The sequence below is a fragment of the Lycium barbarum genome, chromosome 11 (assembly GCF_019175385.1).
Source record: "Lycium barbarum isolate Lr01 chromosome 11, ASM1917538v2, whole genome shotgun sequence".
Classification (NCBI taxonomy): Eukaryota; Viridiplantae; Streptophyta; class Magnoliopsida; order Solanales; family Solanaceae; genus Lycium; species Lycium barbarum.
This window is the reverse complement of record NC_083347.1, coordinates 12,643,105-12,715,193: the sequence shown is the minus strand read 5'-3', so window position 1 is coordinate 12,715,193 and position 72,089 is coordinate 12,643,105. Positions and strand designations below refer to the sequence as shown.

Here is a 72,089-nt window from a genome sequence, read left to right as displayed (position 1 = left end):
GTTTTCAAACAACAACTTACTTCGAGCACTTTTCAACTATTAAAACGACGACTCGAAGTTTTGCGTATCCTTGATATATTGAGCTTGCATTATTAATCGCACAAAGAAAATCGGATTCTATATAAAATATTGAAGTTCCGGAGTCTCGTAGCAAATCATCTATGGCCAAAGTACGGAAAAAGTTTGAAAATTTAAAAGAAAGAGAGTAATTAACTAGGAAAAAAAACACAGAATAACGCAGTAATTTACTGTGTTATTGAACTTAACTGAACCTTTACAGTTAATTGCGTTAAGAGTACTTTGGTATCACTTTTTTTTTTTCTTTTTTTTCTTGAGGTATTTTGGTTCATTTCCAATTTTTTTGGGTCATTTGGGTTCCGGACTGTGGTCACATGCACACGTCTGCTGCACCTTCAAGACCACGAATTTTATTTTTCCGCACTTTCAGACATGTCCCATGTCATAATTCATGCGACTTTAAGTCACCCTTTGCTTCAATGTTCATACTCATATGAAGTTAATTTTCTGCTTTTCTAGGACTACAACGTTACTGTAGAGTTCTACTGGGACCCATTTCTTGTCCAGTTCGACTCGAATAATGCTGGTGCACCTAAAATTTTGAGACTGGAGACAATCGATTTATCGTCTAGGCGTTGGCAAGGAGCTGACATCATGGTGTTCAATACAGGCCATTGGTGGGGGCATCTTGGGAAGTTCAAGGCGTAAGTTCACTAATGACTTCTCTTGAAAGTTTATTAGTATAACACCTCTATGCTGAAAGAATACTCACGCTATCAAATAAATATAGACAACCGTCCGTAAAAAGTGGGTTTTCAGACAGGTTACCTGCTACAACATGTTAAAATAAATAAACTTTGCATGCAGGTGGGACTTATTCGAGTACAAGGGAAAATTAGTTGATGAGCTGAAGTTAGAATCAGCATTTGAGGTTGCAATGAGAACCTGGGCAAATTGGATAGATCAGAATGTTAACTTGACCAAAACAACAGTTTTCTTCAGAAGCAATTCCCCAGAACACAAAACTGAAAATGGATGTTACAATAAAACGCAACCGATCACAGATACATCACATGTATTACATTTTTCTGAGTCCCTGACAAAGATTGTTGATAAAACATTGTCAAAAATGAGAATCCCTGTAAGATACTTAGACATTACCAAGCTCTCAGAGCACCGTTTAGATGCACATCCATCAGTTTATAACAAAATGAAAGGACCAGAACTGATGAACAGAAAATTAAAGCCACCAGAGAGTTATGCTGATTGTAGCCATTGGTGCCTGCCTGGACTGCCTGATACATGGAATAGGCTACTATATGCATCCCTGGTTTTGGATCACCCCATTGATTCCCCGAGTCTCACACATTTGGTTTCTTGAAAATAAGAGATTTACCATCAGCAGGCTTAGGGATGTTCATTTGGCTTTACATTGTTCGATTTCAGTTTCTCGATTTTGTACAATACAATCTGAACCAAAATAAGTTTGGTTTGGTTTGGTTTTTCTCTTTCTGGTTCGGTTTTTTTCTATTTGGTTATTCGGCTGTGCCATATAAAATAATTAATATAACCGAATTGTTATATTTGAATGGTGGAAATGAACAGCTATTATAGAGAATGAGAAGTAATCAAGTCAAATCTCTTAGATATATTTTCTAATATAAGTTGCGGGTAAAACTTTATCACAATATTTTTTTATTTTTTTTTATGACAGCGGCTGCGGGTTCCCACGTCATCAAAAAAAAAAATTATCACAATATTTAGAAGTATATAAACACGTGTCCATACACTAAAGATTGGGAATGAGCCATTTTATACTCTAATACAAATAGGCCAGTAAGTAAGAAAGGTTGAAAATGGTAAAACACTGAAATTCAAACTTCCTTAAATGGTATAATGTTAAATAAAAATAATATATATACATAATATTAAATAATTCGGTTTTTATTTTTCTAAATCCAAATCCGAACCAAAAAAAAAAAAATGTAATTCCTCAATGCGAAACCAAACCAGAAAAGCAATCCAAATTAAAATTTGGTTTGGTTCGATTTGGTTTCTCGGTTTAATCCGAATAATGCACATCCCTAGCAGGCTATATTATTTGCTGTATTAATGTGGGGATACATATTAGCAAGTGCAACTATTCATGGTGAACTGCCCTGCAGAGAAAACATTACATGAAAGTGCACATTTACCTATTTCTAATAGGCCGAATCCGAGTGATTTCTGACAATGATTTCGCAATTAACCAGATTCATGGAACTCAAGTCTTGCAGCAACTACTTCAGCTAGATAACAGTCGGAATACTCAAGTGAAAACCACATGATCTATTGTAAAAGTTGCACTTTCAGGGCGTAACAATACCCTCCAGCAGTTAAGCAGTTATTACTACAGATATACACACATGAACACTAATTACAAAATGCAAAACAAATTGCGTCACATAGTAGATGAACCACAATACATGCATACCAACTAATGACGTATAATAAGTTAGACCAAGGACAGCTTTAACACTGTAAAAAGTTTTCATATATATATAATTCATGAAAATGCCAAGATTGGATACAAGATGGCCATACCTCATATAAGGATTGGTTCTTCAAGGTACCACTACGTATTATTTACTGGCTAGCACTACTAGAGGAACGGATGTTGATACTTTATGCAATTTTATAAAGCGGATAGCAGATAATAATATCAACAGTTGGTGAGTCATCTTTCAAGCTTCGTTTCTCTAGGACGCCATGGATTGATTGGAAAGTAACAATACTATCTACAGCATCATCAGAACTATAAAATCTCCCACTCAGATTCAGGATGATCATTAGCAGACAACATTTTTGTGTTTGAATTCATGGAAAGAGCAGGCATCACCTTGTCCTCAGCCTCTAGGTTGAACTGTTGATCTCCATATAGTGCTCCAAGTTGTTCATACTCTTTCCTTGTCAACCTCTTTTTCGTGGAGAAAGCTTCCCGAAGCTTCTTCTGAGAAAATATAACCGAAACAGTTAACAAAGATCTAAAAGATGCATTTAAGCAAGAAAATAAATACAAGAAAGAAATATATAAGAGAGAAAGACGGAGGACCTACCTTATAGGACTTCTGTTTGACTGGACCATGGGGAACATGTATCCTCTCCTCTTCAACCAGGACACATGTTTCCTCCAAGTGGGATTCGTCAAATTTCTCAACGATTTCCAATTCTGACTCAATGCTTTCATACATGGACATAGCAGAAGACAAATTATCTGATTTTTCTGTAAAAGAGCACAACGGTGTCATAGAGATAGAATTGAGAAAATGATAGCTGATTTAACTCCGGCAATTGTGCCAATTTAGTTCAATTAGACACTTCATCCAATTTAACACAACATAAGTTCTTTTTTTTTTTTTGAGTAAAAGGTAACTTTATATTCACACAAAAAACTCATCATAGGAGTGATGAGGTATAATCTTACATCCCTTGGTAGGCAGATACTACCCTAAAACAAGAAAAAACTAGACTTTACAGATGTCCTATGAAATCAACTAAAGATTCTGCTTCCCCCACCATATCCTGTTTACACCAAAAATAAAGTAAACTAAGGCACTTCATCTTGATCTTTTGTGTGCTGCTGCCATTATCATGAAAACATCTTGCAGTCCTTTCTTTCCATAATGTCCACCAAATGCATGCTGGTATGCTCTCCCACCAGTTCTCCTCAGATCTTCTTTTTCCAATTCCTTTCCAACTGTTCAAAAGTTCAAAAGTGGTCTTTGGCATGACCCAACTCACTCCAAGTAAACACAAGAACATGCTCCACAGATTTACAGCTGTTTTGCAATGTAGGAACAGGTGACCATTGATCTCTGTTTCTTGTCCACGCAAAACACCTTGAGCAAATCTGAGTACCTCTTCTTTGTAAAGCTTCATGAGTTAGGCATGCTCTTCTGATTACCAACCATGTAAAGCAGGCTACCTTATGAGGAACTTTGACCTTCCAAATTAGCTTCCAAGGCCAGTCTACTAGCATTAACTAATTGCTATTCATGCTCCAATAACAAGACTTTACTGTGAAATCCCCCTTATTATGCGGCTCCCAGACAGGTCTATTAAGGCCAATTGAGGTGCCCTGGAAGGTACCTAAAATCTGAAGCAAGTTTGTTACTCTGTCTATTTCCCAATAATTCAAGGCTCTTCTAAAAATCAAATTCCACCCTTGATTGCTCCACATTTGAAAGACAGTAGCATTCTTTTGAACACTTATGATGTATAAGTCTGGGAATAGCTCTTTTAGACTAGTATCTTCTATCCATTTTTCATTCCAAAAATCTGTTTTTAGTCCATTCCTCACCTTTATGTGCATATTACTATTGAGCAAGGGCTACAACCTTCTAATTGTCTTCCATACACTACACCCAAAGGTTCCATCAACTTCCAAAGTGGTCCACTGATTTAGGAGACCATATTTCTGTGCAATGAATCTTTTCCATAGGCCCTATCTTCAAAGCAGAATCTCCATAGCCACTTAAGTAGTAGACAGTTATTTTGTATACTTAAGTTCTTTATCCCTAAACCTCCTTGAGTTTTACTAAGTGTCACATCATCCCAATTCACCAATTCACCAGATTATGGCCTTTCTTTTCTTTGTTACCATGCCAGAGACACTCTACCCCCCAGAGATAAGTACTGGCTCTTCCATCTAGCCAGCTTCTTTTCACATTTCTCCAACACCTCACACCATATTTTCAATTCTTTGTTCTTAGCACCCAGGGGCATGCTCAGGTATTTTGTGGGCAGAGAACCCACTTGGCAGCCTAAGTTCTCAGCTATCTCTTGGAGATTACCAACTTGATTCACTGGAAAAAGATGGCTCTTGTGCCAGTTTACATGCAGCCCAGAAATACCTTCAAAAATAGTAAGAATAGCTCTTAGATGCCTGACTTGTAATACCTTGCTTCACAAAAGACCAGAGAATCATCTGCATACAGCAGATGAGTTACTTCCATGGCATGACCCCTATTTGTTAGAGCACTGAAACCCTTCATCCACCCATTTGCATTTGCTTTTTTGATCATGTGATTGAGCCCCTCCATGGCTAAAATGAAGAGGAAAGGGGAGAGAGGATCTCTCTGTCTCAATCCTCTTTGAGAATTAAAAAATCCTTCAGTATTTCCATTGATGATAAGTGAAAATTTGACATTGGATATGCAAAATTAATCCAATTCAACCACTTGTTGCCAAATCCCATATCCCTGAGAATCTTCAAGAGACATCTCCAGTTCACATGACCATAAGCCTTCTCTATATCCAGTTTACATAGAATTCCTGGGATATTCTGTCTCACCCTAGAGTCCATCAGCTCATTTGCTAGTAAAGCTGCATCCAAAATTTGTCTTCCTTTCAAGAAAGCCATTTGGTGGACATCCACCAATTTATCCATCACTGTCTTCAACCTCTCAGTAAGCAACTTAGAGATTATTTTGTGCACCCCCCCCCCCCCCCCCCAACAAATCAGACTTATAGGTCTAAAATCTTTTAGTTCTTCTGCTCCATATGTTTCTTGGGGATAAGAGCTATAAATGTAGCATTAAGGGAATTCTCAAAAAACTCATTTTGATGAAAGTTTTGAATCGTCAACATCAGTTCATCTTTTATTGTTGTCCAGCATGCTTTGAAGAAACTCACAGTGAAACCATCAGGCTCAGGTGCTTTGTCACCATCACAGTGATCTACAATGTGCAAAACTTCTGCTTCTGTAAATGGCCTTTGGAGTCAGTTTTTCTCTTCATGTGAAATTTTAGGACAGTCTGCAAATTCAAATGTTGGCTTCCATTCTTCAGTTTCTGATTAAAGTTTCTTGTAAAACTCTATCATTTCCATTTTAATTTCTGTTGGTTTTGTTATTTCCTCCCCCCTTACCACCAATCCGTCTATGTTATTATATCTCCTATGAGCAGTTGCCATCCTCTGAAAAAAATTTGTATTGTTATCACCCTGGTTTAGCCATTGTATTCTGGACTTTGCCTCCAACTGCTTTCCTCATTCTTAGCCAATTCTTCCAATTCAACAAGAACCGTTGCCCTTATCATCATCTCATCTTCAGACAACTCTCTTTGATCCTGAGCTAAGTCAATCTCAGCTAGTTCATTGAGAAGACTGTTCTTCCTATTTGTGAGTTCCCCAGAAGTTGTCTTGCTCCAGTCCTTGAGTTTCTATTTAAGCATCTTTAACTTTGTACAAAAAAATATAATCAGGGCAACCTTCTACCAGGAATTCATTCCACCAGTTTTGGATCAACTCATTAAATCCCTCCACCTTTAACCACCAGTTTTCAAACTTAAAGCTTGCTTTCTTCTGTTCCCAGTTGCCACATTCAAGTACAATGGGACTGTGATCAGATACTACTCTAGGCAGTATTCTCTGTCTGATGTTCTTGAAGCTTTCCTCTCATTCCATAAAGTATAGGAATCTGTCTATTTTGGCTGCACTATGGTGATTAATTCCCCTAAACCAAGTGAAGCTCCCACTATTCAAGTGGGGATCATGTAGTTCCAGGAAAAATCATTCATCACATTTGTGAACCTGCTACAGCCTCTTCTTTCCACCATGAATCTGACAGTGTTGAAGTCTCCACAGGTTACCCAAGGCCCTTCACAAAACTCTCTGACAGCTGCAATTTCTTCCCAGCATTCCAGCTTTTCAATTCTTGTATGTGGAGCATAAACCCCTGTTAGGTGCCAACTAAAGGGACTCTGGACTGATTCAAATTTATAGGAGATAGAATATTGACCTGATTCTATATAAGTTCTACTGTGACTCATTGTCGCAATCCACTGTATTTTCTGCTATAATAACATGACTTTGGGTAATTAATTATAACATCTGACGACTTACCACTTGAATCAGGGTTACACAGCAAAATGGGAACAGACAGATAGAGAGAGGGAGATCTTTCTTCGGTTTTAATTAATAGATTAACTAGAGTCTTTCAGTACCTTCATGGGACTCATTGATCTCCTCATTAGCTAATTCATTGTTCTGAACATTACTGCTAATTTCCGATCTTGTATTATAAGCCAACTCCTTTGTACATGTATCTGTTGCCAATACAGAACCTTCTTGCTTTTTCCCAACAGATTCAACTGACGTCATAACAGAAGCCGCAGAATTAATTGAAGTATCAGCTGCAGGCACATTAGTTTCTATAATGTGATTGCAAACTTTACTTGCTGCTTCACCAGAGTCAGAGTCAGATCCTTTACCTGAGGCCAGGTCTGAAGTCAGGGTCACATGATCCGCCGCCATTCCAAAACTACCCCTAACCTCAGCACTTGAAGATAATTTGATCACATCCCCTGCTGCGAGACAGATAGCATCAGACTTCTTAGCTGGATGGCTGTCTCTAACAATTTCTTTGATTCCGCCACTTTGACGTTTATAGACTCCTCGACTTTTGCTTTTCCCTGAGATTTTTAGGAAAAAATAATATTAGAAGATCTGTCTGACCAAAGAGATTGTTAGCCTGTTTGACCAAGCTTCTAAAATGAAAGTGTTTTTTCTTTTTTGGTGAGAAGCAATTTGTGTTTGCCGTTTTTAATTTGAGAAACACTTATGAGCAGCAATTACTATTTGGCCAAGCTTTTAAACAGTGCTTCTAAGTGTGTTTTCTTGCTTTTCAAAAAGTACTTCTGGGGAGAAGCTACTTTTTTCAGCTTCTGCTTCTACTCAAAAACACTTTTTCTTCTCCTAAGAGCTTGGCCAGACACCTCAACTTTGGAAAGAAAAAAAAAACACTTTTAGCCTTGAAGAAGCTTGGACAGACAGGCTATAGATAGTAGATGATGAATAATCAGCATATGTATTTTGTACCCTTGATTACTTGAGTGTCATCATTTAACTTGTTACTGAATCCTCTGGCGCTTCCTTTGAGGTTGGCTTTCAGTTTCTTGTCAATTTCATAGTGAGCATAAGGGTTCAGAGACAAGTCAGCAGCTGCGACTTTCACAGGATCAATATTATATTGAGGATGAACATCTTGCATCACTTCAGAACAGAATCTCTTGACATTTGTACCAACAGTGTTCACCTGATTCTCAACATATTTAACAGTGTCCTGTAAATTGTCACGGTCAAGTATGCTGATTATAACCCATTTGGTCAAAATTAGCAGAGTGAATAATAGGCAGTACAATCTCAGAACCTTTTAACATATCCAGAGACATTATTAACTCAACGAATTACCAGGAAACAAGTAATAAATATATGTAATATCTAAACAGTGAATAGAGAACTATATTTGAAAGAATGAATTTCACCTCATACATAGCCTCTTCCATCTCCAAACACATAGTTTCGAACTTTTGATATATGTTTCCCACCCATGATATAGCTTTCAAGTCCATCGTGGAATAGGTTGTCAACTTTACAGGTATTCTATCAAGTTAGTTCCACAAGATGTTATAGCTTCCCAACTGCAGAAATTTAGACAAGTCGTTGCACTATTACGATAGATTTTCTTGCGTTGCACAAAATTATAAAATTCTACTGAGCTAATTCAGCCACCAACTTCAATCTGTTTCAAAAACAATGAATTGGCTAATCATTCATGACTAATTTAAGCAAGAAGAATGGAGACTAAGCAAGCTTTTCAAAGTGGATATTCAACTGTTTTCCAAAACCTTGCTTGGGCTTCATGAATTTGTGTAATCAAAGCATTTGCAAACTTATGTTGGAATGTCCTCAAGACCCTCTAATCTTGCGCTTCTCACCTTAGCTCACAGATGCAAGACAGAGCAAAAAAATATTTAGAGGTCACGGTGCAATGTAGTACTCCTATTTAATATGCTAAGCCTCCTTGATATTAGGAGCAAACAAGATTTAAGACACACAAAAAAGCTTTTCAATAGAGATATATTCATTTTCATGTTAACCTTACTTGTTAATGACTTCACATTAAATGCATGACAAGGCCTACAATTTTTCACTTAAAGACACAGATCTCTATTAGCTCTTTCTTCCAAGGAAAATCACACCCTTTCTCTCCACTAATCTTTCTCACCATATTAAGTATGCAACATTAGAATTAGGTAAGAACACAAACAAAATCAGAAATTAACTCCCACAATTGACTATATCAATGAGCCACTACACCTAAATCACCAGGCAGAACAAAATCAAATTCCCAACTATAAACAAGAATACAACTGAATATCAGTCTCCACCGCAAAGTTTAAATTTTCCATGAACTCATAGGATCAACTTTTCACTATTAGCAAATTAACATACATCATGCATTTGAATCACCCGAAGTAGAAATTATTTTAATAAAAATTAACCTATATCATAAAATTTAAATAGCATTAGCCCCTTCATTCATTATATTCATTTTGTTCATCTAATAATAGGGACATGGTGAGACCATTATCTAGAGTAGGACGATCGATAAATTAACAGATGACTGACATTGAGACATCTAAAGTAGAACATATGCATAAAGGTCTGAATTGTCTGACCATCTAATATCCATTTGATAAGCTCACCTGTTAAGGATTCCCCACGTTCCAACATTCAAAAACTTATGTTCATTGTTTCACAAATCCAACAGCAAACCACACTCCTTAGAGAAAATACATAAGGCAATAGCAGGAAGTTTTTTATACAGTACAATGGTACAGCCAATTGCATACAAAGGGGCATTAATCGAGGTACGCGTAAACTGGTCCAGACACCACGGTTATTTAAAAAAAAAAAAAAGAATTGCACCCAAGTGATTCCTTATCAGAGTGTATTTTCAATGCCTTCAGCATATAAAACTCAAAACTGCTCTAAAAGACTAGTATAAGAAAAATCAACCGAATTTGTTTTTCATGTAATTAGGTGAACTTAATTGGCAATACAATATCTGCAGCTGTCTAGATTCTATAGCCATTTTGGTCATCCAAAGTCAAGAGGTTTTAAGAGTTTCCTTATTAGCTAAACTAGGCTCATACCAAGTTTCCAAGAAAAGCATTCGCAACCTAAGAAAAACAATCACACACAAAAGCAAAGAAAAGAAAGCAAGCTACTTTACCCAAACCCCACAATTTCACGTATACAAAACACCTTCATAAGCAAAAAATCTCAGCATACACAAAAAAAGAAAACTATTTCTTTCCCAGAATTTCTTCAGAGAAACACAAGAAAAAAACATTATCACCTTGATCAAGAAGAACAGCCCCACAAAGGAGAAAACTTTGCCATCTATACATATAGCTATATAAAGAAATAAAACTAGAAATAAAAAGTAAAGGCAAAAGTCCTATAAAGACAAAAAGGGGTTGTGTTAAACAAAGAAAAATGATTAATAGAGTTGAAGTAGAGGAACTTACTTATAGTAGCAAGAAGTAGAAAGAGAGTGATCTTAAGCAAAATACAAAAGAATCAAAGCTTGGAATCAAAGCTTTATAAAGTAAAATGGGGCAGAGAGAAATGGAATGGAGTGGGTAAAGATAGTTTTCTTGAATAGGAAAATACTGAAACGTATAGAAGAGTAGAGACAGAGTTCACCTAGTTTTCTGCTACATGGGTTCTTGCCACGTGTGCAAGAAAAGAAGAGTAGAAAAGCAAAATTATATTGCTCCATATATATGATGTTTTAGTTAAAGAAAAGATTAAAGTTAATTTGACAGAATTATCACATCATAATCAAAGTTCAAGTAGTTTAAAAGTTGAAAAGATTGCATAGAATTATTAATTCTGTCAAACATTTTGAAGAACTATAAAATAAAAATAGTGGAAGGAGAATTTTATTCTGTTTTTAATTAAGTTAATGAAAAACAAGAAAGGAAAAAAGAACTTAAATAGCCGCTTACTCAATTGCTTAAATTTAAAATAGTAGGCGGATGTATAGTATATGTATAATTTATATATAACATGTGTATAATAGGTATATAATTTATGTATATCGATTAGGAAAAGTAATCAGTGACTTTGACATGCTATTTGTGGAGAGATCCCTAAACTTTCACTTAATCCAATTAAATTTCTGCTATTTCTTTCACTCTGCAAAGTCAATTTGAAGCATTTCTTTCAAAATTGAAAATTTATTAACATAAAAATAACAAAGCTTATTTATATTTGTGCCTTTTTTATGGCCATCAACATCAACTCTGAAGGGTGATCACTATTGTAAGGATAAGAATACAAGCAGTCGAATAACTTTGAAATTGAGAGGAAAATAATTTTCTTTTCCTTGAAAATGATATCAAACATATTGTCTTCCTAAATTTATTATTCTCCAAAAGTAATTATTCCTTCCTCTGAAAAAATAAGCATTTGAAATTGGTGAGCAAGAATGCGTCCTAAAAGCGCACTTGCTGATCAACTAATTTAAAAGATCCACTTGCTCAAAAGTCAACTGGAGCCCACAAGGAAATATTTTTGTACTGTTCTTTTTAACATTTAATAGAGAAAAGAATGTCTTGATACGATGAATTTAGATAATTAGGAGTAGTAGTTAGTAGATAATTCCAAATTTCCAATAAAACAATGTTGAGTCTTTTTTTTTTTGATTTTTTTTTTAAAGGAAATAGTGAAAATCTCACGTGGTTAATTGTCTCTCGATGGTTCTCTCTCTCTCGGCGCATGTTTGCTAATCTGCGCCCACCATGGGGAAGAGGGTTCGAGTTCCAACGGAGAAAGCTCTAATGGCTCAAGCGAACACAGCGAAGATGAATACACAAAGAGGACAGAAGGCAAACTTGAAATCGAAGGCGACAATAGAGGAGGAAACGCAATGTGGATCTGAAACCAATAGTACTGTAAAATTGAGAACAACACCAGTTGAAATTGACGAAGAGACATCGGCGGCAAGTCCAAACCCTAAATCTGTAGAGGTGAGGGAAATTCAAAGTCCGATTGAACTAAACTCCGATCAACAAGTACCTAACAAGGTGATTCCGAGGCAATTACCTACTCGAAGTCCTATTAAGCAGACACAAAAGCAAATTACACCAATAAAGGAACGAGTTGCGGAGTGGGTTGAAGCTACTCAGAACCGTGTAAGTGGGTCTAAACAATCGTGGGTTGATGAAGTTGAACAGAAGGGGAAAGTCACTGGTAAGAAATCTGAGATTACTCAAACTATTTGGGACAACTTTGACATATCGAAAATCTCAAATGCTGGATTTAAATTAGAATTTGTAGATCCTGAATATATTGGAGATCAACTAATTGGGGAAATCGAAGTTGATGACATTAGCTCGGAGATAGAGTATTGGTAGAATGCTGTGGTGGGAGCACACCCACCTTTTGCTGTTCTAAATGGGTATATTGAGAGAATTTGGGGGAAGAATGGCATAAACAAAATAGTTATGATGAAGAACGGTATAGTAATGGTGAGATTTGATAGTGAAGTAGGGAAAAATGATGCAATACTATGGGGGATATATCATTTTGACAATAAACCACTGATTGTTAAAGCTTGGACCCCGGACATGGAGTTCTCAAGAGAGGAATTGCAAACTGTACCTATTTGGATCAAACTCCCTGGACTAGACTTCAAGTACTGAAGTGCTAGAGGCTTAAGCAAGATAGGATGTTTGGTGGGAAAGCCTCTGATGGTTGACAAACATACAGAGAGGAAAATGGGATTAAACTTTGCTAGATTACTAGTGGAAGTGAAGGTTGGTGCTGAATTACCGGATGAAATACTATTTAGAAATGAAAAAAAGAATGTGATTACTCAAAAAGTCACATATGATTGGAGGCCTTCACTATGTGGGCACTGTAACAAGTATGGGCATGTGAGTGATAATTGCAGAAAGAATAAAGTGAATAAGAAGGTGGTTAATCCACATGTACCAACTACACAGCTTGAGCCTAGTGCTGCAGAGACTAGTAGCTCAAGCACACCTCAACATAGCAGAGTACAAGAAGCAACAATGCAACAAGAGAAAGCAAATAACACAACCAGAAATATACCGGGCAAATCAAATGTAGGGAACACGACGCAAAGTGGTCCAGCTTGGGTTCAACCTCAGAAACTAGTTAGGCCAGCTACTACATCCAGAACTGGTGTGAATGTGGTAATACTTTTAATCCTTTATATCAAGAGAAGACAGGTCAAAGCAGGCAAGTGAATGATGCCATGAAGGGGGAAGGTACTGGTACTGTCCTTATAGGGGATGGTTAAAATACTTTGTTGGAATGTGAGAGGTCTTAATGGCCTCTCGAAATAAAAGGAGGTAAAACTCCTTTGCAATGAGCTGGAAGTGGTGGTCTTCTAGAGACTAAAATTAAAAGTAATAGAATAAATATGATAGTTGAAAAGATGTTTGGGGGATGGAAGTACTATACAAATCATCTAGCCCATTATAATGGAAGGATTTGGGTGGTATGGAGAGAGGATACATACACTGTTAATAAATATAGTGAAAATTCTCAAGCTGTGACTTGCCAAGTTACTCATATTTCTCTGCAACTACACTTCTTGATTACATTTGTGTATGCACACAATGGCAAAGAAGAAAGGAAGGAGTTATGGGACTATTTGAACCAAGTACACAAGGGTAATTTTTTACCTTGGTTGGTGTTGGGTGACTTTAACTCAATCTTGCATATGGAGGATAGAATTGGAGGAAATGCAATTACGTTGGCTGAAGTTCAAGATTTTCAGACTTGCATAGATCTTTGTGGTCTAGCTGAGTTACCTAGGACTGGCAGCAAATATACATGGAATGATAACCATGATGGAAATAGGATTTTTTCAAAAATTGACTGGGCATTTGCAAATGGTGAATGGCTGGACACTGCCCCTACTTGTAAAGTTCACTATTTGCCTGAAGGCGTAAGTGACCACAGTCCAGCTCATGTAACACTGGTGAATTCAAAACCAAAACAAAGAAGGGCCTTCAAATACTATAATGCATGGAGCACACATCCTTATTTTTTGGGAGTTGTGCAAGAGGAATGGCAAGCACATATAGAGGGATGTAAAATGTATCAGGTGATAAGTAAATTAAAGCTATTGAAACATAAGCTGAGGAGACTGCACTCAAACCACTTCAGTAACCTGTTGAATGAAGTGGATGAAGACAGGGCACATCTAAAGGAAGCACAGGAGAAGCTGCAACTAGACCCTTTGAATGATCATCTGCAGCAGGAAGAAAGAGAACTAAGCAGAAAATTTAAAAGGTCCAGCTACTTAGCTGAAATGATGCTTATGCAACGAAGTAACGCCACATGGTTGAAGCTTGGGGATGATAACACTAAATATTTTCATTCTGTGATTAAACAAAGGAGATTGGGGCAGGCTATCTTCCAGCTGAAAGACGAGAATCAGCGAATACAACATGATCCAGAGGAAATAGCTGGGATTTTTGTGAGATTCTACAAGCATAAGCTAGGTGAAACTGGTGGCTATAGGCATAAAACTGTACCAGGATTTCTTGCCAATGGTCACACCTTGACTGTAGAACAACAAGTGACTTTTTTGAGGACATATTCAAGGAAGGATGTGAAAGAAGCCATGTTCAGTATTAATCCAAACAAAAGCCCAGGTCCAAATGGTTGTGGAAGTGGTTTCTTTAGAGAAACATGGTCAATTATAGGGGATGACATCACGGATGCAGTGCTAGAGGTGATAGATAGTGGCAGCATGCTGAAACAACTGAATGCAACAGCTATAACCTTAATACCTAAAATAAATTCTCTTGAAAATGCAGGAAAGTTCAGACCCATTGCATGTTGCAATGTAGTATATAAATGTGTATCCAAAGTGATCTGCTAGAGACTAAAACATATACTGCCTTTCTTAGTGAATGAAACACAAGCAGCTTTTGTGAGTGGCAGGTCATTGGTCCACAATGTACTCATATGCCATGACCTCATGAGACATTACAATAGGAAGACATCTGCAAGGTGTTTAATGAAAATAGACTTAAGAAAGGCATATGATATTGTGAGGTGGGATTTTCTTAAGGAAATGCTTATTGGTTTTGGCTTTCCAGAGAAATTCAGAAGGTTGATTATGATGTGTGTGACTACAACAAATTTCTCCATCAAAGTTAATGGGGGGAAGTTATGGATACTTTGAAGGAAGGAGAGGCCTACGATAAGGGAATCCCATTTCGCCTTTGCTTTTTGTCCTAGTTATGGAATACCTATCTAGAGTTCTGGACAAGATGAGCAAATTTCCAGACTTCCGATTCCATCCAATGTGTAAAATGATGAAACTGACACATCTCACCTTTGTAGATGATCTAATGATCTTTTGCAAAGGAAATGAAGCCTCAGTGCGGAGGGTTATGCAAGCTTTGCATCACTTTTCAACAACTACATGACTGATGGCAAATACTGAGAAGTCCAACATTTTCATAGCAGGTGTGAAGGATGAAGAAAAGGAAAGGTTGCTAGCTATTACTGGCTTTGCGGTAGGAACATTTCCAATTAGATACTTGGGACTTCCACTCTCTCCAAAAAAGTGGAACAGATTTGAATGTCACCAGCTTTGTCTCAAGGTTACTGAAAGAATCAGAGCAACATCCACAAGGCATCTCTCGTATGCTGGAAGGTTACAGATAATACAATCAGTGTTATTCTCCTTGCATAATTTCTGGGGCTCAGTTTTTATACTGCCCCAGAGTGTGCTTAAGGAGGTGGACAAACATTGCAGGGAGTTTCTTTGGGGGAGCACAATTGAGAAGAATAAAGTATCCGTAGTGGCATGGGACAAAATATGTAGACCTAAGAAGCAAGGGGGGGTTAAATATTAAAGGGTGCAAACTTTGGAACATGACTTCTGTGGGCAAATTGATATGGTGGATAATGGAGAAGAAGGATCTGCTATGGGTGAAATGGATTAATGGTCTCTATATGAACAATGAAGATGATTTTTGGACATATATACCACCAACAGACTGCAGTTGGTATTGGAAGAAACTTAACAAGATCAAGCATAGGATGCAGACATGGTATAATAACGGGCACTACTGTTTGACAGCAAACAGGGAATTTTCGGTTTCAGCTAGCTACATGGATTTATTGGGTAATGCACCAAAGCTAGCTACTGCTGAGTTGATATGGACAAGGATTGCACTTCCAAAGCATAGATTCATATTATGGTTGGCTGCTCAGGAGAGATTATTGACTAAAGACAGAATGGCGGGAATGGGATTACACTGTGATGCCACTGACTGTGTTTTGTGTGAAGATGGTTGTATGAAAGATGCAGAACACTTATTCTATGGGTGTGCTTGGGCTGCTGATGTATGGAGGAATATACAAGTATGGTTAGGAATCAAGCTACAACAGCATAGAGTGCAAGAAGATCTGCTCAAGATAAGTAAGAAACACTGGAGCAAATTCAAAAAGCAAATAATGGTTGCTGTCTACGGAGCCACTATATATCCGATTTGGGAAGCAAGGAACCATACAATATTCAGAGGGCTGGTTGTAAATACTAGTTACATAACACAGCAGATACAAAGTGTAGTGAGAGCAAGATTAGACATGTATAGGAATAGCAAGAGTGGTAGGAAGAATGTTTCTTTCATAGATTCAGTTGTACTTAGTTCTCCAGAGGCTCACTAGTTCTTAGCACCCTTCCTAGAAGGTGGGCTAGACTTTGAGTGCTCTCTTAGGTGTATTGATCCTTTAGTTGGTATGGTAATATTTCATAGTTTATTGCCAAAAAAATGTTGAGTCTTTTTACAAGATAAAAAATGATTTGATACCATCAAAGAGAGGCGGAATGATTGGGGATTCTTTTACTATTGACCAAAAGTTTTTGGTTTGTACCTCAAAAAATGAAATCCTCTTGACGGTAGATAATCAAACACGGGATATTTCCAAATTTTCCTATATAACAATGTCAAGTCTTTTCACAAAATAAAAAATGAGTTGAGACCATCAAAGAGTGTGGTGGAATGATTGGGAATTTATTTACTTTTAATCAAAAGTTTTTGGTTCGAACTGGAAAAAAAAAAATGAAATCCCCTTTGATAGAGAATATTAAAATATCGCATGATTGGCCTTTTACTTGGCGTATTCTAATTAGTTGGGCCAGTGAGCTCCGAAACGGAAGGGTTAAAATAGCAAATGAGTTACATAGAGTGTGGATCACTTGATTTTGGCAGAGAACTTAATACTACCCCCCCCCCCCCCCCCCCAAAACCAGATAAAAATTGCTTTAAAGAAAATGAAAGGCTCTTTAGGCAAGAAGGTGTTTAAGTAAGGCAATAAAGATATGGAGTGAAAACTATAATACACATCATATGTACCAAGACATTCAACAACAGTATCTAGTATGAACTTTGAACTTCAGTTTTCCAATTTTACTGTTTTTCCAACAAAACATTCACCCAGCTGCTTGAAAATCACCAAAGTCATCATCTTCAACATCTTGTGGACCTTGATCTTTAACTGATTCTGATTTATTTGGCTGCTCTTTCACTGTCGCTGAGTCCTTTGTTTCAGCAGATTGCTCGAGACTTAATTTAGATGGTGATACTGGGGGAGACCTTGCAGCATTACCAACAGGTGAAAGTGGTGCTGGAGGAGGTGGTGGCGGCTTGATTAATATTGTTGAATCCTTACGGTTTGCCTTTTCCTCCAATGATAGATTATTTAGACCCTGCTCGAAGAACTTGGACCTTATAGTGCCACCAGTTTTCTGTTGCAAAAAACGGACGAGGTTACTGGATGACAGAGTAACATAATTATAGGTCAATATATTAAGAGAGGATTTATGGAGACTAACATTCTTTATCTGAAGTTTCAGGGTTTCCCCCTCTTTTAAACTGTAGTCAACTGATGAGGTATTCTGGTATTGTTGCTCCATCTCTTCTGCAGTTTTCTTCTTATTCAGGTATCTGTTTTAGCATATTTTGAATCAGATCAATAAAGACAAACAATTGTAACATAAAACATAAAGGAGCATCTCAAATGATCTAACCCGTACCTACCAATCCTAACATTTCGGTATACGAGAGACCAAAATTGGCCCCCCACACTCTGGCGCATTCAATTGACACCCCTTCGTTGGAAAATTACAGTGTGTAGATACACAAAAAGATATTTCTTATGTATATATACGATATGTTGAATCCCCTTGGCTTCTTCGTGCGTTTTACTTTTTTATATTTCGACAACTGCCCGGCCCAAAAAGAAAAGACAAGCATACAGGCTACAGCTATAGAAGAAAAAAACTGAGAGAAAGGCAAAATTAGACATGTCTAGTGAGGCAAAAAGCAAGATACTTCTGATGGTCGTGAAGAGCAGCTTGGAAGTCATAGGCTTCAGGTCTTTCTCGAAATCCAATGCCAATAAAAGCATGTCTCAGGCGTCCACCTGTACAAGTTACACATATGAAGTACATGGTTAGAATCTAAGAGTTTAAGAAATGTTTATTTTTCAGTTAGCTGGTCACAAGGAACGCATATAGTAGAGTTGCAAGCATCATGGCTAACGGTTTGACAGCATGGTTGAAAACCCAGGGATGCAATTCCAAATAGCACTATACATAAACATATCCTAACATGTAAAGTTTAGCGATGGACTTAATAGTGTTACTGAGAAATGAAGTGAACATTGAAGAAGTTCCAAGTTTAGATAGGATAGAATCTTAGTACATTAGAAGGTCCAACAGCAGAGGAAGAGGTAAAATTCCAGCCAAAACTACATGAAGCCTAGCAAAGAGAAACCATAACAAATTTGAGGTTCTATAATGCCTATGGAGCAGGTTATATAGTACGTAAACAGATGCTATGGTTGGAAACCCAGAACAAGAAACCTCTACCTGTTAACCTCAACTGCTCCTAGTTTACACTTGAGACGTGTCTTAACCTTGAGGGAAACTGGTATAACCTGATACGCATATCTAAGGTGACACTAAACTGATATAAGATGACACAAAAAATACAATTGGGGACTCATAAAGATCTTATATCTGTAGTCTGTTAAGCTAATAATGGATACCACCTAGACACCAACGCTAAAACCTGATCTGGAACTATGTTAGATCTTTACAACCCCACTCCCCACCCCCAATGCCCCAGGGGGCTAAAATTTGGGCTTATTCAACCTCTAATGTAGTGCAGCATCAGCAAATCTGTTTCATATGCATGTGTGTTTGCATGCATTATTTCTATATCAACCAAAGGTAGAATGATATAATGGATTTCCTGTTCTACTAGCACAAATTAGGTTTCAAACTAAACATAAAACTGAAGAAAATGGTGGCATAGTAGATACCAATATTCTCTTCAATCCGAAGAACAAAGTATCTGCAAGAGAATAATATAAGCAGTTAGTATTAGAGCAGCTACTACTAATTTGAATTTTTAAATCAACAAACAGTTACAAACTGCTAAAATCTGGTAGAGAAGTCTACGGTGCGTTTAGAGTATTTATAAAGCAGAAAAACAGCGTCAAAAGGAGGTGAGTCATCTGGATTACAAACTATAAGTACCTGCTACTATCAATTACAGGCTCCACTGGATGTGGTTCCCCATCTCTGAGAAATGCCCGAGCATACAATTCACCTGCATTGAATGAACAAGAAAGGAGATCACAGATAAACATATGAAAATCTTAATTATCGCAAATTCAACAATAGCAAATAGTAGGAGAATAAACTGAAACATTATGGGGCTGTTATAGCCATTTCTTACATTCAATGTACTCTGCATGATAGAGGAATTCATAGCATTGAACATAAAATAATAAGGGAATGAAAATTTTCATCGATTGTTCATTTGGAAAATTACCTAAAAGCTAATACTCGAGTTAACTAACCTGTTTCCTTGTCTTCCAGTTTGATGATGCACTCTTCACCCTTGCTTATAATCTTTAATGTACCCTCCCATGCCCATTTATTAACATTCCATTCATCAGCTCTACAAAGAACTAAAAGTTAACGAATTGGCCTCAAATATCGAATAGCTATAAAGAAGGTTGGCATCAAGATCTATATGTGACGCACATGCAGCTAAACATAAAGAAGGAGCAAATCACTATTGTGCCAAATCGAAGTAGGAATCTGATCAGGAGCTCTTGAAGAATGTTACAACATTAGACTCGGAGTATATAGCTCTTTTTCAGGTTTTTTTTTTTTTTTTCAGATCAATAAAATCATAATCCTACCAAGACCAAGAAATTTTGCAGGACACTACCAAAGATTAACAAACAAAAAATATCATAACCTCCTTAAAAGTTTTATTGTTGACAATATGAAGTATGTAACTATCTAATGGGTATCATATCTTGTGCCTGGAAGACTTTAAAACAACAGGGCAAACATCGCTCACACGGGTTAACCCTGTCAAATGTCTGTTTCCATTTGTTTAACCACCAGACAAGCAAGTTTCACATGTATTTTGACAATCTTTTCTTCAATCAAATATAGGTTGAATATTCAAGGTGCCATGCAAACTTGAATGTAAAAAAGAAACAAGAAAGAGCTGCATCAAAAGTTACTACATAGATCTTTGAAAAGCTACACCACAATTTAACATATGACATTTCTCCTGATGTAACTGACATCCTTATATAGTAAATATTGATTTTGCTTCTCCTAGTCTCATTGACTTCTCATTCTATTATTCAGTTAATTTATCTATTTTTTTGAAAGTTCAATTCCTACACCTTTTATTTGTCTTCGGATGGCTTTTGCCTAAATTATTCACAATGATCTCCTAAATTTTAGAGGAACAAATCACAGAAAACATGTAAAATCAAATAATTAGATAGAAGTATCTTAAAATGGGACCAATATTAAAAGATATTGAAATAACAAAGTTTTCTCATTGATGAATGAAAAGTTAAGTGCAATGAAACAAATTTTTTTGATGAAATGTATTGGTTGAACCTGTATGAAGCTGCACTTTTCCTTGGAGGGATCTGCATATCGGCAAACATACAAATGTTAGATACAGGCACACAGCAAGCTCAATATTTGGCACAAAATGTGATAGGTCGAAAAGGACGAAAATGCATAGACTCCATTCTTATAGTTACAATGAAAACTATAAAAGTCAATAGAAAAGGATAACATGATAGATGAGTTTATCAGACAGATCAAGGGAAAATCGTACAATGCAAATACAAAACTTCAGTTATTAGGTGCAAATTTTGAGACTCAGCTCCTCCAACTCCAACATTAAGACCCACTTTAAAGTTTAAAAGACAGTAACCATAAAAAATGTTAGACACACAGTGACCTAAGGTAAAAGTCGTATAAAGTATAATTCCAGAGAAAGATCAAAGCCTTCGGGCTTCACTGGTTATAATGTAACACAGTCCAAACTGAAGTTAGATGTTCTTTTAGGAACCACTTAAAAGAATTTTCTGTTTAGTCAATCCAAGTGATGAACAAGGCTCACTAACTTGTCACTGTTCTCAAGCTTCCTTTCTCCAATTTTTGAAATTAAACCAAACATATAATCAAAACTCACTTAAGCACAATTATGCTACTTATGGATATGGCATATGGGCTCATAGGTTGGAATGAGAAGACGATATTTTCCAGGGCAAGGAAATCAATCTAATCATTTACTGCTTGGAGGTTTGCTACAAGCAAAAGACCTATATTACATTTTCTTTTTTATCTTCAAAGTGTTCAAACCATATGATTCGGACACAAGAAAAGGTATGAAATCAATTGCTGAAGATAAATGAGACAGGATGAAAAGGACACTAAGGCACAAGCAACGCCAACAACAAGCGTGTGGTAAGCATCAACATCACCCAAAGGTCACGGGCCAATATTTGGCTTCCAAAATAACAGCCTAAATAGGAACTGCCAACCCTTACTCAAACCAGCCCCCATCAGGTTTCTAACAAATTAACCATCATTCAGAAAAGTTTATCCCTTTTTCACTAATCCAACACACAAACTAGTTCTCTCAAAACATCATCTATACCAATGGTGAATAAAACAGTAATCACAACTCTTCAACCAAAACAGAAGTCACACTACAAAGAACGAGTGGATGGATTAAGCCATTGATCATATCATAGGTCAAGGACGGAACCAAGAACCAACATTTTATACCTCCAGTACGTGATTGAGCCCGGCCTACGGACCCCTCTTGTTCAATGGGGGAGGGGTCATACCTTCCCCGCCTGCTTAGTTTCATAAGTCTAAACGGTTTGGGGCACAGAATCTGCTGTTACCACAGGGCTAGAAAGTACAAAAATAACGGCTTGATGGTGTTGCAAAAGCTATTAGTACCACAAGAAACTATTTATTGCCACACAAGAAGAAGGCATGATGTAAATATTGAAGATAAACAAGAGGGATGAAAACGCCACTAAGCCACAAGCAATGCCACCACTACAAGTCCAGTGTGGTAGGCATCAATGTCACCTTTGTTCCACAAAATTCATTCTTCTTTCAGTAATCTAATAATCAAATAAGCTATCCAATATATCATACATCCAATGGTGAATAAAAAATCACAACTTTTCAATCAAAATAAAAACTACATTACAACCCCACAGCAGTATGCATTTTATCCTAATCCAAATATCACCCTACCACTGAGCCAGAAGTAATAAAAATTGCATCTTGAAAGCTATAAAAATTCCAAAATCCAATATATTTCACAAGAACTATCTAAAAGATCATAGCTTTCTCATATAAACTAATTAAAGACTCATTCAATCAATCAATTAAGCCTCAGAACTCAAATGGTTATCACTAAACTTGAATCAAAACAAAACAAGAAGCTAAATTTCCAAAACCCCACAATAACATTTGCAAGAAACAGTAAAAAAAAAAAAAAAAAAAGAGGAGATAGAAATTACCAAGTAAACATAACATTCAGGGACTTGAAAAAGAGGAACTTCAATGGGTTCTTCAATTTCTGGAATCGGTTCTTTTAATTTCTTTTCTTTCTCCATTGATCTAATCTGTTATACAGTTGATGCACAAAAGCTTAATTCCAAATTGTTTTCAATTGAAATTGCAAGATCAGAGTAAACGAGGAAACTTACCAGTATGTCAAAGTTCTGATGAAACTTAAGGGCCTGTTTGGTATTTTTTTATTAAATAACGCATTCCTTTCCTGATGAAAATAGAGTACTTAGAGCCTTTTTGGATGGGTTTATGCCTATAAGTTGTTTGCAGTTTATAAGCTAAAAAAAATAAGTTAGGCTAGTTTAACTTATTTTTTTGGTTTACAAGTTGTTTTCAGCTTATAAGCTGTTTTAGATAAGCTAAGTCAAATGGACTCAATTATTTTTTTAAAACTTATTTTAAGCACAAAATGACTTTAAGCTGGCCAGCCAAACACTTAAAAAAACTGAAAACAGCTTATAAGCAACTTATAAGTCATTCCAAACGGGCTCTTATTCTCTTTGTTAAGTACTACTACTGGGAGTCCTATTTACTTATGTGCCAAAAAAAATAGCGTCAAATTATATTAATTTTTAAAAGAAAATTTAAAGTTGTTGGTAATGTGATAAGGTGGGTAGAGTAGTTTTTCCTCTATAATTAAAAAGATCTACGATTTTATTTAATTCTAATCATTTTTACATTAAAAGTATCCATAAATAATTATTATTTACTGATTAATAATAGTATTACTTTAACTAATTGGAGAAAAAGAGTGTTTCTTTTTTCACATGATTACCAAAATGTACCAAAAAACAATCAATAAAAACTTCTCTCCAAAACGACTTAACTAATATATAAAATGATAGTGAATATACATTTTATACGATTAATATAATTTAACATGTTACCATATGTCATATTTGTTTTTAAAATAACTAATTTCACAATTTCGTTAAAAAAAAAAAAAGGTTAATTGCTTCTTGTTGTAAAAGAACTCTGTGGTCTTAATACTAGGATGTGGTTTTACCTTTATTCCTTCGTTTCTCATTTTCAAATACAGATGGCTAACTCTATTCGTTTTTGTTTGCTGTAGGGACAAAGAAATGGGAAGTAGGAATAGTATACGATATCCAGAAAGAGAATATTTTTTCACCAACTAAGCCAGTAGTTGTATCTTCCTCATGGACTTGGTCAAGTTAGATAAAAACACAGGTTATAGGATTACTCGATATAGTTTAACAAAGAAGAGACTTAATTACTATATAAAGTATAGATAAACTGGGACGATCGGGGCCAATGGGAGGAAAAAAGACATATAAATATAATTAAGTGATCAATTAGAATTAAAAATCAGATAATATAATTAAGTGAAAAGGTCCAAAAGTATCCTTATATTATTTAATTTGTCTTAAAAATATTTTCCATTGACCTATTGTGGCTCATAAAAGCCGTCATCGTTATTTTTCATCCTACATTTGCCGCTGCCTCTTACGGTTTTTTACATTAGCTTGTTGAGGCTTTCTATTTAAAGAGAAAATGTTCAAGTTTACTCCTGAACTATGCAAAATAGTCAAACTCTATCATTGTTAAAAATAAAAAATAAAAAAAAGACAGCATAGCATTCTGTGTTAACAAAATTCAGGGAAGGACCGCAACCTAAATTGGAATTAAATGAGCTCCTACCCTAAATAAAAAGCTCAAATACGTTCTTATTTGCTAAAGGTCGAAGCTTTGAGACTAATCAATCTATAGTCCTAGAAGACATGACTTCTTATCTTTCAGCCTGATTGCCTTAATTAACTGGCCCATTTGAACGCCTATATATAATAACCGGAATTAACTGGGACAATTAGAACATTTTTTGTAATACATTAAGAAATTTCATCAAAGGTATATATTTGCCCAATGAACGGACTACAACCCAACTAAACAGTTCATACCTTACAAAACCAAAAATTATTTATATTTGGACTAGCCAACATATTGTATAGGGCAAAATCCGTCGACACCAAGTAGAAGTATCAAAAGATGACACGTAGTGATAGTGATCGGCTAGATTCGAGTCAGCAAGTGGGGGGCTCCGGGAAAACATAAGATGTTCCTGAAGAGTAATTTGGTAATCGCTACCGGAGGCAGAAACTATAAAAGGCCCGGATAAGCATGCCAACTCTCCGGTCAAACGTTATTCAATGCATAGGCGTTACCAGAAATTCCAAGTCTTCCTCCAATCTTAAATGTGCATTAATACCCTTTATTTCCATTCATTGTCATAACATTAATATTGGTAGTAAAGAGGGCACGATTCATGAAACTTGTACCCCATAGCTCAAGTATAAATAGAGCTTCTCATTTCATTGTAAGGGGCATCTGAAAATATATACCAGAAATATTTTGCTCTTATATTTCTCTTAGTTCCTAATTGCTCTTGTCAATTAAGCAAAGTTCTGATTGTTCGTTTACCCGGAGACTCTAGCTCAAAGGCTACTCCAAGGCCCAGGCTATTCTAACTCCTTATTTTCAATTACATTTCGTTCATATTAAGCTCTATTGCTATTTATCTCGTTATTTCGGTTATATTGATCCACGTGTCCTTGACCACGTATACAAATTCAACTGCACCGATTTTACGGGTAAACACACATACTTACACAAAACTTAGGAAACCAAATTTCTTTCAGTGTTTTTTATAGTATCTTTTTTTCCCCGAGCCACTGTAGAATACTTTTCATTATCCATTTTTAAATCTATATAACATGATGTATAGTAGTGTATGTACACTTTAATACATTATTATACAATACATATGCATTCTTATACACTATAATGAATTATATATACTATACTATGTATAAATGACATATAGGTTCTGTATAACCAAGTATACATAATGTATTACTATGTATATATAATGTATCCACAATTTTATACATAAAATTAAAGGTGAACCGAATTGTCGTCTTTATCAATTTTTCAGTTGCTCGAATCGGTTCGAACCAATTCCAATCGCCAGCAATCTCCTTTCCAAAGTAGATTTTCAGATCTACAATAATCGGCCAGTGATAACGTGAAATTGACCTGGTTTCCCGTTATACAATGTTGACATTTAGTGGAAAGTTGATGATCAATCAAGCACTTATATATATATTTATATCTTTTTAACATCTGATGTATGTGCCTTTACATGCAAGGAACATACTACTAGCAAAGATTTCTGTGCATTGAAGGTTGTTTGAAACTTGATGTCCTAGATGTCTCTTTTTCGATGACGATGTCCTCTTACGTGTAATGGGGCTAGAGGAATCATCCCTGAAATAAAGAAGAAAACACCAAGTGGAAACACATGGATACTTGGTGCAAAGGACTAAATAGTACTCTCAAGAGTCAAGATGTAAACCTTAAATTGATGTGTTGACGTCTACAAGTGAATTATATTAAAATCGGGCTGAAGATAATAGGTGATACGGATAATAACTAGTAAGGAATTGAGTCAAATTTCATAAATTAGATCACCGAAAAGTATTGAGCATTTATAAATATACACACACATACATACATACTTTATCCTAATTTAAGTGTTTTAGTTTGTAGTTTGACAGGGCACGAAGTTTAAGGAATAAAAAGAGATTTTTAAATTTTATGGTCCTAGATGTGTGTAATGTACTAAAATAGTAAAATGTACTCTGAATCTAGTGATTTTAAACTTGTCATGCAGAATACTTGAATTATCAACTTACTGAATATAGAAAGAGGTACTCTTTTCGGGGTAGACCAAAAAAGAAAGTAAGACTCTTAAATTGTGATGAAGGGAATATCTAAGAACAACTACTTCTGCTTTGATTACACTTTTTCTGAGCCGAGAATTTACCGCAAACAACCTCTCTACCACAAAGCTACTCCACTTTAATTATATTGGGTATGCTGTTGTATATAAGAACAGCTACTCCCAAAACTCAGCTATGAATAGACAGTTGTGTGTTGAATCATCATAGGAGTATAAGAGTAATTATTAATGTAGAAGCCAATAAAATAGTTTTATTCTTATCTAGTACTTATTTCAACCAGTGTGCAAACGGTCAACTACTCAACTTAATGTGATGCCTATCACTTTCTAAAGGTTGAAAGAAATATCTGCTTTAATTTATTTTGGTGCTCTTTCTTTTTTTTTTCTTTTTCTTTTTGACGGGCGGTGAGGAGAGGATTGATCGTTAAGTTGTAACATCCTAATGTCAAAGGAGTTTGAAAGTGCTAATTTTATGTAGTGATCGTGTGAGTAAACTAGTAGTTAAAAAGTTAAACAGTCAAATACTGACCAAACCAGCAGCATAATTTGAATCATATATACTTTATATATGCTAAAGCAGTCATTGGCATGCAAGTTGAAATCATATATAATGATGTAATTGGGGCAAAAAAGAAGACGAGGGGGGGAGGGGGGGGGGGTGGATGGGATTTATTACACTATAGCATGGTTAAAGAAAAACGAGAGCGGACCATGCATGTAATGTTAGGTTTTTGAGTTTTCCCTTCCTATGTGGAATTGGATTAATAAAACTCAATCCAATTTGGACCAGGCCAATTTTGCCAAAAATTTTCTCTATATATAGGATCAATTTAGGTCTTATTTTCATAACACAATAGTGAATTCATAGCAGCCATATAGAGAGAAAAACATGAGAGAGAAAGCAGATTTTCGTCCAAAAATTTTCTGCTACAGCAGTCCGCTTTAAATTGCGTTTCCCGATTCGTTAACCGTTGGATCATGCTGAAATTTGAACTGAGGATTCTCAACATCTGGTTATTAGATTTCAACGGTGAAGATCGAATTTTGTGGTCTGCAGCTCCAGTTTTCGAGTACGAACAGTAGCTCGTTTTTTGGGGTGATTTCTCTCCTTTCTTCACTAGTTTTGGTGCTATCTTTTATGTACTGTTGCTCCGTGCTTGGTGTAAGAGAATGTTTTCCTTGAATATTCTGTTCCCTTGAATGGGTTGATATACATGATTTACAACATAATTGTAGGCTACAAATTAGGAACTAATTTGACTAAATAATTCTAACATATGCTATCCTAAAATAGAAGATTACAAAATATATTATACTAAATAATTACATAATCTAACACACCCCCACAGTCGAAGCGGGAGGTTCACGAACGGTTAGACTGTCCCGAAAATCATCAAATAATACGCGCGGAAGACCTTTGGTGAAGATGTCAGCAATCTGATAACGGGACGGAACATGTAGGACACGAACTTCGCCACGTCTAACCTTTTCACGAACAAAGTGAATGTCCATTTCAATATGCTTGGTACGTTGATGTTGTACCGGATTTCCGGACAAGTAAATGGCACTCACATTATCACAATAGACCAAAGTTGCTTTACGAATAGGACAATTGAGTTCAAGCAACAGATTACGAATCCAACAAGACTCAGAGACAACATTAGCAACCCCTCTGTATTCTGCTTCAGCACTTGACTTAGATAGAGTAGGTTGGCGCTTGGAAGACCAAGAAATCAAGTTATCCCCAAGATAGACACAATAACCCGATGTGGAGCGTTGAGTGTCTGGACATCCTCGCCAATCAGCATCTGTATATGATAGTAGTGACTATAGAGAGGATTTGTATAAATGTGTGCCAAAGTCAATCGTACCTCGAATGTAACGCAAAATGCGTTTTAATGCTTCCATATTCTGGACTTTGGGGTCATGCATAAACAAGCAAACCTGTTAGACGGCATATGATATATCAGGCCGAGTGAATGTCAAGTATTGCAAAGCACCTGCCAGACGACGATACTTCGTAGGATCCTCACACGGGGCGTTTGAAGAAGCGCTGAGTTTGCCTTTTGTGTCAACTGGAGTGGGGCAAGGCTTACACTGTGACATATCTACCCTGTCAAGAATATCCTCTGCATAAGAACTCTGAGACATAAAGAGACTATTGTTGTCCCGGGAGACAGCAATGCCCAAAAAATAGCTCAACGGACCCAAGTCTTTCATTGCAAATTCCGTAGCTAACTTGGACATAATACCAAGTCTGAGAGAGTCTGAAGATGCAGTTAGAATAATATCATCCACATATAACAAAATGTAAGCAATATCTTTTCCACGAGAATGAAGAGAGAGTTGCCAGATGTACTATGCGAGAAACCAATGGTCACCACATATTCAGCAAAACGCTGATACCAAGCCCGTGGTTCCTGCTTCAAACCATAAAGAGACTTACGCAAGAGGCAGACATGATCAGGACGAGCTGGATTCGGGAATCCCAGAGGCTGATACATATAGATGGTCTCATTCAAGTTGCCATGTAAGAAAGCATTCTTTACATCAAGCTGGTGAATGGGCCAAGAGCGAGATAAAGCAATAGTAAGAACCATACGGATAGTTGTCGGCTTGACCACCGGACTGAACGTCTCGTCACAATCAACGCCTTCTCATTGAGACCTTCCATCACCTACAAGACGGGCTTTATGCCTCTCAAAAGAACCATCAGATTTCTTTTTATGCCGAAAAATCCATAAAGACCGAATGATATTAGCATTTGGAGGACGAGGGACCAACTCCCAAGTCTTACTATCAATAAGAGCATTATATTCATCTTGCATAGCATTTTTCCAATTCGGGTCATTAAGGGCAGCAACGAGATTCCGAGGAATGAGTGAGATGGAATTGTTGGTGACACTTAAGGCTTGATTATGGTATTTCAAGTTCGGCTTAAAAATCCCATGTTGACTACGTGTAGTCATGTGATGGACGGGTGAAGGGCTGGCAGCGTGGGTGCTGCTGTCGTGGTGGGGCAGCGTGGGAAAGGGAGGGGCTGGCAGTAGGGGGACTGCCGTGGGGGCCGTGGCAGTGTGCTGAAGGGGCTGGCGGGCAGCTGGGGCCGAGGAGGTGGACTGCTGGGCAGTAGATAATGATGGAGAGGAGGTGAGGGGGCGGGGAGGGCGGGAGGGTGGTGAGTTGCACGAGAGGGAGGGGGTTGCATTGGCGGAGCAGTAGCCTGGTCATGCAACAATTGAATTCTCAATGGGGAATTATCATCATCCAAAAATTCATATGAGGTAGGAGATGGAGTATTTATTTGTGAAAATGGAAAGGAATTTTCATCAAACCACACATGCCGGGCTATGATTATTTTTCGGCTTGCTAAATCATAGCATTTGTACCCCCGATGATTGGAAGGATATCCTAGGAAGACACACGGAGTGGACCTAGACTGCAACTTATGAATTTGTGTGGAGGGAAAGAGAGGAAAGCATAGACAACCAAAGACTCGGAGATGAGAATAGGATGGATTCTTTTGATAAAGAATATGGGTGGGTGTCTTATATGCTAAAAGTTTAGAAGGGAGAATATTGTGGAGGTACGTTGCCATGGCCAAGGCGTGATGCCAATAGGAGGGGGGCATAGAGGCATGGGCAAGGAGTGTACGAACAATATTATTGATGGATTTAATTTTCCGTTCCGCCTTTCCATTTTGGGGGGAAGTGTGGGGACAAGAAAAGCGAAAAAGCATCCCGTTTTGTTCACAAAACTTATGGAAAGGACCATTGTCAAATTCACCCCCGTTGTCACATTGAAAGGTTTTGATTTCTTTTTCAAACTGAGTGCGAATGAAAGTCCGGAAAGACAAGAAGCAATTATAAACTTGGGACTTTGTTTTGATGGGAAAAGTCCAAAGAAAATTAGTGTAATTGTCAAGATATAAAACATAATATCTGTGACATGAAGAGCTAAGAACAGGTGAAGTCCATAAATCACTGTGAACAATGTCAAAGGGCATAGTAGTAGTTGAAAGAGAGTCATAAAAAGGCAATTTAATTAATTTCCCCAGAGGGCAAGAATGACAAACATTGTTTCGAGCCTTATTACATTCAATCAAATTACTACTACGTAAAGAACTAAGAATGACATCCCCTGGATGACCTAAACGGGAGTGCCATATATGAAGAGAGATGACACTAAAAGCAGATGGTGCGGAAGGCGAGATGGCTCGAAAATTTTGGAAGAATGGATAAAGATCACCCGAACTCTCACATCTCATGAGTTTGCTCCCTGTCCGTAAATCCTTCACATAAAAACCAAAAGGATCAAATTCAACAGAAACCATATTATCGATAGTAAATTTACGAACGGAAATAAGGTTTTTGATGAGTTTAGGTGCATGTAAGACATTTTCCAGTTTAAAGAGGGGTTTTCTTGAAGGGATGTATGACCATAACCACGAATTGGAATCATGTTACCATTACCAACAACAATGCCATTATTTTTGCACAATTGATAATAAGACGAGAGAGTACCTTGGGAGTTGGTTATATGAGATGTGGCTCCGGTGTCCATGCACCAATTCTTGTCATCGGGCGGATTCAACGACATTGTGTGCATAGCTTGATCAATATCTGTGGGCACATACCTACCATGTGATGACGAGGCTGACGAGTAGAACGACTGTGGAGGACGAGGACCAAGAACTCCCTGCTGCGAAGAAGCTGGACGCGACTGCTGCCAGCCGCGGGGCTGCTGCCACCCAGCCGTGGGGTACGGGCACGGTGGAGTGGCCCACGGTTGTTGCCCCCAAGCTGCCCACGGTGGAAAATACCACGACGGGGCAGCGGGTCCCTGTTGTTGTGTCGCGGTGGGCTGGTTTGCCTGTGCATTGGTGCGGCTGCCCCCGCCGCTGCTTTGTCCATTGTCGCTGCCACCGCGGTTGTTGCGGTTGCCACCGTTGCGACCGCGGTTATTTTTCTTTCCACGATTCTGCGAATTCCCACGATTGTTGAAGTTATTTGCAGAGTTATTGGGCTGTCCATTTCCTGAGAAATTCTGAGGAGTAACATTGTGGGAAACAAGAGCAGCATTCGAGTCGGAGTCGTGAATAGCGTCCTCGACATGGCTATCCTCCTCAAGCTCAAGCATTGACCGGACAACGTCAAAAGATGGGAGAGGAGTACGGTGCTGCACCGTCGTGCGAAAAGTTTTATATTCCTCCGACAACCCTCGCAGAAGACGAAGCACAAGTCGTTCGTCGGAAACTTTGTGACCGACGTTGGCGAGATTGTCTGCAAGAACTTTTAGCCTGGTGCAGTATGCTTTCACATTCGGAAAATCCACCAATTTTGTGTTGGTGAATTTTGCATCAAGAGCAAGAGCCCTAGCCGATTTGTTGTCCTGAAAAAGATGAACAAGTCGGTTCCATGCTTCGGCTGCGGTGTCCTCTTGATAAATGATCGTGTTGAGAAGATCATTCGATATCGTACCATATATCCATTGCCGAACAATGTCATCCAGTTGTTCCCATAGGGCCTTGGCAACAAGTTTTTCGGCTGCAATTGCCGGTGGTAGCACGGTGGGGGAGGCAGGAGGTAGGATGTGGTCAATGACCAAGTTTGCACGATAATGGAGCTTGAAGAGGGTAGCCCAGTTATTGTATTGGCTTCCTTCGTAGTCAAGCACAATAGGAATGCATGATTTGATATTGGTGACGGTAGTCGCAGGATGCAACTTGGAGGTGTCAGCCATGGAGAAGAGGAGGGGAGATAGCCGAAGAATAGGAAAACGAAAAGAGAGGGGGAGGGTCGGCCGCCAAGGGGAGGTCGGCGGCCAAGGGCTAGGGTTTTAGGATGCTAGGGTTTTTAGGAGAACCTAGTCTGATACCATGTAAGAGAATGTTTTCCTTGAATATTCTGTTCCCTTGAATGGGTTGATATACATGATTTACAACATAATTGTAGGCTACAAATTAGGAACTAATTTGACTAAATAATTCTAACATATGCTATCCTAAAATAGAAGATTACAAAATATATTATACTAAATAATTACATAATCTAACACTTGGGTTTGTTGTTGTAGCCATTTGGAGAACATTGTTGTAACTCTTGTTGATTATAGTGGAGCTTTTGTGGGCCGGAGGTCCTGTGGATGCTTCCTCTTCACCTTGAAAGTGTTTTACCACGTAAATTTGGTGTCTCTTCCATTCGATTTATTTTTGCTTGCTTTGCTATTTTATTGTTGGTATAGCTGCTGCCCGGATTTCCATTTGTGCTATTTTATATTGTCTTCTCTTGGTTCAAATAGTTTGGGAAGTTTTGACTTGGGTATTTCTTCCGCTGTTACCTCGTCGTGCAATTTGGTTATTGCTTGTTTCTTCCCTAACATGTAAACCATATAGTTGTAATGTACTATCCTTAATTTAACATCTTCAAGTTCATGTACTCACATTTTAACTGGAAATAACACTGAGTTTGGAAGACTAAATTAATCCGTTCAAGATGACAAGATAAAAAAGTCTTTTTTACATTCTTAAATTTTGTATTGAACAAATTAAGACATATATTGATATATACAATGAAACAAAAAGAGTAACTATACATCTGATCATAAAATAAATGAGAATAAAATTGCATCACATGAATACCCTTCTATTAACGATTCAGAATCACATGCTAGGTGCATCACAACACAACTCACCCAACAGTTACAATGTAGTAACAATAAAACCCAAATCTAAAAGAGAACAAGTCACACTATATGTGTAGATATTGCTACATGATACATGTTTGCTCAGTAAAATATTATGTACTGTATCTACATGATACATGTTTGCTCAGTTAAATATTATGTAACCGCAAGTAGAAATTTTCTCGGTGCTGACTTTAGTAATCTAAATGGTCCCATACAAAATAAATGAGGATTTTGATGGTATTCTGACCTTATCCTGTGTCATTGGTAACACCAACTCCTCTATTCTAAGGACTATTCATTTAAGCAACACTATTCATTTTGACAGTCCTGAAATTGCCAAGTAATAGTAGTGAACCAGACAAAATTACCAAACTCCATTTGATCAGTTGCAAATATTTTTCCAAAGAGTTTAAAATTATATTACACAGTCATTGTAAAGAATTTTTACACTCTAAGGTAACTTTTATCTATTATATTAGGTAACCTGTCTTATTTTTCAAGATTACAAATCTTACATTTACCTGTATTTGAAACTGTCAAATGAACCTACTCAGCGGACTTCATGACTTGCATTTCCATGCCCAACACAACTCATGTGTCCTCTTGTGTTACAAAAGACAAATAAAAGTGTATATAATGATTATATAATGATTAATAGTAGCCAGTTTATATTGTAGTACTAATCTCATGACCCAAGAATAGGTCCTAAGATTAAGACTCATACTTAGTACATGCATGCAAATAGTATAAAAAGGAGACCATTTTGTTGAGTTAGCTCATCTACCATCTTCACTTTCAACTTTCTAGGCTATTTTTCTATCTTTTTTCCAATGGAAATTTTACCTGTGAAGGCTCTAAATTCTGATAGATACAAAATAGAAGCCAAAAATCTTTCCTACAAATTACCTCTAAAATATAATGAGTTTAAATGGGTAGGCAAAAAGTTGGCTACCAACAACAAGACTAGTGCTACTACTTACCTTCTAAGGAATGTGAATTGTGAAGCCAAACCAGGGGAAATTACTGCAGTTGCTGGTCCAAGTGGAGCAGGCAAAACGACGTTGTTAGACATTCTAGCAGGGAATGTCAGTCCATCAAGAGTTTCCGGCCATGTTCTTGTCAATGACATGCCTATGAAGCCTGCAAATTTCAGAAGAATATCTGGCTATGTCACACAAGATGAGGCTCTTTTCCCTCTTCTCACTGTTGAAGAAACTTTGATGTATAGTGCAAGATTCAGACTCCATGAAGGTGACAATAAGGCCAAAGATAGAGTATCAAAGCTATTGAATGAGCTTGGATTGGACCATGTTGGTAGTATGAAAGTTGGTAGTGAATCAAGCAGGACTATTTCGGGTGGTGAAAAGCGTAGAGTGGCGATTGGGGTTGAATTAGTCCATGATCCAGCTGTCGTTCTGCTCGACGAACCAACTTCAGGTCTTGATTCTGCTTCAGCTTTCCATTTAATGCATCTGTTAAAATCAATGGCTAAGAATCAAGGCAAGACAATCATACTAACCATCCATCAACCTGGTTTTCGAATTCTTGAACTGTTTGATAAAGCTGTTTTGCTGTCAAATGGATTTGTCCTTCACAGTGGATCTTTACATCTTCTTGAAGAGAAGCTTAAGTCCACTGGGCATTTCATTCCTCATCATGTCAATGTTCTTGAATTTGCTATTGATATAACAGAAAGCCTTGCAGAAAGCCTGAATTCTCCTGGAGAAAGTGACATTGAAAAATGTGAAACAGAACAAGAAAGTGATAATTATGTGCTTATCAAAAACACCAATAAGGAAGTTCTATATTCCAATTCTCCATTGAAAGAGGTAGTAATTCTGAGCCAGAGATTTATCAGCAACATTTTCAGGACTAAACAACTTTTCTTGGCTAAGGTAATCCAAGCATTACTTGTGGGACTTATTTTGGGATCAATTTTCTTCAATGCTTATAACAACACAAAGAATTTGGAGCTGCAATCTCAAGTTGGATTTTTCGCTTTTAGTCTCACATTCTTGCTGTCATCCAACACGGAAGCTCTACCGATTTTCTTAGAAGAGAGGAGAATTCTAATGAGGGAAACATCTAGAGGAGCCTACAGAATTTACACTTACAATATAGCAAACACTGTAGTGTTTCTTCCTTTCCTTCTGATTATAGCTCTTCTCTATGCTATACCGGTTTATTGGCTAGTCGGATTGAAATGCGAATTCAGTGCATTCGCGTACTATACTCTAGTCTCATGGATGATTTTCGCGATGGGGAATTCGTTCGTGGCAGCCTGTTCTGCACTAGTGCCAAATTTCCTTCTAGGGATGTCATTTATCGGTTGCCTAATAGGTGCATTTTTCCTGTTTTCGGGGTACTTTATATCGAAGGAATTGATCCCCGCGTTCTGGTTATTTGTGCACTATCTGAGTCTGTTTAAGTATCCGTTCGAGTGTTTCTTGATTAATGAGTATGGAGGAGACACTGGGAAAACGAAGTGCATACAGAAAGTTGATGGAATGTGCTTAATGTATGGTGAACAGTTGTTAGCGCGATATGGTTTGGAGGAGTCACAGAAGTGGTTTAACATAGCTATTATGTTAAGTTTCATCTTTGGTTATAGGTTTTTGTGTTTTCTGATTCTCTGGTATAGATCTAGCAGAAACAAATGTTGAAAAGAATGACTAACAAAATTTCTTTCATCTATGAAAATCTAAGTACATTAATTTGTTTTCTTTAGAGTTCTCCATATTGTTGTAACATTTTCAGATACTTTTCCCATGCAAAACTGTCCAAATGAAACCTTCTGTATCCCTTTCCTTTTTCAAATTCAAGAAGAGTTGTTTTCAACTGCAACTTGCTTTTCAGCCGCAAAAAAGAGAGCACAGAAATCATCATTTGAGTTAGAATAATGGAAAAATGAAGTCATATATACAGCAGTTACAAGGAAAAGGTACAGTAGATGACTCAACTTGTCTAGTAGCAGTAGTAGCAAAGGGAACATTTAAGCATAACCATTGCAGCATTTACTACTTTATATTGTTTTACAGAGAAGATTAACATTATTTTATATGTTGTGGGAGAGACAGTACTTCAATTTTTGGTAGGAAGAGGTAAAAAAAATATAAAATAAATGCAATTTTACTGGTAGGAAGAGGTAAAAAAAAAGCAATTTTACTAAACTATAGCCTCGCTTGGCCCACAGAGGATGATTATGTCATACTTGGGAGAATTTTTATACCCAACTAGTTATACTTGTCAACCCTCAACCTTAATTTGAAACTGAAAAAAAGTAAAGGCAACACTGAGACAATCTGCTTAACTTGGTTGTCTAACAAACCAGTGATGTTTGGTATCTGGCCATTAAAAATTAAAACAACGCAAATCGTACAGAACCTCTTCAATTGAGACTGTTAGATTATTTACTTTGTTGGTCTTTGTTCAGCATTGTTCTTCTCAGCATTTTCACTTGACAAGTTTCCACAGAAAATTTAGCGCAGAACACAGCCTCTACTTCAAAACCAATCGTGAAATTAAAAAAGGAAATGATCTAACAATTTGTAACTTGGAAGTGGTTAAACTCCAAATCCGCACGACTTTCTCAAAAGATCTCACATAATTAAGAGTATCTTTCCACCTTAAATGTAGTTTTTCCTTTTCTTTTCAGCTACTAATATGGACTTTGTTCGCTTACCTACAGTTGATCCATCTAGCTTTAAGTTCAGAAAAAACAAATTATGATTTTGGCACTTAAGTTATAGGCCCTAAGCACATAATAATCTAATTATAGTGTCGTGGTACGAAACTAGATACTACTCTAAATTTCATCTTGGATGCAAAAACATCACATACAACTTGGCCATACTCAACCCTTTTAGGCCTCAAATTTCAACAACAATAACATAACCAGTGTAGTCCTACAAGTGGGCCTGGGAAGAGTAGTATGTACGTAGATCTTACCCCTACGTTTGTGGAGTAGAGACGGCAGAGGCGGAGCCAAGATTCGAAGCTTGTGGGTTTGCGGTTCTAATTCTTTAAAATTATTGGTTCTTGATTAATAACTTGCACATATTTGACAAAAAATTTAATACAAATATATGGTTCGGACAAAAATTACTAGGTTCGGCCGAATTCACGCCCAAAGGGCTAGCTTCTCCCCTGAGAGATGGAAAGGTTATTTCTGATAGACCATTGGCTCAAAATTAGGTCTTAAAGTTCGTTTCTGCTATTTCACAATTTATTGGATGGAACAAGCTAGTCCTTTGGGACCAAAATATGCTAAGTCTTCTTGATATAGTAAAGAAAGTCGATTGTTCTCGCATTTCTATAATGTGTAAAACAAAATCCAAGTTTTAGCAGTATTTGCAATACACAACGAAAATACAGTTGCACTTTACTGGAAAAAAATGAAAAATAGGGTAACTTACACAAATACTAGTAAATAAGTATTAAATTATAAAATGTACAACTATTTTTTTATTTTCAGAATCCACAACATATACCTTATAAATTAGTAAAGAAAAAATATTTAGATGGTAAATTTAGTATAAATAAGGTAACTGAATGAGTAAAGGAGAAAAATCTATAAATATGGTCAATTTCGTTCTAATATGGTGAATAACTTCGCGTCTAGGTAAAGTTATGATCACGTAAAGTCAAGTGAGTCATGTAGCAAATAATTCATCTAATAAAGTCAAACAAGTTGTCAAATAAATGTAAACGATTATATCAAGCAATAATAATGCGTCCTAAGATGTATGTGACCTCTTTGTGCCAGAGGTAGGCCTATCGTTTGTTTGAAGGATAAAGTGTGTCATAATACGTCATCCCGTTGCTTTGATTAATTAAACAAATTCTATTTCCCCAAAATAAAGTACAAAAGTTGTGTAATATTTATTACATGTCAAATGAATACAACATGGAGTGTTTCTTACGTCTAAGTAAAGTAAATACAATTTTCTATGTCTAACTCCTAGCTCCATTTGTGATGTCCTTAATCTTCGTCGTTTGTTGTACTTCCAATGCAAATCCATACCTGTCATAGAAACGTTAGTCATTCCCTCCTTCCTAAAGTTTAATTAATTAGAGCAAATGGTCAATATTTAGGCACAGTTATCCTTCAAACATGCATATAAAGTATGATTATTGTCACTTGGGGTCGTGAACCCGCTTGGAAGTTTGGGTAAAGTCATCTAATGGATTTAATACACCAAGGGTATTAAACCTCCTAGGTCATGAAATGTATGCTCTTAATAAAGGGTGTTGATTTAGCTCTATCTTAGGCTGACTAAGAGTTGGCTTCGTATGACACAAGGCTCCCCCAAGCGGACAACTTGGGAGTGGAAAGTCCGTGGCCGTCGACTGCACCGCCGATCGACTAAATCCACAAGATCGATCCAACTAATGGGTGATTTAGTAGTGCACGGCCGCGAACCGCGAAACCGCTTTAAGTGTGTGAATTGTGTGAATTTTCCAGGAGTGGAGGAAGTATGAACGGAATGGCAGTTTATCAAAGCAGTAACATTTAAACAGTTTATATCAAACAAACAATTAATAGCATGTAAGCAGTTTATAGCATGAGAAAATAGTTTAAGCAGATAAAGTAACTAAGTTAGCACACAAAGTTTAATTAAATCTAAGTCCGTTATGGTTAGAACCTAGGTAAAGTCCCCAGCAGAGTCGCCAAGCTGTCATACCCCATTTTAACCGGGATTGAAGTAAAAGTACGACATATTGGAGATTCCTATTTTTTTGTTGTTTTTAAGGAGTCGCCACCTAATTATTTATGGTGAATTAAAACACCTAAAGTTTATTAAAGTGATGTTTAAAGTTAACTCTGTTTAAGATCTGCGAAACTTAAGATTCTAGGTAAGGGTTCAATTAGTCTAAAGGGAAGGTATTAGGCACCCTTTAAGACCCATTAACAATGGTTAACCGACCGGACTTAAAATTAATTAGGCTAAATGTAAATATAGTATTATAGAAAAAGGAAAGTAATTTTGTAAGCATGACTAAAGTTATAGATAAATATGTAAGAATGCTATTTAAAATAGAACTTGTAAAATAATAATAATTTGTATAAAAAAGTACTTTTAATGCTATTTTGAAATACGACTTATAAATGTTGTTAAAATTTTTAAACGAAAGTATAATACTTGTGGAAAGGTAATAGTTGCATAAAAGAGTTTTAGTCAAAAATAAACTAAAAGAAAGTGAAACATGTAATGTTTATATGTGGAGGAAATGACTAAAATTTAAAAAGAGTTATTTAATAAATTTTTAAAGGTTATCTTAGCCAAATATGTATTTCAAGTGTTGGAAGGAATTAAAGTGAAAAGTTATCCGTTGAAACTAATTTGCCTTTTTATTTCTTAGAATAAGCTAAGTTAGTGTAAAACTTCTAAAATAGTAAGTATAATTTGGTTTCCTTAGTCAAAAAAATATAGTCATGATACTTTGAAAATCAATTATTCTAAAAGATAAATATTATGGATAATAAATAATTTCGACATAAACTAATAAAGCTAATTGTTAGTTTTCTCTTTGAATTAACTACCCATTATTAAACTAAACTTCACTAATTTGCTAAAGTTCATCTAAATTAACAAACAAAATGCTAGTCATACAACACAAATTAAATACACAAAAAATAAAAATAGAAGAGAAAAGAAATTAAATGGGCTCAGTATATTTTAGGATTGCCGCGACTAAGCTACTGTTTGGCCCAATCCTTTTGGACTGCTGCTATTCGCTGCCAATGTGATGGGCTTTGGCCCAGAATTCTTTTTTTTTTTTAGAGTGGGTTGACTCGAGAGGAGGTAACATAATTGTTTGATCTTGCAGCCAAGTTGAGTCTCATTCGAGACTCCTCGCAATCCCCGATGTCATGCAAAAGAAAGGAGAAGAAATTAGTGCGATGGTATAATTCTTATAATGTACAAAATCATCATATATGGGAAACTTAAGAGATGATTAACATGTGCCAAGACATATTCAGCTTAAATATAAGAACCTGCAACCGGAACTAAATGACATATGAAGAAATGGGCAGATAAGCAATACACAACGACCACTAGCGTAATTCCAAACGTAGCAATTAGCACAGCTATAAGTAGCAGCACAAGGTAATAGTAGACGGAACGGCAACCACCAAACATCAATCTTTCCTCAAAAAAAAAAAAACAAAGAGTCGGTTCAACCAAGTATAGCAAACATCTGCTGCAGCTTTGCAGCAGCCAAATTAATTTAAGATTAGTATTTCAACCGATGATACAATAACGCAGCTCAGAATGAGAACTGAAGTTTAACTCAAGTTGTGATAGGAACTCAGTCCAAAATGGGCAGTATCTCACGACTCAAAGGTACAAAACAGAATGGCCGGAATCACCATAACTCATGATTGCAATTAAAGCGAAAATGGCTAAAGTGTGATACTTCACAGATTACAAAAAAAAATCAGCTATTAAACAAAGCCACGACTTCATAATTCTTTAAACTATGCATACTAAGCAGGTACTGTAAGTTGATCTCTAGCAGATTATCATACGCACGTTCTTCAATCGGCTTACCAATTCCAACTATGGCGTAATAAACACAGTAAGCTATTAAACGAATATAAATGCCAACCTAGATTTAAGCCTTTGTGGTGTGGTAAACTAAGTAAACAACTAGGGCGTGAACTTTGATAGGCTTCTAAATGTAACAAAACTTACCAACCTTCATCGCAGTTACACAGAGATGAACACATTTGTTTGATAACAACCACATCATTTATGCTACAGTTAATTCAAAGTATTAAATCGCAATACTGTTCTGAATTCTTCTGATCGAGATAGACTCAACATATGCATATTCTCATCTCAATCATCTAAACATATACATAAATAAGACCTTATCTTAAGTAATCTGCAAACAGGCACTAGACTAGTAATTTTATAACTGTAGCTCCAGAGGAAAACATCCCTTAGTTTTAAAATGGCAAACCATCGTTAAAAGAAAAATGAAGACCAAGCTGAAACCTAAATCATGGTTCCTGTTATACATTTATACTCAAGATAGCTTCAACAGATTATTAACAATCCCAGCAGACACGTTAACTATTTTATCATCAACTCTATTCTCTTATTGTACTCAAATAGAACCAAACACCATAATCTGATAAACTGTTGCTCAGTAAGGATGAGGGGAAAGAGAAAAACTCTGCAGTCTCATTTCGGATTAGACAAGTACTAGAACCAGTGCATTATATGCATGTGACAGCCACTCATAAAAGTCCAGCATACACTCAACTCAACAATATTCAGGAGAGCATTCTTCAGGTTAGCAACAAAAATAAAGGTGAGATGAACGTATATCTAACTAATAGGCAGACTTAAACACTACCAATTAACACAACTACTAAATCCTGTAGATCATTCATCAAACATAAATCAAATGAATTGTCATGTAATAGTCTTTAGAGTGTCAACTAAAGTATGGAAATCCACATCCAAGCTAATCTGTATTTGGGAGAAAAAGGGATTCTGAAACTTGACATGTTCTAAACATTTTAGGAAAAACAGAACAGATCTCTTATAGGCCTTAATCTCAGGCGGTTCTGACATCGCGTAATCACTAAGCTTATATGAGATATTTACAATAACGTGACAATGTTGCGCATCCAACGTAAACATGAACAAACAAAGATCAGACATAGATCCCTAATAATCCTATTTGGCTTGAACAAATAGTAACCGAACCAAACATTTTCATTTGACCAACATGTCATGTAAACTAGCATTTTACCTCATATTTATCTCACCGATTGATACATCACAAACAGACATACCAATCTACTGATAATAACGACAGGAAAGCATCCTACAACTATAAACTTAGCTAAATGTAAACAAAACAGCAACGTAGTCAAACAGAAAATCAAATAAAATAACTAAAGGAGGGAAAGTTACCTTTGTTGGGTACAGTGAACGGGGCATCGAGGCCTCGAATCTACTCTCGTATCGACAGATTCGAAACTTGAATCAAAACTAAAATACCTTTGTCGTAATTAAAGTCCTTTTGCCGAACAGCGACGAAAGTTGGTCGAATTGTGAAAACTTAATTTTTCAACACAAATCTCATAACAAAAAATATTTTTGATTTGAAAAAAGTTCAAAACCAGAAGAGGAGCTCAAGACTGTTATGAGAGAAAATCTTCCTCCCCTATGGGATTTTCGTCTGTTTTTGATATGTTTTTGTTAGGTTTTACTCCTAAAATCCCCTCGTTCTAAAACGATCTTTAATCCCCTAAACACTAAAAATAACCCCTCCAAACCTTGAATCCCTTTTTTTTTTCAAAAATTTGAAAATCCCTCAAAATACTCCCAATCCCCGCTTTCTCCAAACAATCCCCTCTTTCTCTAAAACGACGCTCAGTCCCTTCCCCAAACTCCAAAATCCCCCCCCCTATAGTGATCCCATTCGCCTTGTATATATAGGTTTCATCTGTATTGAAGAAAAAGAGGAGCGTATGAGAGAAGACGAAGGCGTGGGGGACAGGTGCGTGTGGAGGCGGCAGAGAACGTGGGGAACAGGGGAGTGTGGAGGTGCAGAGATAGGTGTGGTGGAGAGGAACGTGAGGGAGACAGGGGAGAGTGGGAGCAGACAAGTAGGAGCGTGGGAGGTGGAGGAGAGAGGAAGGAGAAGAGAAAAGGTGGGGGAGGCGGAAAGAGGAGAGGAGAAAGAGAATGAGGTTAGGGATTTAGGGTAAAAGAATAAGATTGGGCCAGACTGGGTCGGGTTAATGACGGGTATGGGCTGGTCCATTAGGGTAAAAAAAAATGGGCTAATAATTCGGGGTGGGTGTTAAAATATGGGTTGTTTATTTGGATAGGAAAATAATATTGTATTTGTATTTCGGGTCATTAATTTGGCTGAAAATTATTGGTCTTTCCTCCGCTATTTTAATTATTTTTGGCTTCTAATTTAATAACTGGTATAATATATATTATGTAAAGATAATAAATAATTAATATGTAGAAAAAATAAATACTTTGCAAAGTGCTGTCTTGTAATTAATTTAACGATCCGAACCCGAAACGAAACGATGACTAACTGTTTAAAATTTATGATAAAGTAATGCTCATAATGTTGAAAATAAACGTAGCGAAAATAATAGTAGTGACATAACAATAAAGTATTTAGCTTGTCAATAAATTTAAAAGCCCGAGTAAATTAAATAAAAGAGGGACAAAATTGGGTGTCAACAATATGTTTAAGTTATATGTATACTATATACACATATAAGTTATATATATATATATATATATATATATATAACAAGAAGGAGTTGGATCCACATTTTGCTGCATCAAATAAAGGTGATATTCATCAAAGTTTGCATTACAAGAAGGAGTTGGATTTGAATGTAAAACTTTTAAATGTGACAAACCCGACAAGCCCTTTTTGCTACTTTGAGAAGTAGTAGGGCATGGAGCAACGGTGTAGCATTTTCTTCCAAATTAGAATAATGATTAAAAAAATTTCTAAACTTGGCATCAATAGTGAGCTCGGCTTCAGTTAAAGATGGTTCAACTTCCCCTTCAACTTCTAAAAAGGTATAAATTTGATTAATCAATGCTCTAGTATAAGACATTTTTAAACAAGGATTTAAAAGAGAACCCAATATAAATAAAGTTGGGATGGGAAAAAATTATTTCTTAAATCTTGTTGTCATATTAAAAATAGCCGCTTGATAACCGGATTTATTTTTATACTCTTGTAAAACTCTAGTTATTTTCGCTAAGTAAACTAAAATTCCAGTTACCATGGGATAGAATTGTCTAGAAAAAACAAGAGTTGCATTATAAAATTTTTGTAAGAGTTCAACACATTCCTTAACATCTTCTCAATTGGTAATATTTAACCAATCATCAATATTTGTATTAAAATGGTTGTGAACTTGTTATATGGAAATCCTATACTCATTTGCTTGTTGTAACATAATGTAAGTGTAGTTCCACCTAGTCTCAACTTCTACTTGAATTTTCCTAGGTCTAAGGCTATTTTCCACACAAGAATTCTTAAAATCTCTCAGTTTTGCCCTATTAGCATTACAAAAAAGAAACACAGCCGTATTTCTAACCTTTTTAATAGAATCTTCAAAACACTCAAGACAATCTTTAACAATCAAGTTTAAAATGTGACAACTACATCTCACATGAAAAATATTTTTTATCGGAGAGTTTAATTCCCTTTTTAAAAAACCAATCGTCTTTGTATTATTAGAAGCATTATCTAAAGCAATACAAAGTGTTTTTCTATAAATGTTAAAAATCTCATAATAGTAGACATTGAATCCGCTAAAAATTTTCCATCGTGACGACCTTTCTCTTCATCATATAAAAAAGCTATAATTCTTTTTTGCATCACCCAATTATCATCAACCCAATGACATGTAATAGCAAAAAAATCTAAATTTTTAAGACTAAGATCCAAATCGGCTGTAAGAGAAACATTACAATTTAAAGAATTAAATACATGGCGCAAATAAAATCTATATTTTTTATACAAATCTATAACATCTGCTCTACAAGTACTTTTAGGAATACCCTCAAATAACGGATTATAACAATGTTGAATATAAGTAATGTCATACCCCTTTTTAACCTCAGGGGTTAAATTAGAAGTATGACGTATTGGAGATTCCTGTTTTGTTTATTTATAAGGAGTCGCCACCTAATTATTTATGGTGAATTAGGACACCTAAAGTTTATTAAAGTTATGTTTAAAGTTAACTCTGTTTAAGGTCTGCGAAACTCAAGATTCTAGGTAAGGGTTCAATTAGTCTAAAGGGAAGGTATTAGGCATCCTTTAAGACCCATTAACAATGGTTAACCGACCGGACTTAAAATTAATTAGGCTAAATGTAAATATAGTATTATAAATGTTTGGAAAATAACTTATAAATATAGCTTAAGTTTTTAAAGTAAAAGGTAATAACATTATTAGAAATAAGACATGTAAAAATAATAAGTTGTTATAAAAGTGAAGTTTAGTTTAAACTAAAAGAAATAGGACATGTGATGTTTATGTGTATTTGAAGGAAAAGCGGGTTATGCCGACTCACAAATTAAAAGAGTTATTGTAAGATTAACGTTAAATAAATTTTAAAGGTTTCGTATAAAGACTAATAGTTTAATGTATATATTGCGCTAAGGTTGTTTCAAACAAATGTATATTTCAAGTGTTGGAAAGGAATTAAAGTGAAGAAAAAAGCTATCCGTTAACACTAATTGGCTTTTATTTCTTAGAATAAATTAACGTTAGTGTAAGATTTGTTACGTTTTAAATTTCTAAAATAGTAAGCATAAGTTATTATTCCCTTATCCAAATATGTAGTCATGCTATTTTGAAAATCAATTCTTCTAAAAAAATATATATATTATAGATACTATAAATAATTTTAAAATAGAAGTGAATGTGATTTGTGGAATTGACTACCCATTACTAAACTAAAACCCTTAATGTTACTAAAGTTTATCTTAATTAACAAGCACAAGTGTTAGTTATACAAAGCAAATAAAATACACAACAATAAGAATAGGGAGAGAGGAAAAGGTTAAATGGATCCGGCCCATTTAGTAAGGTCCAAGTGCTGCGAACTGTTCATGTTATTGGGCTTCGGCCCAATAAATTTCTTTATACGGTGCTACGGACTATTCTTGTCTATTGGGCTTTGGCTCGACATCGAATGCGGGAATGACGAGTCCGAGGGATTCGTATGCGAGAGTCCTGTTCGTGGTACAGTGAAGTGGGACGTCAAAGCCTTGAATCTACTCTCGTACTGACAGATTCGATATTCAAGTCAAAATTAAAGTACTTCTATCGTAATTGAAATGCTTTTGCCGAATAACGATGAAAGTTGATGAATCGTCAAGAATTTAATCTTTCGTCATAACTCTCGTATCTCAACCAAAAACTGTTTTTTCTTCTAAAGTTCAAAACCAGATTAACAAGAAAGAAAACTCAAGACTGTTTTTTTTTTCTTCAGAAAATTCTCCTTGCTCCAACAAAAAAACCCCCTTTATCAGACCTAGTTCTATTTTGTAAGCCACTCGACATATCAAAGGTATACCCGAGACATAGTGATAAAAAAAAAAGACTTCAAGGCGTCTAAAAACAAAATCTTATTTGAAGGCAAATTTCGGCTATGCTGAACTCTTCATTTAAAGTTGTAATCGAAAGATCCCCCCCCCCCCCCCCCCCCTTTTATGAACTCCGAATACTCATATATATAGGACTAAGAGTAGGGTTTTGATTCTCGTTTTAGAAAGGAGAGAGCGGAGCGTATGAGACAAGGATGAGTGGGTGACAGAGGCGCGGAGATGAGGGGACAAGGGAGTGTGGATGTGCAGAGGAGTGGGGGGAACGTGGGGCGTGCGGGTGAGAGATAGAGAAGATGACAAAGAAGAGGGAAAAGAAAGAGAAAGAGGAGGGAGATGGAAGGGGGCGGCTGAAGATGGGAAAAAGAAAAGGAGAGCGAGATTAGGGTAAAAGAAAGGGGGAAGGGTTGGACCGGGTCGGGTCAGCCGAATTTTGTTGGGCTGGATCGATTTGTTGTTTGGGCTGGTGAGTCAAAAATATGGACTGGTAATGGGAAAATATGGGTTGGTCACGTTTGGCATTTAGTTGGGTTGAAAATGTGGGTTGGGTATTAAAATGTGGGTTATTTATTTGGGTAGGGAAAGAATATTGGTATTTTGGGCCATAAAATTGGCTGAAAATTGTTGATCCTTCCTCCGCTATTATTTTGGGATTCTAATTTAATAACTGGTATATAATATATATTATGTAAAGACAATAAATAATTAATTTGTAAAAATAAATATTTTGCAAAGTGTTGTCTTGTAATTAATTTAACGAGTCCAAACCCGAAAAAATGAAATGATGACGAATCATCTAAAATTTGTAGTAAAGTAATACTTGTAATGTTAAAAATAAAAGTAGCGATATTGATAGTAGTGGCAATAAAATATTGTAAAAAAAAATAAAGTATTTAGCTCGTCAGTAAATTTAGAAACCCGAGCAAATTAAATAAAGGAGGGACAAAATTGGGTGTCAACAAGTAACAAACCCCAACCCCGAAGGAAAGGAAAATGGTAGAGCATCAAAAGCAACCATTTTAGCTATTTCTACACGCTCTTTTTTCTTGTCATACTTAAAAATTTTACCGGTTCGTGGGTCTATCGTCATTTGAATACCCCCCACATTTGAATCCGGTTGCTCTCCCTAAACATCCATATGTTTAACTCTCATATGATTATTTAGTGTACCCGTTCCACCATCTTTATTAGTTTGTTGCCTAAAAGCAAATACTTGTCCACATATGGTACATTTAGCTGTTTGGCTTTCCTTATTCTTAGTTATAAATTTTTAAATTTTAGCAGTTGGCTTACGAGTTCTTGGCGGTTTGTCTTGTGTATGTGATTGTGCAAGACCTGTATCTCCTATGAGATTTCGGGGGCTTGTGTTTCTTCATCATCAATTTCATTAAAAGTGTCGGTATAATGTTATTGCATTGCCTCATGATCTAAAAGTGGATTATTTCCACCAACATCAATACCTAAATTAGGTGTTTCGTTCACAAATGTTTCCTCATTAAACCCACCCCTAACAATACCACTACTACCGGCACTACGTCTAAATCTTTTCGCCATTATTAAATAGAATTAATTTAAATCACAAGAAAATATATTGCAACAAATTAAATTACGTAAATTAAATAGCAAAAAATAAAGATAGAGTTGGAACGAAGGTACCAAATTGCCGGACTAATTCCCAACAAAGTGAAGGCGGCTAGAATTGCAAATCCACCAAAGCTACTTCGGATTGTTGCAAAATCACCAACTCCACCAACAATATTATAATTGCAAAATTAATAATTGAAACTAGAATAAAACTTTGTAATATTTAATTGAGAGAAATTTAAAGTGGCTAATTGTTACAAAGTAACTATAATTGAGAGAAATTGAGAGAAAGAGAAGAGTGAATTGGTGTGTATTAAAATGGAAATGGAGAGGGATTTATATAGGGGTGGGGATGGGTTAAAGTGTTAAAAAAAAGTTGGGGGGAAGGAGGGGGGGGGGGGGGGGGGCAAAAGGGGAGTTTGGAACCGTTTGCCAACAACCATTTTTGCAAATGGACCGTTGGCCAACGGTCCAACCCATATACCCAACGGCTACATTTAAAAAAAAAAAAAAATTTGACCGGTTTAACCAATCCGGTTCCGGTCTCAAAAAATCGAAACCGGACCGGTATGTTTTAAACAGTTAACCGAAACCGGTAAACCGGCTCCGCCGGTTCCGGTTTTACCGGTCCGGTTACCGGTTTGAACCGGTTAAACCAAACCGGTTGGCAGGCTTACCTTGGCCCCGATATATTTCAATCTAAAATCTAAAAAGCTGATGCTTTGTAAGTTGGGGTGTGATATGTGCAATTCGAGAAAACAGAGGATAGGACATTCACAACCTTTACAGACTAGGTTTCACAAACGCTTTTAATTAAATGCTTCTCAAAGAAATCCTCAATGAATATTTTTTGCGAGCCTTTACCTTAAATAACATATATTCAGAATTGGAAGTTCTATGCCCTGACGTAACAATTTTTTTTGCATCATTAGATTACAGGTTATTGCAGGTAAATCAAATAAGTAGCAGTGAGTAGTAACCAATAACAAATGGCAGTAACTAGTAGCCCAGATTGTTAACGGCAAATTATTTTGTATCTTGATATTTTGCTGTCTTATTTTCCTTGCAATCCTGCATCGACTACTTTTCTTTTGAGCCGAGAGTCTATTAGAAACAAACTCTCTACCCCACAAAGGTAGAGGTAAGGTCTATACATCTTACTCTCTCCAAACTCCACTTGTGGGGTTACACTGGATATGTTGTCGTCATTTTATTGTTAACGGCAGGGGGTTCATTTGACCCCAATGTTAAACTGAAGGTAAAAGTAGACCATTTCGGAAAACACAGGGCAAATTTCAACCTTTTCCCATATTATTCAGTAATTAATTTTAGCACCAGACTGTGTCATAGGACTGGCACCAGATGGAAAGAGAAGCAATAGAGTTATTAACCAGACGCCAATACTTCAATAACCCATCTTCGGACCTCTGTGGACTAACATTAATATGTTTCTTTTAGCAAAGGAACTTTCTTGTCATTTAACCCCCTAAAATTTCTGAGCCAGGTAGCTGCTATTGTTTTAGAAAAAAAGCTTATGAATTTGTGGGCGGACATTGTTGTAAATTAAAGGCAGGTTAAATCTGGACGGTATCCTCAATCCTGAAAAGTATAGAGCACTTGGATCAATTGACGCCGCAACATAAAGTAACAAGACCATAACACTATGCCAGGACAACCATGGATGAGAAAAATATCTATTCTTTAGAGCATCTTTAGTTGAGATGGTCAGAACACATCTATTCGTGCAAGCACGAGTGAACTCACTGAACCCTGGCGACAAAGAGTATGTTACCCATCTAGTGGATCTATCCAGAAATTCGAACAAGCCAGGCTAGTGGAATCCAGGTACCAAATATTCATATTTAGGAAGAAAAGAACTCCTGAACCAAAAAAGCATCCCAATTACAGCACTTGACTAGGAGTATCAATGCGTTTAGCATGATAGATGTTCTGCATGAAGGCATTCACTTTTTCCTAATTGTCGACAAGGATCGCAAAAGCTCATACAAATTTAGTAGTAGTAATATAAGTAAGGTTGAATAATTTACAACAAACAAAAAAGAAAATGTCTCATGGCAATACACATGCGCAATTTGTTTCTTTAAAGGAATGTGCAACATTTGTATATAAATTTTCTGGCCAGCAACGTCAGAAAAGACAAGGAACTATAATCATGGATTACATCACAATAATTTTCTTATATTTTTACTGGTTGCAACTCAGTGCAACACAATTCCTATTTACAAAGGCAGGCATATGTAGTAGCATGCACATCCATTTTATCATAGAGGATATGTATGCTAATACATATGCCGTCAACCTGTGATCACTACATCATTATAAAGTTGGTAAAGAAAAGCAGTAAATAAGACACATTATTCACCAGAAATCCCCTAAAGAAGATGAGCTCGAAGAATTGAGAAGTGAAACTCTTCGTCTCTTGCTTGATAAGGTACTTCTCGAAGAGAACTCCTCAGATGCATAAAATTTATCAAGCACTGACCTCAAAGCCTGACGAACAGAAGTTACAAGAAGCTGGCACCTTTCAGTATCCTCAATATTCCCTTCATTGCCCTCAGTAACCACGAAAACGCTAACCATTCTGCTCCCCAATGTAGCAATCTCTGCCCTTAGAGTTTTTAGGGGGAGAGTATCCAGAGCTTGTCGTAGATCAGAAATAAGCTCGTGCTTGTAGTCACAGCACAAAGATGCCTTGACAGAATAAGTGGCTCCGTCAGATCCCTCTGCTTGTTGTTCAACTTTTACTTCATCGATGTCTGTTGGAACTAGAACACCTTTGGTAGCTTCTGCTGCATTCACTCTCAATTCTTTTATGTGGCCGATGACTTTGGCAAGTAAAGCGGCCTTGTCCGTCTGTAATCAAAATGCAGTTTAGCTACAATTAAACTTGAGGCATTTAAAGGACGTTGTGGAAACTTCATCATCATCAAAAGGTGAAGAAACGCATATAACAAAGGATTAAACTAACAAGGGAAAAGAATTCTCCTCACTATTTAACAGTTCGAGTATTTATGATAGTAGTATGGCATACATTAGACATGTGTTTCATGCAAAATCAAATTTTAAAACAATTTACCTAATATTGAGTATCAAAAAATTTAGTGGCAGCCATTATTCCAAGAATTGGGAAGCCCTATATCCCTATGGCTACAAGTTACAGAGCTTAGGATGTTCCAATATCATAGCAAAGCTCAAGAGTTACCTCATAAAATCAGATTTTCATGTCATTAGCCCACTACTTTTATACTGGCAACAGGAAATATAATTCACATTTCATCGCAAGGACTTGACTGCCAAATCAGGTGGTATGCCAGCTTCAAAATATTTCTATTATTAATTGGGTAAATTATTGAAGCCAAAGCTGCTAAGTAATATTAAAAATCCAATCATTCAATCCAAGCAGGAGAAAAATAACAATTCGATCATTCAAAGAAATCACTTGACATCTAAAGCATACTTAGTATATAAACAACATTATAGACTCCTCTTCTACTTATCCAAATGATCTCTGGATTGATCAGACGATCCTTTCAGTTGGCTAGAATCTGTTACTTGGCAAAACTAGATCTAGTGGGAATCATATAGAATATTTGATGATACTAGTTTACCAACCACACATTGGTGGAGGAAAAATCGGACTATTCGGGTGAGCTGGAGGGGGTAAAACAGTACTCATTATGGAATTAATTTACATTAGGCTGCTTGTAATTCTGCTCAATCTAATTATGAGCTTGTCAGTGTCATCACAAGTTTCATTATACGATACAACCTTAGGAGAACCACACCCCGAAAGCTAGTTATTGGGGTGGGAGAGCCCAAGGCTATATAAGTCCCACGTCAGCTCCCTATTTAACTGATGTGGGACTCAAGTCCCATTCCTTGCAATGATATTAGTATAACATTATACAGTTTGAAGTTATAAAACAGTTGACAAAGGCTGATTCTTGAAATAAAACCAACCAAAATAAAGTGAAGATTTTACCTTATTAGTACCAGGTATAAGGTTCCTAAGAGTACCCAAATGACCATTAATTCTCTCTCTCCGCCTCCTTTCAGCTTCACTATGATTCTTCAATGCAATCAATGCTTTTTCAGGATTAACCCCTTTTTGTCCTGGTTTAACCAAAGCCTTAACAAGCTCTCCTCTTTCATTATCCAAAATCAATGATGAAGATGAAGTTGAACCATTTCCCATTATACCTTGAAACCCCATATAGTCCTCATTAAATCCATCAAAAGAATTGAAAAATTCCATCTTTTTTTGTAGCAAAAAAACACTAATGTACACAGCTTATTGTTGTTAAAGAAGTAAACCAGGTGGACGGTTAGTTGGTGATGACCAAACAGAGATTCTTGGACTTGGTTTGCTTATTTCCATCACTAAAAAAAAAAAAAGCTAACTTTTTTTGTCATTGGCAAAGTTTCTGAACAAGAAAATATGTAATAACATAGAGATTTTTCTTGAATTCAAACAGTATTGGAGAATTTGTGGTAACCCCAAGTCTACTTTTAAGATAAACAACAAGATTTTTAAGGGTCCCCAAAGAAGAAGAGGTAACCAAGAACTGATAAGACAGTCAAGGTGTACTAGTTGTTGTTTTGGCAATTAGTACTCTATTTAAACCCTAACATATAGTTTCTTCGACATTGTAGAAAGAGTCTATTCACACTATAAAAAAAAGGGCTAAGAGTGACAGCAACGACCAAATCATATAAAAAAATTGTACTCCCTCGATACTAATTTACGTGACACCATTTAACTTGAAACGATTTAAAAATAAAAGGAATGACTTTTGAAATTTATAATTCAAAACAAACTTTATATATTTGTCTGATTGTAAGTCGTAGTATATAATAGTGACATTTTTTTAATTTAAGACTAAAATAAAAAGTGTGTCATATAAATCGGAGCGTTCACCAAAATTGATATCTTAGAACAGTTGCTGCCTGTGGCATTTAATGTAAAATCCTGCTGCAAATATTGACATTTGTTTTGGTAATTTTCTTTTTGGAAGAGAAAAGCAGGAAAAGTGCTACTATGTGAAAAGAATGTGCTAGTGAACCTTCGGGGTTGTTCTGATCAAATCTTTTTTGTTCGTTTGTAGTAATTAAAAGGAGTCCTCTTTTTCCCCGTTTAATTTGTCGTTTACTCACTAAGAATAATTCTTTTTAAAGAGAAAGCTACTGCTGTATTTGTTTACTGTGAGCATTCAATTTTGTTGCTTGCTCACATCTTAATTGTACCTACTACTCCTATTTGCTTTTTGTAGTTGATCAGTCTTTTTTATAGTTGAAGCTAAGAACTGCATGCCACCGAAGATGGTGAATAGTAATTGTAACAACTTCTCTTGCTTCTCAAAAAAAAAAAGTACAAAAAGAATAAATCACCTAATTTTTTTTCTAAATTAATAATGATGAGATGATGATAATACTAATAACTATTTTTGCTCTCCATTTTATGTTTACCATTTCCACATGACTACACAAATTGGAAATAAGTGTATATATCCAATAAGAAGCTAAAATGATTTTCAAAATATAAGAACAAATGCAAAAAAGGAAACAGAAGAAAATGAGATCATAATTAGAGATTATTTCGAATAAGTGTTGATTTTACGATCTAGTCTAGTATTTGATGTTTGAAAACATGTTTAAGAAGTATTTCAAGTTTTCACTCACACAACTTTTAAATTTTTTTTAAGTAAAATATTATGCGAATGCAATTGAATCAAATACCATTTTCCCACTTCGAATACCCCATTTGTTTTTCAAACATCAACCAAATCATGTCCAAAGATATTATTATAAAATTTTAAAATAATTTTGGAGATATTTCAACTCGAAAGAATCATAATTTTTTGTATAGAAGCTTATGGCAAGGACTAATTGCCAGAAGCCCAGTCTATGAAGTTTCTTGGCAAGTTCTCAACTCAAAGTGTCTCCTTATCTCTAGATTTTTAATTTTTAACTCTGAATTTCTCCAGTAATCGAAGTCTTATAGTCAAAGATAATCTAGAAAAAGCAAGTTTATAATTGTTCCTTAGCTCCTAAAGAATATTTTTCTTCCCCTAAAGGGACTTCCATTATAAACTCTCTGTTCTTTAGCACTGTACCTTTTTGAATACTGTCTCAGCCTCTTGTGTCTTTTTTAATGTCATATTTTGACAAAATGCTTGGAGGAAATTAAATTTGTTTACCAAAGTCATGAAAATGCTAGACTGACTGTGTATGGTCAAGTTAGGCCATCGGACAAAGGCAGTTGGGTTGGGTCCACTTTTGTGGGTGACTAATAACCAGCTCACCTCATCACTTTGCCTAAGAGCCAATCACTCACTTACCTACTCCATCTTTTACTCTAATAATAATGAGACCCTCCAACTCATCAAATGACTCATCAAATGGTGTCCGGCCTAATTTGCGGACCTCAACTAATTGAACGCATACCTGCTATTTTTCACCGGGAGATGTATCAGGATTTCTCCATTGAGACTTGGACAGATGTTCATTGACCATTAGGCCACACTATTTCTGAAAATGACTCATCAATTTTAAGTTTCAATCGACCAATCGGTGCACCGGCCGTTAATTAATTAACAGTAGTTTTGTAAGTTCTATACACTAAGGTGACACTTATTATGGGATAAATTTTTTTTGGCTAAGATGACACTTATTATGGGACGGAGGGAGTAATAACTAGCTATCACAAATTAGAAATTCACTGGTAACATGAAAGAATCTTTATATTATAGGTGCTTATGATAACTCAAATTCAACTCTAAATTTGCTCATCTACCACTTTCCTGTATGTACTCTTTTGGAGGCTTTTCCCCTGTCATTATCCATCTTTGGGCTGATCCTCTTTGTTTTGACACCAATTTTCTACAAAAGCAACATTATTGTAAAGCTAAATCACAAAAACCAAGATTTAGATTTGGCACTTTTAGTATTTTCTTGCTAGGTTTAAACTTGAATATATAGCTAAACCTGATAGCTTTAACTGAGAATTATTATGTGGCTGTGGTTTGCTGATCTCAGTATCTAGAAGAGATCTTGCTATTGTCTGTAGTTTTGGCATCCTATTGTCCTTCTCTGGCCAGGCCACATCTATCCCAAGTCTCAACCTAGAAAAAAATAACAATCAAATCTTCAATTCCTATTTGGAAGATTTTTTGATCTAGACTGATGTAAAACTTTATGTTCACCAATCAACTACAGACTTATTACACCCAAAATGATCAAGTGGCAATATTAAGAAGTTTACGGGTTAAACCATAAGTGGATTCACGATTTAAATTCAATAGATTCAATCTATAAAATTTTAGTATTGAACTCATTATACATTTGAAAGAATAAGTTCAAGTTTGGATCCAAGTAGCATATAAATGTTACTAATAAATAATAACGAGACGAATGCACCGAAATGAATAAAGAAAAATCGTATAATAGACCATAATTAGTTTGAGGTTGAGTCTTACTAAGCAGTGCACATTTCCTAGTGGTTTGTTATAATATATATATATATATATATATTTCATTTCCTTTAACGTTGCTTTTGTAAAAAACACAGTCAGTCGGGTCGGATTCACGGGTAGTTTGCGGTAGATTAACGTCTAGCGTAAAAATATTAATAATAATAAATTCTCTTAATATTAACATGAGATGAGTTTAAATTGAGTAATATTGTCAATAAGGGTTCATATAACGAACTCAAATTTATCTGAAACCGAGGCGTAGTTATTGGACAAATAGAGCGAGATGAATTTTAAAAAAGTCACATAATTGACCACAAATTAGTTTGAGATTGAGTCATATATAGAGCAGTATACATTTCCTTTCTGATTTCAGTTGCCTCTTCTTTTTTCTTTTTTCATCAAGTTCTGGTCAAAGAAAGCTTTAATTGTATTTACTTTAAACTTTGAAACTACTGCTAGCTAGTTATCACCATATTCACTAGCCCTTACTGTGACATTATTCTTTTAATTATAACTAGCTGTAATCCTAGTGAAATATAGATAAACATGTATGAACCACGTTGGCCCTGTTAATTCTTCTTCCTTTAGTTGTTGTAGGTAGTTTCCATCGACAGATCTAGGCAGCATCACTGAATAATTTGTAGAAGGATATATGTTTTATTAGGTTAAGTACTTGCAGGTACGTGGATAGAAAATATGTTATCTTAATTTTTTGATGTAGGAGATAACTACTAATTTAAGGGGCAATGTCATGCATACACATGCAAATTAAAGAACACGTCGAGATTAAATGACAAGAGCATCAACTACTCAACATTTATATATTGGGCATAAGTCAACGGATCGGATTAATGTGACCCTTATCAATATGTGAAGTCAAGCTCGTGCCTCTGCACTGTTTCCTTTGAGAGGCCAATTAAGGCAATGATCGATTTAATTAAATTAAACTCCCAAGATAATTTGAATGAGAAAAAGATACGTCATTTGGTTCATTATATCTGTCTTTTAGGATTATTATGCTATCTCTAAACACGATATTTGTTTAAATCACATTTTATCCATCTCCTTAAAAACATTTTACTTAATTAATATTCCACTAATTAAATAGTAAAGGTAAATCTGACAAAAAAGGAGTAAATAACGACTTATTCTTTTCCTATTTAACATCAAATTGAACGGGAAAATTTAGTTTGTTAAAATGACTAATATTTGCGCTGGGGCAGTACTAGGATAATACTAATTAATTGTCAATTAGTATTATACTGCAATTTAAAAACCATTCACAATGTTTTTAATAGTACTATTAACATTTCCGTACATATATGCCTGAGATTTTCATGAAAATTCCAGTAAGTCTCTTAATTTATTTATTTTTTAACTGTCGCCCTAATAAAATCTCTTTAAAAGAAGTATAGTCTCCTTCGAAACTATAAGAGTATATCTTAATCAGGGCGGATGCAACATGACAACATCCAAGCACTGGGTTCAACTATCTGAAGCCAGTATTTTCAATGCAGAATATAAATTCATATATAAAAGTTCACTAAAATTACAACAAATAGTAGGTCTGAACTCACAATTTTAAAGGTACAATGAATATATGCTAATACACTTTAAAAATTGGACTCATAAAATTTAAATTTCGAATCCGCCTCTAATTTTAATTAGAGCATCGGCCTTTTAATTTGTCATAAGATTCCCGCTTTTTTGTTGAGGTTTAGTTGGAAACATACAATTAGAAGAAAAAATAGATCGTAATTGGTGAGGATATAAAAGGAAAATAAATAAATAAATAAATAAATAAATAAAATGGTTGGAGACGAGTTTAATGATGAAAGAATAGGAAGAGGAGCAGGTAATTGGAAGTGCCAAAGCCTGCAAGTCTTTACCTACTTCAAATATATTGTATTTTGTGATCAGTCAACTCTCAAATGACGAAATTGATGATCCGTAATATAATACTCCATTGCTAGTTTGTAGCAGGCCAAAAGGATTAATTATGTTCATAATTCTTCTTATTCTATGGTGTTAAACATGACATGAAACATATGAATACTTCCGATCCTGAATGGCTGAATAATGCATCAAAGCAAGTACTAATAATTATCTGATTGTTCATATATATGGGTTAGAATCAACTGTAATTCCATTTTGGTCACGACTGCATGGGGATGTAAATTGAAGTCTAAATCCTAATTTATTCCATACATATATATCAATGGAAAAAGAATATTTAGAAGAAATAATTATATATAAAAAAAAATTGTTGTATGCCTCACACACACAATTTTGACGATACATATGTGGTTTTTAAAAAAATTAATTGACGCGGGATGCACGTTTTAGTTAATATATTTGTGACTTTTTATTAAAGTTTGGTTTTAGGATTTGCTCATATTTTATTACAAAATTTGCCTCATATTGATCAAATAACTTGAGCGATTTTGTAACTGTGCTTTTGTACCCAGTAGCAAAAATCAAGGCATCAAACTATTTCCTTTTACCATCGGTGAATTTCACGTAATTATTCTTGATTTTCTTGATCGAAGTAAAACCCGATAACCAAAATGAAATCAATCATAAATATCATGAAATAAAAACAATATTTTTTTTGGAGGGGGGGGGGGTAATTATATTAATAATTGGAGTGAAAAAAATACTTATATCTGTACCTTGATTTTTCCTTTGATTTCACCGTTCCAACATCAATAACAGGAGATTTACCAGTGCCTTTCTTAAGATAAAAAAGACCCTTATTATTGTTTACCCCAAATATGGATAATCAATTAAATTTGTGAGTAGGTATAGGATATGTGATTAAGCCCCAATCTATTTGGTGGAAAAAAGTATGTATGGATATGATATGAAGAGAGTAATAATGATCAGAGATTCGCTATAGATCGATGTATCTATTAATATATGAGTATCACTTAATTGAACAAATCTAAGAGATGAGCACAATGTACCCGGACTAAAATCTGATATTGAGAGAGAGATTTGTATATATTTTCTAGTACAAGATGTTCTTGATATGAGAAAGTCAACCCTTCAAAAGTGGGACAATGACCCCTTGGGCTTCATACAACAAGTGTTTCTAAAAAATAAAGAAAAACTCTGAAATGTATTAGGTTGGGTTAAGTTGGTCGTACGGTCTGACACCCGTACGATTGGCAGTTAAACATGGCAGGACGTTATCGACGCATGGCAATCGCGTCACGGATCTCCCGGACCAACGGCCACGATCAAACGGACTAACGGCCACAATTAACTCGGCTATGGAGAAACCGGACCGAACGATATCCTTCGCTTTCTCCGGATCAAGCACTTTTCCGATCCTGAAAGAAAGTATTCATGCTCATGCTAATTTCTTTCTTCCCTCGGACTCCGGTCTTACCGGTTTAGCATATATCCGATTTTTACCGTATACAGATAGTCCCCACACTTTCCGGACCGTAGTTTTATCGGAGTAACGGGAAGTGGATGAATCACGCCTTCATTTCATCTTTCCTCCATTTTATTTTCTTCACTTCACTTTATTCTCTCTTCATTTCATCACCTCTAATCATCTTCCATCTCAAGTTTGTTGCGGATTTAACCGTTTATCCCCTTTGGTTCATCGCTCGTATTATGAACGGTGGAAGTCTCGGAGGAACACCCTTAAGCAATCCAGGCATGGTTTTGCGGATCTTCCGGCCCTGATACTTGAAGCTAAGAGGGTCGAGGAAGAAGCTAAGAAAGCCCTCGAGACTGACTCCCACGACTCTGAGCTGATAGTGTCCGAACATTCCGAATCCAGTTATACCGGATAGACCAGGGCCTGTACTTAGCCTTTTGTTTTTTGCCTTTGTAGGGGTTTTCGGTGCAAAGACCTTTGTTTAAATGGAACACGCATTTTTCTTGATTTTCTTTATTCTTTTGTCTGAAGGTCTGTTATGACTTTTGCCCGATTTATCGGTCCGTATTAAGGACAAGCAGACTCGGAGTCATTATTCCGCCTTGTGCCTGAATTTTGGCTTTTTCTCTTCGTCCGGTACGTTTTGTCCGGGAATTTGATAGAGTTTTTGCCCGTGGAACTTATCTTATGCTTGTGAATTCAGACGTCTCCGAATCACGATGAGCATTTTTAGGGCCGGTATTTTTCGGGCACCTGAATCTCAGCCTTAGCTAAATTTTGATGTAACAGTCCCCGTTTGAGGCATTAACGATTTTGGCTCGGTTCACTATGACCTTGTTGCCTTTGTCGAATTTCGACCGTAGTGCCCGGAATAGGGTATATGAATGAAGCAATGCCGAAATACGGCGATAATCACCGGGGTAAGGTGTTTTAACAAAAGGACATCCGAGATATCGTTATCCGAACTTTCGATGATTTTTGTATTGCAAGTATTTGTACAAGATATGAGAATTTTGTTTCCTTCTGCTTTTGCCATAGCAAATACTAAATGGACACGATTCGTTCTGATCGTTTGGTCCTTGCGCCGAAACCTAATGCAGAAGGTCCGGTCTTGATTTTGCCGTAGCAAATACTGAGTGGACACGATTCATTCTTATCGTTTGGTCCTTGCATCGAAACCTAATGTAGAAGGTCCAATCTTGGTTTGTTGCGCTCCTCCGTTTTCCATACCCGGGGTAAACCTCGATGTGGGTATAAGTCCCCTAGTGCTTATCCGAGTCACAAGATCAGGCAAGCGCTATTAAGCCCCCACTCGTAGGTCGTGACCCCGAGTTTCCGGGCGTTTGTCCTTATCTTTGTCAAGTAACACGTTGTACTTGTTGCCTCATTAAAAACCTTGTCGGAAAACCCATTTTGGGACAAAACCGTACTAAGGAAAAAAGTGCAACACGTGTTTTTAGGCCTAGATTCTAACTTTATCCGGTACTTCCTGCAAAAAAAAAAGGTCAATAGAAAAACACGAGGAGTCCATACCTTAGCAGTATTATCTTTTCAGATTAGCCACATTCCAGTTGTTGCGCAACCGCTGCCCGTCCATGGATTCCCGCTGATATGATCCTTTGCCCGTTACCTCGGTTATCTTGTACGGTTCTTCCCAGGTAGGACCCAGTTTTCCTTCGTCAGGATTCTTGGTGTTCAAGATAACTTTCCGAAGCACCAAGTCCCCTATTTGGAAATGTCGAAAACTGACCCTCCGATTGTAGTACCTTTCCATTCTCTGCTTCTGTGCTGCAATACGGACCAACGCGTTTTCACGAATTTCATCCGTGAGATCTAGTTTCACAGCCATGGCCTCCTCGTTTGACTCCTCGGTGGTATACCTGAATCGCAGACTCGGCCCGTATACCACCCCGCCCGGAGAAATGACTCGGGCCATCCCTTGATTTTTTTGACCTGAAGCTTGGTTTTTCCGAATGAGAGTATGGCCGATACCTTTCCTTCGATGATCTGGGCTCCGGTTCGTAATTTTTCCTTGATCTCTCAAAACTTTTGTTCATGTTTACTGGCCCCGGGGGAAGCTCGAGTTGGTCATCCTCCACCCGAATCTTCGACTCGTATCGGTTATGGACATCTGCCCATGTCACATCCTCGTATTCCAGCAAGCTTTCCTTTAATTTGAAAGAAGCCGTCGAGCTCCGAACATTGAGCCCGTTTGTGAAAGCTTGTGCAGCCCATTGCTCCGGAACCGGGGGGAGCTCTATTCATTCCCTTTGGAACCGGTTGACAAATTCACGCAGTAACTCATCGTCTCTTTGGGCTATACTGAAAATATCCGCCTTCCGAGCCTGCACCTTTTTGGCTCCGGCATGTGATTTTATGAACGCATCGGCGAGCATTTCGAAAGAAGTGATTGAATGCTCGGGCAGATGGTCGTACCAAGTCAATGCTCCTTTTGACAGAGTTTCCCCGAACTTTTTCTGTAACAACGATTCGATTTCATCTTCTTCCATATCATTTCCTTTTATAGCGCAGGCGTATGAGGTCACGTGTTCGTGAGGGTCCGTTGTGCCGTCATATTTTTGGATATCCGGCATTTTAAACCTCTTCGGGATCAATTTCGGAGCTGCACTCGGAAGAAAAGGTCTTCGGACGTACCTCTTTGAATCCGGCCCTTTCAAAATAGGCGGAGCCCCCAGGATTTGATCCACCCAAGAGTTGTATGTTTCCACCCTTTTTTCGGTCGAGTCTACCCGCTTCGCCAACGTTTCGAGCACTCAGAACCTCGGTAGATGAACCAGCTTCGGACCCATTGCTTTCAACCATCCGTGACTCATCTCTTCTGGGTTCAGCAACACCCTTCGCCTTCTCCGGGGTCGTTTTATCTCTTCCGTTTTGCAATTGGGCTATTGCGATTCCCTGTTCGGCAATCGCCGCTCTCTGTTCTTGCAACATTTCAAAAATTAAACGTAAGTCAATATTATCATTTGGGGTATCCGGTTCTTTCCGGCCCTATGTCCGGGACAAAGTAATTGAATTGTGAGTATTTAAAGGGTCAGTGGGGTTTGGTAATCCTCGTGGCCCGCTGCCTTCATTTTCGGCCACGATCTCGTTGTTGTTGACGTGACCAGATTGCCCACTGTTAGCCATTTGGTCTGTTTTTTCAGAGACGAACATAAGACGTTTTTGGTTTTGATGGGTAAGATAGAGATCACGATCAAAGACCACTATTATCCTAGCCCCACGATGAGCGCCAAACTGTTTACCCCAAATTTGGATAATCAATTAAATTTGTGAGTAGGTATAGGATATGTGGTTAAGCCTCAATCTATTTGGTGGAAAAAAGTATGTATGAATATGATATGAAGAGAGTAATAATGACAAGAGATTCGCTATAGATTGATGTATCAATTAATATATGAGAATCACTTAATTGAACAAATCTAAGAGATGAGCACAATGTATCCGGACTAAAATCTGATATTGAGAGAGAGATTTGTATATATTTTCTAGTACAAGATGTTTTTGATATGAGAAAGCCAACCCTTCAAAAGTGGGACAATGACCCCTATTTATAGTATTGCCCCCTAGGCTTCATACAACAAGTGTTTCTAAAAAATAAAGAAAAACTCTGAAATGTATTACGTTGGGTTAGGTTGATCGTACGGTCTGACACCCGTACGATTGACAGTTAAACATGACAGGACGTTATCGACGCGTGGCAATCACGTCACGGATCTCATCTGCAATTTTATCGTGTGTTTAATTCTTTAATACTATCGCTCACCACCAAATGACTGCAAAGAACCAACCCCTTTAAATCTTTTTTTTTTTGCGCGAATTGCCCTTTATATGGACTGGTCTTTAATATTTCCCCTCAAATGCTGGTCTTTAATTATTGCCACTACTTCTCATTTAATGAAAATTTGTAGGCCGAAGTACATTTATTCGCTGGTCTACGAAACTAGACATTCCAGGTTCAAACCCCAACAGAGTCAAAAAAACAAATTCACAGGGCCAGGTGTCATAGAAACTACGTCTATTCGAGCAAAGTTATATAAAAACTATGCCTTGTCTGGCATAGTTCCGTAGGAGAACTTAATTTCTACAGAACTATACCGGACACGGCATAGTTTTTATGTAACTTTGCCCGAATAGGCATAATTTCTATGAAAGCTTGCCTTGCAAATTTTTTTAATTTTCCGATGTGAGAGGTATTTTCGGCCACTTTTTTATTACTTAAAGTGTCGACGGGCAAAAAGTAAAGATCTGCAATTTGAGAGGAAAAAATTAAAGACCGTCCCAAGATAGGGGCATTCGTGCAAATTATAAAATATTGGGCTCAACACACGTGCCTGATGGAATACAGGCATAAACAGCGGAAGCAAATAGCCAGGATCGAACTTGCATGTAATATAGACAACACATAATCAAGATATTAATTAAACACAAAATTGACACTTATCTCTTGAAGCGTGAATGCAACCTCAAATGTAGCCTTCAAAAATGAGCAAAAACCATCAACGTGTTCATCCTCCAGTTCCACGGTCTTCTACTGTGTAACCTGAATAATACTAGAATTTGCGAAATTTGTGTGGGCGAATTTCTATGGAAAAAGTGTAGAAACTTGTAAAACCCTAGCCTCCTTATGGAATAAGACCCTTTTTTTATAACTATGGGTTTTAGGGTTTAAACTCTTTTCCCAAACCTGCTAAGTCTTTCTTTTCCACCAAGAAATCAGATTCCATTTAATTCTTTATTATTCGGGTACGGGAGGGATCACATAATTTAATTAACGAAGCTTCCTATTATGAAATTAATTCAAAATATCTGAATTAATCCTACCATAATAAATTACGAATTATTCCACTAAAAATTCGTAATTGCACTCCTCAGTTCAATTTCGAAATCATACACTAAAACTTATTTAACTCCCCATTAAGATTATAGATACCAATCAATTAAATTAAATTACTGACAATTTCATTTTGACTAATTGAATCCTTTATATTTCCGCCTAACTATATCATGTGACGGATACAAAATCCACTTGCAAGATTTTCACGTGAGACTTATAAGCATCCATAAAGGGGTATCATCAATATCAAAGTCGAGACATGGATTCTATCAACTGATTATTATTTCACAAATGTATTTTTCCATTATCCAATTTATCAGGAACACAAATGTATTTTACAATTGAGTCGTACCTTTTAATAAATCAAAATAATGAACAAATCACATTGATCATAATAGTCATATCAAGATTAAGAGTATAAGTACATTTAATGATAGAGAGGTTGTTCTATCTATTAAGTACCAAAACACTTATCTCTACTTGGTCCGTTCAATACATACAAAATATACTAGCACAAGAAGACGGAACTATACCGTTCTCATAATGAAGATACACTATATTTATTCTTGTGCTATAATCATACCGATGGCTTTGTCCAATTTCCATCTTAGATTGTGAACATAAACTTTATACTCTTTATACTTATAAGAACCGATGATTTAATCTTTCGTGTATAAGCTAAACTCCATACCCTAAATCATCTACTATATAAGTAAAGGACACACATACTAGAACATGATCTATTTAACTCTTTATTAAAAAATGAATAAATAATTGTTCTATAATAAATACTATATCCAAACACATGGTTAATAGTATATATCCCAACAATCTCCCACTTAGACTTTTAACCATGACAATTGTTAGAATATACCATGTCTAAACGCATGGTTAATGGTATATACCCCAACAATCTCCCACTTAGACTTTTAACCATGCATTTACAACTTTCACATGTATTCCTTTTGCACAACTACCAAAAGTCTTAGCCAATAAGCTCTTTGAAAAAAAAAACTTGCAAAGTTGTTTCGTGATGCAACTTCGTCTAGTAGTACTTTGTCGTAACTGACCGGTTCTGTACTAATATCTTCAGGGATCCTATCATGAAACTCTCCCAAAAGTGCATTTCTTTTCAGGATCCTATCATGAAACTATCCCAAGAGTATACTATGACTAAGTACTACTACTATTATAGTCACACTATCATATTCCTGAGTCTTAATATTATCTTCATTGCCTTTAGGTATTGAAATATTAATGACTCCATATAGTGTTATTTGCTCAACATCACACCCACTACTTAAAAGTAGTGAATTTTCTTACGCCTTTTAATGTTTCTCTCACTACTTAAATGCAATGGAACGTCAACCCTGACTTGTCGGTTAGATGTTCTTGAACTTCTGAATTTTTAGATGACTCATTTGCTATTTCTTTGCTCAGTTCCTATAAAACTAGTTTACTTCTAAGAACTTGGATTATTAAATAGTCCTTTTCTAAAAATCTAGCATTTGTATTAACAATTACCTTATTTTCTTTTAGGACTGTAAATAAACCTCCTTTCGTTCCATTTGAATATATAATAAACATGCGTACATCCGTTCTTGATTACCACTTATCTGTTTTCCCTTTGAACATATGTGCTAGACAACCTCATATCCAAACATGTTGCAGATTTGGATTACATCCAATCCAATGTTCTGTGGTATCAAAAGTACAAACTTAAAAGGAATTAAATTAAGAATGTAACTCGCAGTTTCTAAGACATATCCCAAAACAAAAAAGCAAATATGAATAAGTCAATCATTAATCTTACCACCTTCATAAGAGTCATGTTTCTTTTCTCTTCCACACCAATCTATTGTAGAATACTTGGTGTAGACAATTGAAATGCAATCCCTCTATCTGATAAGCAACTAATGAACTGTTCAAAGAGATACTTGCCACTACGATCAAATCACAGTGACTTAATATATTTTTCCTGACACTTTTCATTTTCGCCTTAATAACCTTGAAATTTTCAAAGCATTCGGACCTACAGAGCATCAAATAAATATATTCATATCATCAATAATCTTCTATGAATGTCACAGAATACTCAAAATCACCTCTTGCCTTGAAGTTCATTATACCACACAATTCAGAATGGATTGGCTTAACTTATCATTAACTTTATTTCCTTTTAAGAGAAAAGGTCTCTTAGTCATTTTTCCTTCTAAAGAGGACTCACAAGTTGGTAGTGCCTCCACTTTCAATGAACATTAAAATTTCATCCTTAGACCAACTTCAGAATCCTATCTAGATTAAAATGACCTAGACATAAGTGCCACAGATAAGCTCATTCAATTCCTGGAAAAAAAATCTCTTACGGGACAGATTAACATTATTCAATTCAGAAGAGATATTAATTTAAAGTATTCACACATCAATGTACCACAAGAGATAAAATGTTTATCAAACTCAATAACACGAGTTACAAGAAAAATAAACTAACTATCCATCTCTTGTTTGGTTAGAAACTGAAAATAAATTCTTTCTAACAGAAGTTACATATAATGCATTCTCTAATTAATGTCTTATCTCTATCAAAAGAAATTCCTGACTAGTAGTAAGTGGGCTGGATAAAGTCTATTGAGAATTTGAGATATAATCATTAAATAGATCATTAGTTATGTAGTAATAATAATAAAATTCAAAACGCACATCACACATACAACCATGCATATGGAATAACTAGATTCGATAGGGAAACTTAACTATTCATGCAAACTATATGAGTCATGCCAGATAATTCACCCCATAAATTAAAACAGGACCAACTCAGATGGAGAGTAAACTGCTAATTTAAGTTAGGTAAATATCACTTTTAATAAACCCTAGTTCCATTGAACCAGCGTGTAACTCAGTTGGAGAGTCAAGACAAACTATCAATTAACTAGAGACTGAAGCATAGTAATTTACCATAATGAATCTATCCGTTGGGGAAGAAGTACGTCAACATATAAACTCATTATATCATTGTTATATACAATGGAGACCATAGATAATGAACCCTACCACTATTGTTTGAAGAAATAAAAATTTTATTTAACAAAAATTTTTCAGAAAACTGAAGAATGACCAAAAAACCCATCTCAACGACCCGGGATGGACAAAAAAGGCCCAGAAAGCTCATGAGTATTGCTCAGTGGGTCGTTTGCGATGAACCTACCAAATTTTGAGTCAATCAAAGTTCGTCAAAAATCAGAATTCCGAAACCATGACCAATTCGGATAAAAAAAATCTTTTTTTCCCAGCCTAAATAGAATTTAAAAAACATATACATTTGTTCAGTAGTTCTTTTTACATATCATCATTAGCGTACTAATATAAATGAATCAAGAACAACGAACAAAATTTTAAAATATGTTTACATAATCTTAGTGTTGCTTTCTGGAAATTGGCATGTTTATGTAATCATGGAATATAAAATTCAAAACACACCACATAGACATTCATGCATCTTGAACAACAAATTTCAATATAAAAGAACAATTCATGCAACATATATATGTGATGCCAGATTGTAACATCTCGGATCTTCGGGCTAAGATTTAACGCGTAAGATAGGGGGTATAATGGAAACAACAGGGGAGATATAGGAAGTGTTTTAAAAACTAATCAAGTCATAAGAAGAGTCTTTGGGCAAAACAAAGTTAGAAGCTACTCTATGGGGCATGTTTTCAAGTGAGTTTGTAGAAGATCTTACTTCCAGCGACCATAACCCCTTTATTATTTGAAAATTTGGGAAAACTTCCTTGATGAAAGTTTTAGAGCTTTGAAATACCTTTCCACCGATATATTATGAAGGTCAAGTGGACATTTGTACAAAAAGTTATGACTGTTTTACTGAAGAGTCGCAGAGCAGTCTAGAAAATACGACCCTAAATACGACCCATATTATGAAATACGGACTGCATTTTAGTGGCCATATAATTTACGATCCAAAATAGTATATATTCGCTCATATCAGTCCAAATCATTATTTTTCTTTCCTTCAAGCCTTGGAACGACCTCCTACCCTCTCCCATCATCAAGAACACCAAGGTAAGCCTATTTTAAGCCTTCTAAGTCAATTATAACATGTATCCATGGATTCTAATCAAGAATTCATCATTCTTAACCTAGGGTTTTCAAGAAAAACCCAATTAAAGGGAATTCAATACTTTGGGATTCTTCTTTCAAGTTCAGATTTTTAATACAAGTTGGAGCATTAACAGGTATGTAGGGTTGCTATCTACGTGTGGAACATCATTGTTCTTCCCCACGCTTCTTCTTCTTCCATAAAGTATGAAGCTTTACGAAAACTAGGGTTTTTAACCATGATCATAATAACCCTAGGCCCATGTCCCATGATTATAATATGTATGAAAATTATTATAAATTCTTCATTGTGTTCTTGATACATCATTATGATTATTGAGAATCTGTCTGTAAGCCATGCAAACCCATACTTTACGTTCCATGGGTTCTTACATGCAAGTTTATGAACTATTATGATATTTTCAAGAAAAGCTATATATGTTTATTAAGTTCATGCAAGAATAATACGAATGATATCCATGGATAGGCAAGTTATGATTTCATGAAAGGTCATGGGCAGCAAGTGCCACTTATTTTCCATGTTCATATTTTTGGGAGTTGCATTAATTACCGAGAAGGCTTCAAACAGCTTGAAACTACGTAACCACCGTAGGACGAGGATCGCTCTACCCATGCTTAGGACGATCTTTTATAATGACTGGATCCTTTCATAATATTATTAAATCTCATGTACCTGGCAAGGTATGAGTGTTCTGCTGGTAGGACGCAAGTACCAGACCATGTTGTCGGTTATATTTACTGCTCTCCCTACTCACGATACCTTACACATGTTATATATGTATATGTACTCATGTTCATGATCACATTTCAGTTCAGTCTCTATTATGTTATTTCTATGTCCCATGTTATTTCATTCAGTTGCTTTACATACCAATACATTCAATGTGCTGACGTCCCCTTTTATTGCCCCGGGGGCCTGCATTTCACGATGCAAGTACAGATTTATAGGACGACGCATCTTCTTAGTAGGACTCTACACGTATCAGCTTATTGGTGAGCCCCATCTCTTTCGGGGTTTTAATATGTTATCTTTATTTTATTAATCATGCATTGAAAGGTATGCTGGGTGGGGGGCTTGTCCCAGTGAGTATGTTTTCCCGTCAAGACTCATGATTAGAGGTTTCATAGACTAGTCAGTCAGTTATATCAGATACTCAGAGTCGTGTAGCCATCTTTGGCTCAATATTATGATATTTCCGCATTCATGATTTAAACAAGTATTTCATTAAATTATTATGACATCTCATGTTTTATAAAAGCTCATCACATTTCATGTTATATTCCGCTCATGTTATGCCTCATGATGATTCAGCAAGCCATGTGGTTTGCTTGGTCACATGCAGTAAGGCACCGAGTGCCGTATTTCGCCCAGGCCATGGTTCGGGGCGTGACACAGATATTCACTCTATAAATTTAAAACCAGAGCTAACTCAGACGAAGAGTATCTTGCTAATTTAAGCCAAGTGAATATCATTGTTATTATCTCTAGTTCCATTGACCCAGCATGTAACTCAAATGGAGAGTTAATACAAGTTACCAATAACTAGTGATTATACCTAGTGACAACCAATAATAAATCTATCGGAGGGGGAGGAAGACCTAAAGTCAATACATAAATTTATTATTTCACTATTATTTAGTCATGAAAACCATGAGGAAGAATCTCTATCACCATTAGATCATAGCCAAGTAATTTTTCAGAAAACAAAAATTGCCCAAAACACCATCTAAACAACCCCGAATCACCGAAAAACAACGTGATTCACTGCAAAGCAATGAGTATTGCTCATTGGGTCGTTTCCGATGAACCTGACGAATTTCAGACCAATCAGAGTTCGTAATATTCCCGATGTCTAAATCTATGACCAAATTCGATAAATAACTTATTCAGGCGATTCAAGAAAAAAAAAATATGATCTATATCCTTATCATATATCGATTCATATTAAGGTCCCGGTTGGCTATAAGAATTATTCACTTTATTCCCAATTTTTTTTTCACTTTTTTCCGGAATCAGCGTTTGGCCATGAAAATTCCAAATACAACTTGAAGTTGTATTCCGGAATTCCAAAAACAAGAAAAACTTATTTTTCAAAAAAAATCACTTTTTTCACAATCAGAACAACTACATTTCAACAAAAAATACAATTTCAAAAACTATGTCCAAACACAACTCCAACTCCAACTCCAAAATTCCAAAAAGTGATTTTTTTTATTTCTATGGCCAAACGCCTACTAAATTATCATGTGTAATCATGCTCCAGATTTAACATAAATAAAATCGATATAAAGAATATCGTTTTCTTACTTAAAACAAATTTTAATCTGACAAAGTACCTAAAACTCATCTAGACGATCTCAGAATGCCGAAAAACGACATCAATCACTGCAAATGCATCTTTTACCAAGCAAGAACAGATACATGTAAGTCTAGAACTAAATTAACATATATTTTATCTAAAATCATAACCAAATTTGGAAGATAACCGCTTTAGGTATAACTAAGGATTAAATAATCTGATTCAGGTTTCTATTCTCCTTTTTACAATTATCCCATGAGCACAACTTTGGGTAAGACATGCAACACTTACTCACAACAAATTGTCCTCGCGATTCATGCACATGAAATGCAAGATGTTATGTTTTCTCGTTTTGGGCGAAAAAACTCGATATCTCTTTTCATGAATTAATTAAGTGTTACTAGTCTCTAAAGGTAAATTTCCTTTCAAGTAAATTAACCTCCACCGACAGTGTACACTTATCTAGAACAATTTATACATGACGCATTGAGCACATGCATTCTAATGACTCAAATAAATAGACCACTGTTGTAGATCCTATTTATTAATCATAATTTTGAATCCATGTATTGATATAATCTCACATGTATAAAGCTATTAAGAATTTTCAATGATTTTCAAATAAATAAACCACTTTAATAGCTATTATTCATTAACCATAAAATTCTCAATTTATACATCACTATACACGTTTATAAGGAGGAAGACTATACAAACGTAAAAGGAAAATATGCCCACCTAATTAATTCTACGGCCATCCACTTAAGCAAACAAGACAATAATGGCATTAGGCCACAGTTTCAAGAGTTGCATCCACCATAGGTTAAAACTTAAAATTAACTTGGCAAACAAATTTGCTTACTATTAGACGCCATGACAAAAAATCATAAGCTATGCCAAAACATTTTCTTTTGTGTTGGGCCACGAATTAAGAATTAAAACAGGAGACTTTTCATGCTTCAGGTAAAATCACAGTAGTAGGTTAAAATTATAACCCCAGCAACCGCCGCCATCGAAACAGCAGCAAACACCTAATACCGGCGACCAGACATAGTAATTTCATCACTACAACAAAATAGAGAGTGATTCTTGATCCAATACTAGAAAATAAAATTTCATTCAACAAGGAATGCTTGTGACAAGTAAAGATTTATACCACGTTAAAGGAAATATCTTCACTTCCGCCACCAATACCTCTTAGCATCATCGCTCTTTATTAATTAGGTCTTACTAATGCACTTTTATAATCCACAAGTCACAAGCTATAGATTATTCAAGATATTGCCGCCACCAGAACTATTTAACAGGGAACCAATAGTCATTTATATTGCTGATCCTCTTGCACCTAAACAGGGAACCAATTTAGTCATTTTCCATTCCTTATGCGGAAAGATATGTTATCTATTTAGGTGCAAGCAGGCTCTTGATGTCAATTGATGGAATACAGGCATAAACAGCGGAAGCAAATAGCCAGGATCGAACTTGCATGTAATATAGACACAACATAATCAAGATATTAATCAAACACAAAAGTAATACTTATCTCTTGAAGCGTGAATGCAACCTCGAATCTGGCCTTGAAGCACGAGTAAAAGCCTTCATCCTCCAGTTCCACGGTCTTCTACGCGAAATTCGTGTGAGCGAATTTCTATGAAAAAGTGTAGAAACTTGTAAAGCCCTAGCCTCCTTACGGAATAAGACCCTTTTTTATAACTACAGGTTTTTGGGGTTTAAACTCTTTTCCCAAATCTGCTAGGTCTTTCTTTTCCACCAAGAAATCAGATTCCATTTAATTCTTTATTATTCGGGCACATGAGGGACCACATAATTTAATTAACTAGGTTTCCTATTATGGAATTAATTCGAAATATCTGAATTAATCCTACCATAATAAATTACGAAT

General features: G+C 36.1%; 6 protein-coding genes and 1 long non-coding RNA gene across 13 annotated transcripts in view; 3 read left to right on the top strand and 4 right to left on the bottom strand.

The window, feature by feature from the left end:
• LOC132616480 (protein trichome birefringence-like 42) overlaps positions 1-1,601 on the top strand; it is a 3,152-nt gene extending 1,551 nt beyond the window's left edge. Inside the window, exons 3-4 of the mRNA XM_060330894.1 lie at positions 538-722; positions 886-1,601. Coding sequence (XP_060186877.1) covers positions 538-722; positions 886-1,399 — 699 coding nt within the window. The 3' untranslated portion in view covers positions 1,400-1,601. The remainder of the gene's footprint in view (positions 1-537; positions 723-885) is intronic.
• A 927-nt stretch (positions 1,602-2,528) lies between these two features.
• Positions 2,529-10,530, bottom strand: LOC132616481 (uncharacterized). Of its 7 annotated transcripts, none has more exons than XM_060330899.1 (7): positions 10,202-10,357; positions 8,322-8,477; positions 7,876-8,119; positions 7,269-7,469; positions 7,002-7,190; positions 3,114-3,280; positions 2,529-3,007 (listed from the first exon to the last, which is right to left on the bottom strand). In XM_060330899.1, exons 2-7 carry the CDS (start codon positions 8,406-8,408, stop codon positions 2,813-2,815), a joined length of 1,083 nt encoding a protein of 360 aa, XP_060186882.1. In that variant the 5' UTR covers positions 8,409-8,477; positions 10,202-10,357; the 3' UTR covers positions 2,529-2,812. The 7 variants fall into 7 exon arrangements, with proteins under 7 accessions (XP_060186882.1, XP_060186883.1, XP_060186879.1 ...); XM_060330900.1 differs by having other exon boundaries at positions 7,002-7,148; XM_060330896.1 differs by lacking the exon at positions 10,202-10,357 and adding an exon at positions 10,374-10,530 and having other exon boundaries at positions 7,002-7,469.
• A 2,770-nt stretch (positions 10,531-13,300) lies between these two features.
• On the top strand, positions 13,301-14,773 carry LOC132619442 (uncharacterized). Its single transcript, XM_060334348.1, has one exon. The coding sequence runs from the start codon at positions 13,301-13,303 to the stop codon at positions 14,771-14,773; it is 1,473 nt and encodes a 490-aa protein (XP_060190331.1).
• A 2,420-nt stretch (positions 14,774-17,193) lies between these two features.
• Positions 17,194-23,131, bottom strand: LOC132617803 (uncharacterized). Its single transcript, XM_060332879.1, has 9 exons — positions 22,981-23,131; positions 22,792-22,896; positions 20,852-20,883; positions 19,780-19,880; positions 19,454-19,526; positions 19,237-19,268; positions 18,243-18,333; positions 17,744-17,855; positions 17,194-17,656 (listed from the first exon to the last, which is right to left on the bottom strand). Exons 2-9 carry the CDS (start codon positions 22,885-22,887, stop codon positions 17,342-17,344), a joined length of 852 nt encoding a protein of 283 aa, XP_060188862.1. The 5' UTR covers positions 22,888-22,896; positions 22,981-23,131; the 3' UTR covers positions 17,194-17,341.
• Positions 23,132-33,965: 10,834 nt separating this feature from the next.
• On the top strand, positions 33,966-36,145 carry LOC132617287 (ABC transporter G family member 10-like). The gene has a single exon (XM_060332258.1). It carries the CDS (start codon positions 34,121-34,123, stop codon positions 35,951-35,953), a length of 1,833 nt encoding a protein of 610 aa, XP_060188241.1. The 5' UTR covers positions 33,966-34,120; the 3' UTR covers positions 35,954-36,145.
• A 1,944-nt stretch (positions 36,146-38,089) lies between these two features.
• LOC132617666 (uncharacterized) lies at positions 38,090-42,995 on the bottom strand. The gene is made up of 2 exons (XR_009573809.1): positions 42,227-42,995; positions 38,090-38,313 (listed from the first exon to the last, which is right to left on the bottom strand). It is a non-coding gene; the product is annotated as an uncharacterized LOC132617666 (long non-coding RNA).
• A 7,010-nt stretch (positions 42,996-50,005) lies between these two features.
• Positions 50,006-52,643, bottom strand: LOC132617884 (transcription factor bHLH30-like). The gene is made up of 2 exons (XM_060332952.1): positions 52,008-52,643; positions 50,006-50,878 (listed from the first exon to the last, which is right to left on the bottom strand). Exons 1-2 carry the CDS (start codon positions 52,278-52,280, stop codon positions 50,384-50,386), a joined length of 768 nt encoding a protein of 255 aa, XP_060188935.1. The 5' UTR covers positions 52,281-52,643; the 3' UTR covers positions 50,006-50,383.
• Positions 52,644-72,089: the final 19,446 nt, after the last annotated feature.

Coding starts and splice junctions, on each gene's coding strand:
- LOC132616481 (XM_060330896.1), bottom strand. CDS start 8,408: ATGGACTTGAAAGCTATATCATGGGTGGGAAACATATATCAAAAGTTC. Junction 8,120..8,321: donor TGGAAGAGGCTATGTATGAG/GTGAAATTCATT, acceptor GACAATTTACAG/GACACTGTTAAATATGTTGA. Junction 3,008..3,113: donor TCAAACAGAAGTCCTATAAG/GTAGGTCCTCCG, acceptor ATATTTTCTCAG/AAGAAGCTTCGGGAAGCTTT.
- LOC132619442 (XM_060334348.1), top strand. CDS start 13,301: ATGATAGTTGAAAAGATGTTTGGGGGATGGAAGTACTATACAAATCAT.
- LOC132617803 (XM_060332879.1), bottom strand. CDS start 22,887: ATGGAGAAAGAAAAGAAATTAAAAGAACCGATTCCAGAAATTGAAGAA. Junction 20,884..22,791: donor CTGAATGTTATGTTTACTTG/GTAATTTCTATC, acceptor GCCGATATGCAG/ATCCCTCCAAGGAAAAGTGC. Junction 19,881..20,851: donor AAAAGTGCAGCTTCATACAG/GTTCAACCAATA, acceptor AGTTCTTTGTAG/AGCTGATGAATGGAATGTTA.
- LOC132617287 (XM_060332258.1), top strand. CDS start 34,121: ATGGAAATTTTACCTGTGAAGGCTCTAAATTCTGATAGATACAAAATA.
- LOC132617884 (XM_060332952.1), bottom strand. CDS start 52,280: ATGGAATTTTTCAATTCTTTTGATGGATTTAATGAGGACTATATGGGG. Junction 50,879..52,007: donor TTATACCTGGTACTAATAAG/GTAAAATCTTCA, acceptor TTTTGATTACAG/ACGGACAAGGCCGCTTTACT.